The sequence below is a fragment of the Gavia stellata genome, chromosome 1, assembly GCF_030936135.1.
Source record: "Gavia stellata isolate bGavSte3 chromosome 1, bGavSte3.hap2, whole genome shotgun sequence".
NCBI lineage: Eukaryota > Metazoa > Chordata > Aves > Gaviiformes > Gaviidae > Gavia > Gavia stellata.
In genome coordinates this window covers 29,675,450-29,747,538 of record NC_082594.1, presented here as the reverse complement: position 1 = coordinate 29,747,538, position 72,089 = coordinate 29,675,450, and the positions used below count along the sequence as shown (strand labels likewise).

The 72,089-nt window shown below is 43.2% G+C and overlaps 2 protein-coding genes across 2 annotated transcripts; one reads left to right on the top strand and one right to left on the bottom strand.

Moving 5' to 3' along the window:
- The first annotated feature begins 6,590 nt into the window (after positions 1-6,590).
- CCDC70 (coiled-coil domain containing 70) lies at positions 6,591-13,658 on the top strand. The gene is given in 4 exon segments (XM_059826179.1): positions 6,591-6,689; positions 7,427-7,585; positions 13,129-13,312; positions 13,315-13,658. Coding segments are annotated over 4 exon segments (786 nt in total).
- A 28,609-nt stretch (positions 13,659-42,267) lies between these two features.
- On the bottom strand, positions 42,268-64,549 carry ATP7B (ATPase copper transporting beta). Its single transcript, XM_059826172.1, has 21 exons — positions 63,835-64,549; positions 63,367-63,516; positions 61,553-61,789; positions 60,238-60,401; positions 59,182-59,343; positions 57,660-57,736; positions 57,119-57,293; positions 56,306-56,539; positions 56,025-56,116; positions 55,758-55,885; positions 54,497-54,651; positions 54,152-54,286; positions 53,210-53,404; positions 51,562-51,744; positions 49,837-50,002; positions 48,342-48,488; positions 46,924-47,066; positions 45,126-45,329; positions 44,898-45,015; positions 44,004-44,106; positions 42,268-42,532 (listed from the first exon to the last, which is right to left on the bottom strand). The coding sequence occupies exons 1-21, from the start codon at positions 64,544-64,546 to the stop codon at positions 42,268-42,270; spliced, it is 3,945 nt and encodes a 1,314-aa protein (XP_059682155.1). The 5' UTR covers positions 64,547-64,549.
- Positions 64,550-72,089: the final 7,540 nt, after the last annotated feature.

Below are 72,089 nucleotides of genomic sequence, written 5' to 3'. Positions count from 1 at the left end.
TTTCTGTGAGATAATAATGATGTTCTAATTGAAAAATGTACTCTGATATAATTATCCTACATCTTTATAAGCCTGCCTCAGGAGTGCAGTAAAAGAACAAATGGGAATATTTTTACCATACCATGTATGGTAAAAAGAGAAAAAGCTCTCAAAGTTTTATTTGTATCACTTGATACATGTTCAAGAGATGGAAGCCTCATAATAGCAAAATGTTTTCCTGATTTGGTCTGGTAACCTCTTGGGGCAGGATCCAAAGGAAGCTTTAGCCACATAAACCAGAGACAGACTTGAAGGTGGGACTCGTGCATACACATGGGTGCCCCATGCCCTGGTATGCATTGGGATATCTCCCCTGGCTTCCACCTGCAGCTCCCAAAGGACATAGGTCTCCTATGTGTTATCTTCTGCCAGTCCATCTGCAGATAGGTTATATATTCCTGAGTGTCTAAAATGGCACTGGATGCCTGTGTTTAGGCACCTGGGTTACTTCCTCCATGTTAGAGTGAATTGCTTTCCTAATGAGTTATCCAGCTAAACCCTGGAAGGGCAGAAGGGAAGAGGAATCATAGAATCATGGAATCATTTAGGTTGGAAAAGACCCTTAAGATCATTGAGTCCAACCATAAACCTAACGTTGCCATGTCCCACTAAACCATGTCCCTAAAATATCATATATGAGGAAACGACTCCTTGTTTCTCCCTGCGCTAGGTTGCTGCTCCTCCATCTGCCATGTTTTCAAGAGCAAGTCTGCTCTGCTTTTGCAAAGAAACCAGTCTGAAATTGCTGTGCAGGGCAGGCTGCCCCCAGGACAGGCTCAGGCCCTGGATCCACAGGGAAGGACAGGACGTGATCACCTGTGGTTTCCCTGTGGGTTAGCGCTGGGAGATCCTACTTCTACACACAGGTTTCTGGGATTATCCTTCTGTCAAACAGTTGTCTCTGTGCATGCTACAGCAGCAGTTTAGCTCTGGCTCTTTGACTCTGCTGCAGCACCAACGCTGACTTGTAAGCACCTATGCCCACCACATGGCCCTCTGGCTGGTTTGGGGAAGATATCCTACTGTATAATCCAAAAGCTGCCTCATCATCATGTTGCTAAGAGTAAAACTAGGCAGCGTGAAAGCCCATATGGCTTCCTACCACCTGCAGCAGTGCAAGTTCTGGGTCAAGCAAGGCCTATGTCAGAGCCCATGCAGTGCTGTGGGACACTGGATATGTGCGCAACCTATCCAGGCTACAGAGGACCTCACCTAAAATATGAGTAATATCTTCTAGGCTAGTGAGCATGGCAAAATTAGCTAAGCATAAGCAACACGACCTTCATTTTAAAGAAGAGACAGTGTATTTGCAGTTGTTAATGGGTTGGCAGCCACTGCTGGGGATTACAGGGATGGCTGGAACTGAACTGCTGTTAGCCTAATTGCTGCTAACGACAATCCCGTGGAGCAGAAACGCAACATGTCCTATTTACTGACATTTTTGCCGTGAGTGAAGAGGAACTGCCAACCCAGGACCCCCCAGAAAGTGCAAGGAGAGTGGAGCGATGTCAGGAACCCCTTTGGTGAAGGAGAATGGCTGCTGCTTCAGCAGTTCCTCTGAAACTCAAGTAATGACAGGGTCCTGGAAATTAGTTTTTGGCACATTTTCTCACCTAAGTTTTCTGGTCTTCTAGGCTCATGGTGGGGTATCACTAACCTCCCCCCCGAGATGAGACAGCCCAGCTGGGTGTGCACACCACTTGGTATCCTTCTCACACCGAGCAGGGACAAACCAGTGGGCCCAGGAACTCCATGAGACTGAAGCTGATCACATAATCACAGAATCACAGAATCACTATGGTTGGAAAAGACCTGTAAGATCATCAAGTCCAACCATCAACTAACACCACCATGCACATTAAACCATGTCCCACAATGCCTCATCCACACGTTCCTTGAACACCTCCAGTGATGGTGACTCCACCACCTCCCTAGGCAGTCTGTTCCAATGCCTAACAACCCTTTCAGTGAAAGAATTTTTCCTAATAACCAGCCTGAACCTCCCCTGGTGCAACTTGAGGCCATTTCCTCTTGTCCTGTCACTCATCACTTGGGAGAAGAGACCAACACCCACCTCTCTGCAACCTCCTTTCAGGTAATTGTAGAGAGCGATGAGGTCTCCCCTCAGCCTCCTCTTCTCCAGACTGAACAACCCCAGTTCCCTCAGCTGCTCCTCATAAGACTTGTGCTCCAGACCCCTCACCAGCTTCGTTGCCCTTCTCTGGACACGCTCCAGCACCTCAATGTCCTTCTTGTAGTGAGGGGCCCAAAACTGAACACAGGATTCGAGGTGTGGCCTCACCAGCGCCGAGTACAGGGGCACGATCACCTCCCTGCTCCTGCTGGCCACACTGTTTCTGATACAGGCCAGGATGCCGTTGGCCTTCTTGGCCACCTGGGCACACTGCTGGCTCATCTTCAGCCAGCTGTCAATCAACACCCCCAGGTCCTTTTCTGCAGGGCAGCTTTCCAGCCACTCGTCCCCAAGCCTGTACTGTTGCATGGGGTTGTTGTGACCCACGTGCAGGACCCAGCACTTGGCCTTGTTGAATCTCATACAATTGGCCTTGGCCCATCGATCCAGCCTGTCCAGATCCCTCTGCAGAGCCTTCCTACCCTCCAGCAGATCAACACTCACGCCCAACTTGGTGTCATCTGCAAACTTACTGAGGGAGCACTCGATCCCCTCATTGAGATCATCAATAAATATATTAAACAAGACCAGCCCCAACACTGAGCCCTGGTGTTGTAAATATTCTGATTTTTTAAATCAAAATATGATTATATAGAAAAGGTTAAATATAATTAATAGATAAATAAGATAGGATTGTTAAGTTAGCAACAATAACCATAGGAACCTCACCAGGGAGTCGCCGTTCCATACTGAGGAACTAACAGTAACGAGATGGAACGATGAAGAATTGAATAGAAAAGTTTTGTTTGAGTCTTGTAACAGTGTGACCTGATATGCACCAGTGATGCTGCTTGAAAAATCCCCCTTTACCCTCCCATCTTGATATGAATATCAAGAATGCCAATCGATAGATACTAATAGAAATAAACATTGATTATTCATAGGCGTGGAAATTGACAGAAACTTATAAGCTAGAAAAGTGATTATTAAAAGATTAAGATTTTATATATATATATATATTTTCTGTCTAAGGGTAACTAGGTATGAGCTATCCCTGATTTAATCATAAACTAGCTATGAACAATGTAGCATTGTGAAGAGGTAGAATTTGCTTGTCAAAGGGAATGACAAGTTGTAGGCCTGGTCAGTAAACCGGGGAAAACTTAAGAAGATTCCAAGAACGGGATTTTGCAACCAACCTGAGCATGCGCAAAGATTGAGTTCAACTGAAGGACACCATGAGGAAGACTATGGACGACCACCAGAGGACCTTAGATGACCACCTGTGTACCTGAAGGCGCATGCGTCACGAGCATTTACATATATTAATGAGTTCTCGGAAATTGTATGAATATGTTAATTGTTTCTTGGAAAATATGATGAATATGTATACTTTGATTGTATATAACTTCGATAGCGGAGAAGCTAGGTGGAGCGATCCCCTGTGCGTCCAGCGCTGCAATAAAGAAGTGCCTGCTCACCTACATACATTGTGTAGATGAGTTTTTATATTACAGATTTGTAACAGTTTTGGCACCCCAGATGGGACCTTGCGAGTGAGACTGGAAGGGATCGAGCGTGGATCAGACTCCAGCCGGCACCGAGGGATTCTCGGAGGAGGACCATCTTCCTCGACCCAAAAGCTCCTCGCAACGTTCCCTGGAGAAATAAAAAGGTAAGGCACTTCTTTTCTTTTTTTTGGAATTAATGTGTTGCATTTTGCAACATCTGGTTTTGGATTCCGGAATTTTGGAATTGGTGTGTTGCATTTTGCAACATTCGGTAGCCTGCCCGTAAGGCGCGGCGAAAGCTTCGCAGGGTTGGGGCTTGGAGGGTACCCCTATGTGGAATGGGAGCCTAGGCGTCTGCCCGTAAGTCATAAGCGAAAGCTATTGCTGGGTTGGACATTTGGAAATTGGACAATTGTCTCTGGTATTTAATTTATATTGGTTATGTATTTGATATTCTATGCTAATTTCGTATTGGTATTAGGATTCAAATATTGGTATTAGTAAAGGTATTATTTATATTGGTATTGGTTTTGGTATTTGATATTCTATGCCAATTTCATATTGGTACTAGAATTCAAATATTGGTATTGGTAAAGGTATTATTTATATTAATATATAATTATATATTTATTAAATAATATATTTCTTATTTTTATATATATATAAGTGTGTATATATATATATAGAATGGTGCTAACAAAATTGTTCAAGAGTAAGAATGTGGGGAATTTAACTATTGATGAGACGTCACTTTTGGAATGTTTGTTAGCACATTGGAATAAGCTGCATGGTGATTTAAGCAAGAGTCAAATGATTGAATATTGTAATCATTGGTGGCCTTAAGAAGACCAGGAGAAGTGGCCAAAGAATGGGACTTTGAATTATAATACTATCTTGCAATTGATGTTGTTTTGTAGAAGGGAAGGAAAATAGAAAGAAATACCGTATGTGGATTTGTTCTTTTACTTAAGGCAGTGAACCGATTGGCAGAAGGAATGTAAGTTGATAAGTCGAGATAATTTAGTGATGGCTTTAGCTGTTGAAAAGATATGTGAAAGTTCCGTTTTCTGTTGTTGATTTAATGGCATGAAAACAGGCAGCAGGAATATATAGAGAAGATCCGGAAAGGGTAGCTAGAGTTGTGGAAATGATTATTAGGACTCAGGATCCCGATTGGAATGATTTGCAAGTGATATTCGATAACTTATTAGACAGCACTGAAAAACAGATGGTGTTAAAGACGGCAAAGATACAGGCAGAGGCAGCAAGTGTAAGTGGTGTACTTACTGGAACCCTAGGACAAAATTTCCCTTTGGGCAATTGGATCCCCAATGGGATCCGAATGTTGTGGATCACAGACAGAAATTGGCTCGTTACCAAGAATGGGTACTGTATGGAGTTAAGCATGCACCGCCAAAAGCTATGAATTTGTCAAAACTATATGAAGTAAAACAAGATAAAAACGAATCCCCTTCATTATTCCTGGAAAGATTAAAAACTACTGCCAGGAAATATACTAATTTGGACCCTGAAAAACCAGAAGAGGCTGTTTAATTGACTTCTATCTTTATGGGGCAATCAGCCCCAGATATAAGAAAGAAAATCCAGAAATTGAAGGGGGAAGATTCAAGGGATCTGAATAAGCTGCTTGAAGTGGCATGGAGAGTCTATAATAATCGGGAGAAAGAAGAGGAACAGAAAAAGGAGAAAGAAAGGAAAGTTAGGGAAAATAGGTTGTTGGCTGTTTTAACGGGAAGTTTGATAAGAGGCAGAGGAAGGGGACAAGTGAAGGGAAGAGGAGGTTTTAGGAATGCCGGGGAAAGAAGATTTGATAAGTCATTAGGGATAAATCAGTGTGCATACTGTTGGGAAGAGGGGCATTGGAGGAGAAATTGCCCCAAATTGAAAGCAAGTCAGCAGGAAGCTGTGAGAATGATGACTTTGGATGAATGAAGGGGACCAGAGGGGAGCCCAGCTGAGCCTCTGGTCACAATCAAGCTGGGAAACTCTGCAGTAGAATTTTTAGTAGATACTGGGGCAACATATTCTGTTTTAAACACCTGTAAAGGGAAATTAGGAAATAAAACTGCAAATGTCATTGGAGCGACCAGGAAACAAGAAGAAAGGCCATTCCTAAAACCCCTTAATTTGAAATTTGGAAATAAAGTAATTACACATGAATTTCTATATACGCCAGAATGTCCGATGCCCTTGTTGGGACGAGATCTGCTTTCTAAATTAAATGCACAAATAATTTTTGAAAAAGGGGACATTTATTTAAAGATACCTGAATCAAAGACAGGGGATATATATTAATGATACAAGAAAAACCGAAAATGAAAGAAATACCACAAGAAGTAGATGAGGCTGTGATACCTACGGTCTGGAACACTGAAATACCTGGAAGATTGAAGGTAGCCCAGCCTGTAAAGGCTGAATTAAAAGAACATGCCAAACCGATAAGAATAAAATAATACCCAATAAAATCAGAAGCTAGGCAAGGAATTAAGAAATTAATTGATAAATTTTTGGAATGTGGAATTTTGGAAGAATGTGAATCCGAATATAATACTCTAATCTTACTGGTTAGGAAGCCTTCAGGTGAATACAGATTAGTTCAGGATTTAAGGGCAATAAATCAGATAGTAAAGGATATTCATCCTGTGGTTGCGAATCCATATACCCTTTTAACAACTTTAAGGGAAAGTCATCAGTAGTTTACAGTGCTTGATTTAAAAGATGCTTTCTTTTGTATACCTCTGGAAAAGGAAAGTAGAAAATTGTTTGCCTTTGAGTGGGAGAATCCACAAACAGGATGAAGAACATAATTAACATGGACCAGACTACCACAAGGATTTAAGAACAGCCCGACTATCTTCGGCAATCAACTAGCAAAAGAGCTCGAGATGTGGAAACAAAGCAATCCAGAGTTACCCGGTCATCTGCTTTTACAGTACGTGGATGATATACTGATCGCCACCGAGGACAGAGCAACCTGCATAAAGGTAACAATAGACCTTTTAAACTTTCTGAGACTTAATGGGTACAAAGTATCCAGAAACAAAGCACAAATAGCAAGTCAAGTTGTAATATATCTGGGCTTTGAAATTTCAAAAGGACAACGACAGTTGGGAACAAACCGAAAAGAAGCCATCTGTAATATACCAGAACCGAAAAGCGTTCATGAATTGAGGGCCTTTCTGGGAATGACTGGATGGTGCAGGCTATGGATCATGAACTATGGTCTAATAGCTAAGCCATTGTATGAGGCCCAGAAAGGGACACGTCCCTTTGAGTGGGGCCCAGAACAGCGAAGGGCCTTTAAAGATCTGAAACAGGCCCTGATGACTGCTCCTGCTTTGGGACTTCCGGATTTGACTAAATATTTCCAGTTGTTTGTTCATGAAAGGCAGCATCTGGCCCTGGGAGTACTGACCCAACGGATGGGAAGCTGGAAGAGACCAGTGGGGTACTTTTCCAAGCAATTGGACACAGTAAGTAAAGGATGGCCTACCTGTCTTCGGGCAGTCGCTGCTACGGTAATGCCCGAAAGTTAACTCTGGGACTGACAATAGTGGTATATATACCACACATGGTGGTGACTGTTTTGGAACAAAAGGGGGGTCACTGGCTTTCTCCCAACAGGATGATGAAGTATCAAGTAATATTGACGGAGCAAGATGATGTGGTACTAAAAACAACTAACCTAGTTAACCCTGCAGTTTTCCTGAATTCTGTGCAGGAAGAAGGACAATTGGAACATGACTGTTTAACTACTGTTGAACAGGTGTATTCCAGCCAACAGGACCTGAAGGACACACCATTGGAGAATCCTGACTGGGAACTCTACACAGATGGTAGCAGCTTTGTGGAGAATGGAATTCGCTACGCTGGATATGCGGTAACAACGGAGAAATCAGTCATAGAGGCTAGTGCTTTGCCCAGCAACACCTCAACGCAAAAGGCAGAGTTGATAGCCTTGACGAAGGCGTTAGAACTGAGCGAAGGAAAGAAAGTAAATATTTGGACTGATTCAAAGTATGCTTTTGGTGTAGTGCATGTCCATGGAATACTGTGGAAAGAAAGAGGACTATTATCCTCTCAAGGGGCAAACATCAAATACAAAGAGGAAATATTGAAATGGCTACAAGCAGTCCAGAGACCAACAAAGGTGGCAATCATGCACTGTAAAGCACATCAATCAGGCAATATGAAAGAAGCTATAGGGAACAGATTAGCTGATAAAGTAGCTAGAGGAATAGCAAAAAGGAATGCCTTACAAATGGCATTAATTCCCACAAAAAAACCCCATTACACTACCAAAAGAGAAACCAAAATATTCAGAGGAAGATGAGAAATTAGGAAAATTATTAGAAGCAAAAAGGAATTTAGCAGGATGGTGGGTCACAGCTCAGGGACAGGTAGTAATCCCCCCACTTCTGGTGAGAGAGATATTACAGACAAAACATAAAGAGTGTCATTGGGGCCCAGAAGCATTTATCACTTTTTTAAAGAAATATGTGGTATCTATAAGAATGTTAGAAATGGCTAAAATGATTTCTGCCAAATGTGAAATTTGTTTGCGAAACAATCCAGTGATAAAGAGAAAAGTTCCAATGGGTACCTTGAAAACGGGAGTGAAACCTGGAGACTACTGGCAAATCGATTTTTCAGAATTACCCAGACAAAAGGGGTATCGATACATTCTGGTGGGGGTTGATACTTTTACAGGATGGCCTGAAGCTTTTCCTTGTTGGACCAATCAAGCAAAGGAAGTCATCAAATGATTGTTACAAGAAATAATTCCAAGATTTGGGGTATCTATTGGAATACCTTCTGATAGAGGCCCACATTTTGTTGCCAAAGTAGTACAAAATGTTAGTAAAGTTCTGGGAATCACTTGGAATTTACATACCCCCTGGAGGTCTCAATCAAGTGGAAAAATAAAAAGAATGAATCAGACATTAAAAAGGCAAATTAACAAAATATGTCAGGAGACAAACTGGCTACTACAATTAGTAATTGGCTAAATTACAACAGCCTTTGCAATCTTCCCTATTGGCTTTAGGAACTAATCAATGGCTGTTGTCAAACATACTACCAAAATGGGAAAAGGTGAATGTGGAAGACCATGAATTGATTATAGATGCACTCGGTGTGGTCCAAGATAACATATCTTTGGCTCTCAGTTGCATCCAGGCACAGCTGTGGGCACAATCAGTGGCTGCTTCAATCATAAGAGAAGGTGAAGAAAGCACTCTCCCTACCGAGATTCGAAAAATAATTTGAGATATTGCCATTAATTTAGAGGAAAAACTCCAGTCCTGGTGGAATTTGGTAAACTTTACCTACGATCCCATCACAAATACAGCCACAACCGTTGTATTAACTATACATAATGCATCAATAAATCCAATTTACCCTGTTACTGCATTAGGATTAAAGCACAATGGAACCATACTCTATCCATTTAAACATAGAGTGTGGGCCCAAAAGGTGGGACAGAAGTGGCAAACTGTGGATTTGGAATCTTGTGTTGTACGAGAACAACAAGGGTTCATCTATGAAGATAATATAATCAGAGGTCAGGATATCTGTTTAGATACTGAGCAAAACGTTTGCCATTTTGAGACTCGCCCTGATGAAAACCCCGAAACAGTGATCATATATATTGGTAAGGGATGTGTATGCTTGAGAACAACCTGTGATTTTATATCCGTAGATGATGTAGTTACAGATACTAGGAATCACTCAAATTTTTGTGTTTGTAATTTTACTAGAATAACAGGATGTGACTTCTCTTATTTGGCTCCAGTCACATCTCACCAGCTTTTGCAATCTAATTATACCTTAATTCAGGAATTGTTGCCTACACCCATTGGAATGAATCTCACTTTAGTGAAATAATTGTTACAACACCAAGATTTAATCAAAATTTTGAAAAAGGTCAAGGAAAATGGACAAAGAACTTTAATAACTGTATACCACAATGTGAAAGAGATACATCGTGTTTTAGAGAGAGTGGAAAAGGATGCAGAACATAAATGGTGGGACACGCTTTTTGAATGGTCACCTACTGCTACAGTGTGCTGGTTTCGGCTGGGGTAGAATTAACTTTCTTCATAGCAGCTAGTATGGGGCTGTGTTTTGGATTTGTGCTGGCAACAGTGTTGATGATACAGGGATGTTTTAGTTACTGCTGAGCAGTGCTTGCACAGAGTCAAGGCCTTTTCTGCTTCTCATCACCAACGAGTAGGCTGGGGGTGCACAAGAAGTTGGGAGGGGACACAGCTGGGACAGCTGACCCCAACTGACCAAAGGGATATTCCATACCATATGACGTCATGCTCAGCATATAAAGCTGGGGGAAGAAGAAGGAAGGGGGGGATGTTCAGAGTGACAGTGTTTGTCTTCCCAAGTAACCGTTACGCGTGATGGAGCCCTGCTTTCCTGGAGATGGCTGAACACCTGCCTGCCCATGGGAAGTGGTGAATGAATTCCTTGTTTTGCTTTGCTTGCGTGTGCAGCTTTTGCTTTACCTATTAAACTGTCTTTATCTCAACCCACGAGCTTTCTCACTTTTACTCTTCCGATTCTCTCCCCCATCCCACCTGGGGGGAGTGAGTGAGCGGCTGTGTGGTGCTTGGTTGCCAGCTGGGCTTAAACCACAACATACAGGCATCCTAAATAAGTTATGCCGCCCTATTGTGGTTCTCCTGATATTAATTCTAATCAGTCTTATTCTACCAGTAATATTATATATTATAAATTGGAGGATGATGAACCATTTAACTCATTTGACATCTGTACTTGAAACATATAATATGCTTAACTGATTAAAATGAAAGTATTGAAATGATTTTCAAAACTTTCAAAGGGGGGAACTGTTGTAAATATTCTGATTTTTTAAATCAAAATATGATTATATAGAAAAGGTTAAATATAATTAATAGATAAATAAGATAGGATTGTTAAGTTAGAAACAATAACCATAGGAACCTCACCAGGGAGTCGCCATTCCATACTGAGGAACTAACAGTAACGAGATGGAACGATGAAGAATTGAATAGAAAAGTTTTGTTTGAGTCTTGTAACAGTGTGACCTGATATGCACCAGTGATGCTGCTTGAAAAATCCCCCTTTACCCTCCCATCTTGATATGAATATCAAGAATGCCAATCGATAGATACTAATAGAAATAAACATTGATTATTCATAGGCATGGAAATTGACAGAAACTTATAAGCTAGAAAAGTGATTATTAAAAGATTAAGATTTTTTATATATATATATATTTTCTGTCTAAGGGTAACTAGGTATGAGCTATCCCTGATTTAATCATAAACTAGCTATGAACAATGTAGCATTGTGAAGAGGTAGAATTTGCTTGTCAAAGGGAATGACAAGTTGTAGGCCTGGTCAGTAAACCGGGGAAAACTTAAGAAGATTCCAAGAACGGGATTTTGCAACCAACCTGAGCATGCGCAAAGATTGAGTTCAACTGAAGGACACCATGAGGAAGACTATGGACGACCACCAGAGGACCTTAGATGACCACCTGTGTACCTGAAGGCGCATGCGTCACGAGCATTTACATATATTAATGAGTTCTCGGAAATTGTATGAATATGTTAATTGTTTCTTGGAAAATATGATGAATATGTATACTTTGATTGTATATAACTTCGATAGCGGAGAAGCTAGGTACGCACACTAGGTGGAGCGATCCCCTGTGCGTCCAGCGCTGCAATAAAGAAGTGCCTGCTCACCTACATACATTGTGTAGATGAGTTTTTATATTACAGATTTGTAACACTGGGGGACTCCGCTTGTGACTGGCTGCCAACTGGATTTCACTCCATTCACCACGACTCTCTGGGCTCGGCCGTCCAGCCAGTTTTTTACCCAGCGAAGAGTGCACCTGTCTAAACCACGATTTGCGAGCTTCTCCAGGAGAATGCTGTGGGAGACAGTGTCGAAGGCTTTACTAAAGTCCAGGTAGACAACATCCACAGCCTTCCCCTCACCCACTAGGCGGGTCACCTGGTCATAGAAGGAGATCAGGTTGGTCAAGCAGGACCTGCCTTTCATGAACCCGTGCTCATGATGCCTGCCACCTTCTTTTATCCACTCCAACCAAAATTCTCATGTATTCACCCCAAATCCCCCAGCAGGTCCACCACAAACTTGCTACTCACAAGAGCTCATCCCAGCTACTGTGAAGGAGCTTTTCACCCTCTGGCCTGTTCAGTGATTGTGGAGGTGGGGAGAGGCAGGAGCTGGCCAGATGTCACTAGAAGACTCTTTGATCATACCTAAAATGCTGGGGAAGAGGATGGGGTGTGTCCCTGCCAGTGCCCAGCTCATCTTTTGGAGAGGGGAGAAGCATGCGATGAGGAGGGTCTACGTCTCCAGCACAGCATAAGTGTGATGGCAGTGTCACACGCTGGTGGGCACAGGGCCTCGAGGGGCAGCATGTTTACCAGGATGCATGGGAGCTCTTGCAGCTTCGGCTGTCTGTCCATGCTGTCACCGTGCCCTGGAGCTGTCACGCAGGCACAGGGCACTCCCCACCTTCTCAATCCTCATGCAGAAGAGGTGCATATTGCCATTAGCTGCATTGCATCTGCTGCCCCTGGGGCCTTTCCTGATGGTAAGCGAGGGATAGACAGGCTCATAACATATTAATAAGCAAGAGCTTTTTATTTATAAGGCAACCTGCTCCCTGCTATGGAGCCGGAGGCACTGTGCAATAAGTCATAATAAATCTAATGAAACAGTATAAATATGTAACCAGCTTTAATCCTTGCTGTAGAATTATTAGGCAGATTAGTGAATGGAAAATTATATTTTTGTTTTCTCTTCATTGTTCAAGTTTCTTGTGATTCTGGAAGCTGTAAATTTTTGGGAGGAGTCTGTGAAGGGACAGGAGACATAGCCAAAGGTCAGAGAGGTGAGAGTTCCTCAAGCACCAGAGGAAAAGGGCAGAGGTGTCTGTCCTTCAGACAGGGACCCACTGATCGGGGCCGGGGCAGGCAGCGCAGTGCCAAAGGCTGGTCCCAGCACAGCCCCTCACCCCTCTCCAAACCAGCAGCACCTGAAGTCATGGTGGGGAGTGACTTAGAGAAATCCTGGCCTTTGCCCTGCATGGCTCACGTTGACTTTGAGGTGCCACTGCAGTTTGTGCTGGCTGAGCCCTCGGCAGGGCTTTCTTTTCTGCTCGTGGTAAACGTCTTCACTTGAGGTATGAAGTCGTTTCAAGCCAGCTATGATATAGGTTTGGGTGATGTCATCACTGACACCCATCACTCTCCTCTGTTGGGACACAGGGCGAGAGGCGGGGGGCCAGGCTGGGTCTCTGCCCCCTCCATCAGCGACGAGTACGCAAACCAGAGCTGCCATTGCCAGCTGATGTCCTGCTCTCCCTACTGCACCTCCCGCCAGCAGAAGCTCATCAAGAAGCTGCAGGCTGAGAAAGCCTTTTGGGAGGAGATTCAGAGTTTTCAGGAGACAATGAAAAGCTTTTGGAAGAAGATCAAGGGCTTTCAGGAAAAAATCAGAGATTTCAAGATGGCCATCCAAGCCTTCTGGGAGGAGGAAGCTGCCTTTCGTCAGGAAGAAAAGCTCTTCAGGAGGAAGCAGAAGCTTTCTGGAGGGTATATCGTGACTTCTGGAAGGACTATAATGCTTTCTGGAAGAAGAATAAGGATTTCTGGAAAGAAGATCAGCTTTTCTGGGAGAAAGACAGAGTCCTTCTGGATGAGGACAGAGTCCTATGGGCAGAAGAAGCAGCTCTGTGGGCAGATGAAACATCTCTTCTGGAAGAGGAGAGAGCTCTCTGGAAAGATGAGGAGGTCCTCCAGGAAAACAAAAGAACCCTAAAGGAGTATGAAATGTTGATCTGGGAGGAGGCCTCTGGTCCTGAGAGAGAGGCTATCTCCAGGGATGCCACTATCCACAGGGGAAAAGCATAAATTGTTCTGCTAGGCTCAGAAACGTGGAAAGCCACATACACTGATGTGGATACCTTATTTAAGCAGTGCTGCGCTTCAACCAGTTCTCTGAAATAGCATCTCTAGTTGTAGGAGTAAATCAGAGTAGGGTTTTTTTAATGTGATTTGCTTTAAGGCCATTGTGCTTATGTTTTCAGGTCATTATTGATTCCTTTGAGGTCCTGTAGCCTGAGGAATGGGGTAAACCTCTGATCTCCTGGCCTGTCACCAGGTGAAGGAGTGTGGGTGGGTAAAGCCACAAGAAGCTGAGGGCTTAATGGCTGAGATCATCTTCTGGAGCTCACAATATCTCACCTGACTCAGCGCAGTTTATATCAACTGAGTCAGTGCCAAAATAAGGCACTGATAAATGATAACCTTCGGATCCCCCATATTTAAGAGTCACAGTTAACACTCCTGAGTCTTAATGAGGTAACTCATGCTTTTCCACCTGGTTTGGGCTTTGACTTGCCATTTAACTTGCCACTGCTCTCAGGAGTGTGGTGGGAACATTTGCCTGCCTGGGTGAGCCCCCCGCATCCCCTGGCTGGCTGAGAGCAGCTTTGGCATCAGCCTTGCTGACATGGGCAGAGGATGGGGAGAGAAGTGGGAGGGATTACGGAAGTCAGCAGCATGTGGGAAAAGAGACAAGCTGGAGGGAGAGTTGGCAGCGAGTCCTTCAGCAAGGGGGGAATAAATTTGGCAGTGTGAGTATATGTGTGTGTGTGCCAGAGAAGGAGAGGGTGCACAGAGGCATTGGGTTATTATTCACCTGCTGAGCTCCTGTTACCAGAGCAGGTACAGGAGCCTCTAACAGAAAATCCTCCATAACTGCAGTGCAATATGTGGTCAATATTTAGCAATATTTTATGTGACGTGAGTACAGAGCCAGTGCCTTCTCCTGAGCTGTGGCATGGGAATTGCAGTTTTTCTCGCCTCTTGAGGAACTGAAATCAGATGCTTCATGTTTCTGAAGACTGAGCTGTAAAGGCTGGTCTAAAGGCAAAACTACACTTAACCCACTGTACATCCAGGAGCATAGGGGACAAGAGCAACAGTGAAAACTACTTATCTGAGTCAAACCAGGCATTGAATTTTTCTCGGGTATGGTAGCATTGGTAACTCATTTCCCTTTGAGAAGGGATTTTACACTGAAACGGCTCAAGGACACAATGTATGAAGCCTTTACAATTGTTGTTGAAGAATCTGATGACTTCTGCAACTGTCAGGCATACTTAGGCTGCCACTCAAGCCTGTCTCTCAAGTTCAGTCCTTTGTGATCTGCTATAGGATAAGGCTGCCTGTCCTGTTTAATTGTGCTCAAGACAAATTATGCACTATGTCTTTCCTGAAAAATCCATGAATATTTATTGTGCAATGAATAACCAGGCCATAAAAAAAAGCCAGCTGATTCAGCCAGGGTAGGAATGCTTTGCAACCTTTGATATTATTATTCCATTATTACCGCGTAAGTCAGAGATGAAAATGACCTATTAGACCATTCAGTGCAACTTCCTGCAAATTCAGGACTCTTAACGCATTAGAGCTTTATCACTAGGTGCTACAAAGAGAAAGAACCTTTCAGAAAACAACAGTATGCAAAAAGCACTTGTCACTTCTTAATGTATTTTAATGTCAAAAAGCCAAGAATTTATCTATCTCAGTTATTCAAATCCACATGTCAAATTAACATCCATTTAAACTAAAATTAGGTATGCTTTCTCTTGCAAAGAACTTGAAGCACATGAAATGCTCTTAGGAGAGCTCCTAGGCATTTCTTCTTTCACAGGAGAGCAGAACAATGCTTCTCTGGTGAGAGTGCTCTCAGTATAATACAATGGTTGTGAAATTTAAGGCATTACACAATGCAGCACAGAAGAGCCAGAAGTTTAGCCAGAGAAAGGCATGTACCAATATAGTTTTAGACTCTGGTAGCTCCCCTGAAAAGACTCCATCCACCCGGCAGTTTCAGAGTGGCCCTTCCTTGGTTGGCATTGCTGGAGAGAGACCGCATGCAAAAGGCTTACCAGTGCTGCGTATTTGAAGTGGGAAGTTGGAGGGCACCTGCTCTGTGTCCAGCAGCTCTGAACTGAGGATGAATTTCAGTCACGAAACCAGTCTCTGGTAACTCTCTGGAGTGGTAAAGTAATGAGGGGAACAAACAAAATAACTAGTAGAAGGAAAAGCTCAGTTACGTTTATCACCCTAAAACATGCACACGGAGGCTTTCAAGCAGTGAAACTCCAAGTGAAAAAATACATAAATACACCTCTCTTGGAAGAGCAAGTCTGCTAATCTGGCATAGGTTGGCTGTTGGGACCAGGAGACAATTAGGCGCGTCTGAAGAACTGAAGATGTTTGAAGCATGGACTCACCTAAAGTAGAGTGGAAGGATCTAATGAAGCTGCCAAGTCCATCTGTGCCTCAAAAGCAGCTATACCTGTAGTGCTCTGTGCAAACACTTGTCTAAGCTGTTTTGCTTGTTTGATTTCCAGCACTAGTGTTGCACAACCATCACCTATCCTCTAGGACTTACTTTAATTTTTTTGTGGTGTCTGAGGTGAATCTCCCTAAGTGCAGTTTTGACTTCTTATCTGCAGTCCTATCCGCAGCAGACATGGGGAACAGCCCGTCCATTTGCCTTGTATTTATCTGTCTGAATCCCGGTATTGTCTTCTCTACTCACATCTCCCTAGACTAACCTACCCCATCTCCTCCTGGCCTCCTTCACTGACCAAGTGCTTTAGGTATCTGGAAGGTATTCTGTCCTCCCTTTTGGCCCTCCCTCCAACAGACTGAAAAATCAAGATAATTTGCAGCATCCAGATACAATCTCTGAAGATGCCAAATGTCAGGTCACAGTGCTTGTTTTGCAGAAGAGATTCAACCAGCAGTGATGCAGCTGAGCCCTTCGGACAGCAAACATCAGTGCCGGGCTGCACTGGTGCTGGTGGGTCCTTCTGCAGAGCGATGCCACCACAACGAGCCCTGTCCTGCGCCCCGGGGGTGTCTTAGCCCCCTGTGAATGGAGGGCAAACCTGGGACTTACTCAGTGGCACAGAGTCAGGCAGAACAGGCGCCGATGTAACTTTAGACCATAATCAAAGTTCCTGTGGTTGCTGTTCAAATAAAGAGGCATTAAAGATAAAAGCGGAACAATTAGTGTAATTTCAGAGTAAACACGAGGATAAAACCCAAATACAGGGAAACATGGTGAACCCGAATGAGCATTATATGTTGGCAGTGCAATTAATTTAAGGTCAATGAGCTGTGTGCACTCAGGAAAGTTTTGAAGCCTTACCAAGTCCTGCACAAAGTGATCTGACAATGGGACACAGAAATTTGATGGACTGGCTGGGCTGCACACCCAAAGCTTGCCTGCTTTCTGGTGCAGGCTGTGGACTTCTTGCTCTACTTCCCTGGACAAAAATGTGGAAATACTATGGAAAATACTACAGAAAATGTATGCTGGGGCAGAAGGGTCCCACTTTATCCACACTGAAAGGCAGTCCTGGCCTCAGTCAGAAGCCAGTGAAGATGCTGATAAATCTGATATTTGTATTTCTAGGTGATACTCAAGAGGATTTTCTTTCAAAGTTTCTGCTGAAGCGATCCACAGCAGGCTATTTTCTGCTCGAGGCCACAGCAAAGGTGGAAATTATGGACTGCAGCTTTGTACCTCTAAAAACACAGAACATCCCAAAGCCCAAAGTGTCTTCCAGACGACAACTCTCGCACAGAACAATAAAGAGATTGAGTCATTAGTGCCAAATCAGCATAAATATTTGAACCGGAGAAAGAAATAACTCATGAGCTCACCTGCACATTTTTAAAATGCAGCATTGCCATCAGAAAGCATTCCTGATGCAGCTGTGGAGCTAACTCGTGGGAGAGGCAGAGCACGGAAAACAGTAAAGTCATTTAAGCCAACTGACATGTCTACATGTGTCATAAACCAGAATGGTAAGAGTGATAGAAGAAAATTAAATTTGTTCAGTCTATGTATGTGTATATATGTGTGTGTGTATATACAGCTATAATTTCCAACTCTGTGTGTTAGTCATTACGTAGGAGGAATGTAAAAATGCTGGGAGGCAGGCCTGTGACTCATGGGAAATTGCAGGTATGGAGAGCATCCAGCCACAAATATAAATCCTGCTGCTGTTCTGCCAGGAAGTCTGGCTGAATTGTTGAAAAGGCAGTGCAGAGGGTGCCACAGAAATTGAAGGAAGAGCTAGAATACTGTGCCTGAAAATATCAGATGGGGAAAAAATAACCACACTTTCATCCTTCAGAAATTAACATCTAATGTGGGTTAAAGAAGAGAGGAACCACAAAGAAACTGCATTTTTAAAACAATTCTATAATGCTGAAAATTTCTCTGTTTCTCCCTTTCTGCCTCTGCCTCTACCCTCTTTTCTTCTTTTTTTAATCTTCTTTTATTTATTGATTGAACTAGGAGCATGATCTGCAGAGGCGGAGGGAATTCCAGATTCTTGGCATTTGGGGATTTTTGGGAAGGTTTTGGTCCTGATCCAGCAATTTACTCAGTCTATGTGGTTCCTCAGAGTACCTGAAATGTTCCAAAGTCCCATATAAATCCATATTTGGAATTAAAACTGGGATTCTGCTATCGCTAGCTCACAGGTGGTATGAGAAGCAGGCAAGGAGAGCACTCAGAGGTGGTGGTGAATTTGAGCACAAGCGTACACCCTTGATGATGTGGGCTTTTATCAAAATAAACGACAATTCAGATTTGTACCTGGGGTCTTGAGAAACCATGGTGACAGCCCTAGAGTTGTAAAGATAAACACAGCTTGTCTCTTGGATCTTCAGGTTTGCAACACATGACACAGAACCACCAAGCAAGCAACCAGCTTCCCTTGGCTGTGAATTGTCCTCTTCTTATTTGTGATTTTTGTGTCTGCGCCAGCGTGTGCGTGTATACGTAGACACACATTGAGAGAGAAAAAGCAGCCAGGAACCAGCCAGTGTGTGCAGCGCAGGCAAAACGCTATGCCCCTGCCCTAGTCATCCCCCAGCACTGCCTCTGCTATTAGAAGTGTTGTTTCAATTACTAACAGCAGGAGCTGTGCAGATACTGACTTACCAAATCTCAGCGTTAATGCTGGGGAAGCAGGTGACCTCAGCATGGGCCATGACAACATACCTTTCATGCCATCACCGTCATTAGCATCCCATGCCTCGCCACGCTGCTCAAGTACAGTATGTAAAAATTAATTAAGGATCATATTTCTTTGGTCCGAATGGAAACACAACTGTCCACCCTCCATATTTTTAACATGAGTTACAGTGTTATGATTTTGTTATCCCACAGTGCAGCTTTCTGAGCACTTTGGTGTGGGAGCTTTTCAAGCAGAATTACTGTTATTATTATTATTATTCATGTCAATGCCATGTTTCCAGAGCTCTGCTTAGCTAGCCTGAGAACACTGCAATAGAAATTGGGTTGAAAAGCTGTTATTTGGCTGCTCACCCTGCCCGGTGAGCATTGGAGAATTTCCAATTCATGTAAGGGCTCTCTTCCCTGTTCTTCAAGATCACCCCACGCATTTGTGGCGTGACTGCTGTATTGCAGGCGGGAGGAAAGAAGTGTGAACCAAAGCAAAGGCTTGCTGGAAGCACAGCGGGTGCTTCTTTTGTGAACACGCTCCCTCTCTGCCGACTCACAAAAAAAAGCAGTTTTCCCTGCAGACTCCATCACTATTTGTTTGCAGCCCAAACACACGAAGTCCCACTGAAGAAAAAGCTATACATCCCCCAGTTGCTTCATACCTGTCATACGTGCACTTAATTTTTAAAGTGAGCTACATTGGCTTTACATCGTACCAAGATACATGATATTTTCTTTTTCTCAGTGGCATTCAGATTTGCATCTATGCAATTAGCAAGTGATGTTTAATTTAAAAAGCCAGCCCAAGCAGCAGCCTGATGGAAAGTCATTAATACTGTGAAATAATTGAGAGATGAAGATACTATTCTGTGACCCGACCTTTTGCACTGATCAACTGAGGAGCAGCGCTTTCCCAAGAGCAGATGCAATCAAGGGCTGATAGAGGGGGGACTGATTAACAGGGCGGATATCGCTTGAAGCACCCATCCTTCCCAAGGGTGGGGAGAAGGAACTTGTGTAAACTGGTCTTCTTTCTAATGAAGGCATAAATTACAAAGCCTGCAAGGATCCTTCCACAGGGAACCATCAGCCCTGCACCAGCCTGCTGAAAAACAGCAGCAGCAGCAGGCAGGGTACTTTGCACTTACATGGTACTTATATGGTGTACTTGTATGGTATACTTATATGGTATATGGTACTTCCCATTCAGAGGTCTCAGAGCATGCTACGCTGTTATTGCATTTACCCCGCAGCTCTCTTGAGAGCTGTGCAGAGGATGTTATTGCCATTTTAAAGAAGAGGATACAAAAAGGGGCTGAGAGGTTAAGGCTGAAAAAGGATTTTGTGGCAAATCCAGGAAATACAACTCCCTCCTTCCAGATCTCCACCCCATCCATGACACCAGCCTGCCAGCAGCACTTAAAACACCCACAGATGGTATCTTTCAAAAAGCCTGGTGACAACTGGGCATCCTAATCCATGCCACTGTTTCTTATGGCTCCTGGCATACATATCTCTGTGACAGATAAAAATCTGGTGCTTTTTACTTTTGTCCCACCCTGTTAGCAGACATTTATCAATTGGGAGCTTACGGTATATCACAGGTGAATATGTTCCACCTCCTTAGTCTCATGTTTAGACCATCAATTATGGCGTATCCTTATTTTCCGTTTAAACAGGCCAGGTTCTAGCCACTGAATCAAGGTATAGCTTTTTCACAAGACTGAATCGATTTTTCAACACCTGGAGTCTTCTCTTGCCAGTCCAAGGGTGACAGCTGACTGCAGCCCGCACCAGAGTCATGGTCCATGGCTTTCCCTGAGGAGTTCTCTGGAGAGCCCTGCTTTCCAGAGCATGACTCTCTTGATCCTGAGTGAGTAAAGACACTTTCCTCCTGTAGCCCCGGCTCTGGAGAGGACCGTGGGGTTTCGTGTGCATCCTTGGCTGGGTGGGTTTGGGGCTGGCAGGGAGCAGATCCTGATGCTTTGTCTCAGGTCCCCACACCTCACTGGCCCCACAGAACATGCAAGGAATTTACTACCCACCTTTTGGGTTGTCTTCCATGTGATCTTAATTGTCATTTCAAGACCTCAGCCCTTGCACTGAATCTGCCCCCAACTACGTAATGGCTGGAAATGTCCTACGTTTGCCCATGATGAGTACAGTCAACCCAGGATCACAAGTCTCTACGCAACCACCAGCTTCCAATCCCATGATTAATTAAGCCGTATCACCCCTGTATGAAGTCCAGTTGGGTGCAATATGTGTCACCATGCATGGGAAGTCAGCACCTCTGACAGGCACAGGTCCACAGCCCTGTTGCACTCATCGGGGATGGTGGAGGACCCCATCCATGGGCAACACCATGCTGCCAGTGGTACGGGTCTCATGTGGGCAGACACAAGCTGAGCCAGCCTTATCCAGGACTCAGGGCATGGCCATGGCTCCATACAAACAGATGGGATAGACCGATCACAGATTTTAATGCCAGAAATGTGTCTTTGTGAGCACCTGCTATTTTTAGCATCTGACTCAAGAATCTCATCGAACAGCATTTATAGCCTACTCCAAACAGAAGCTACCTTGTAGAAGGCAAACAGATTTGGCTGTGGGACTGCAGGAGAGAGGGTACCTACACCTCTGCATGCATATTCCCATAGGCTGCTCTCTGCGTTGCCTCTCTAAAAAAATTTGTGATTCAGCTCCCATCACAAGAACTTTCTACTAGTGAACATCTGACATCTTCCAGCAGTTTTATCCTACCGCTCTTCTGCATGGTCAGGACACATACTATAGTATGTATACACATTACTATGTCAGTGTAACAGGCTGGAAACACAGGCTACCAGCGTGCATGGCCTGGGTGCATCCTAATGCCATACTGGAAGCCCAGGGCACACCTGTGTCCTTGCCCAGTGCCCTGGTTTACATGGGAAGGAAACAGAGGCAGACATGAGAGATACAGATAGGTCTGGATGTCAGGGGTAGGACTGCAATCACACTGCAAACCTTAGGTCTGGCCTAAGGTCCAGATATTCGGGCACCAAATGTGATTAATGTCACCGTTCATTAAAATCCTGCATACCTCCAAGGGTCTGGGTTGGGGTGGCCTCTCTGACAGCAGAAAGATGGCTCTCAGAGGGCTGACCCTGGGGTTTTTGGGGCATTTCACAGTGCACTGATCACAGCTCCTTGGCTACAGACACAGTGGAGGCCCCAGAAACAGCAGTAAGAACACGGCAGTGTTGTACAAAACTCCTAAACACGATACGGTGATTTCCAGGCTCATGTTTGACCAAGTGATAAGATAACCCCTGATTTCAGACATTTAACCATACGCTTAACACCTCTGCAGCTTGTTCACACATTAAGTGCTCACAGTCTTACTGCCAGCAACGGCGCCGACGTCTCTCGTGACAACGGTAACAAAAGGAATGCTACTTTTAACCCAATTACTCTTGACAGCACACCGCAGACGTTATGGGAAACCTGTGGGCTAGATTTCCTAAAGAACAGCTCAGTCATCAGACAGAGCGCCGTGCTCCCCGTGGCAAGCAATGCCACCCTCACCCCTCCGAGATCCACCTTGGCAGGGGGAGTCACCAACTTCACCCTCCCGCACGCCCTGCTACACTTTGTCTCCTGTCTCTGCCCCATCTCCTCCCCTCGCTGGCGCAGCCCAGCCCAGCTCAGCCCCAGCCCTTCCTCCTCCACACGGCATTCTTTGATGCATGGCAACCTGCCTGGAGGCAAGCGGCAGGTTTTCATATAACCTATAGCTAGATGCTTTGTGAAATAGAGAAAAATCCCAAAATAAAGCAGGCGGAAGTGCTGGCTGGAAAGAGAGGACACAGCCAGGAAAACCCAAATGGGTGGCAGCTACAGCCAGCACAACCCTCCTCGTGATGTGCCTATTTCCCACTGAACAGCAAACAACAGTGACAAATATATGTAATGTTTCATTGCTAAAATGTTTTGTATTTTAGGTAGAGATGCCGGACTCCTCAATTTAATGATGGCATGTGAAATTACCAGTTTGCAGCCTCAGGCACAGAGACAATAACTAGCGCAGCACACGTTGTCAATGCTGCGTATTTTTAGACTTTGGTAGGCGTTTGTAGTCGTTTCAAAGTGCCTTGATGATTTTTCACGCATATTTCCAGCAGGAATGAAGATGGCTTCTTGAGCTGGGAGATAATGACCGGTGTGCAAAAAAATGAGCAAGTCACTGTGTTTTCCCCTCAAGTCAGAGCAGATTTGGGGGGGGCACAAGAGCAATCCTGAGGCTGTGCAGCCATTCCTTCTGCTTTCTCTCTGAAGGGCTTTTCAATGTTGGCCAGAAACATTTTTCGTGACTCTGCCCATTTTACCATGCTCTCAAGCAGGGACATGCTCCTCAGGGGCTGCAGGAAGATTTTGCTCACAGATGTTTGGGCAAGGTCTGGTTTCCTCCCTTGCGCTCCCTGAAGGCAGGCTGTCACAGAATCACAGAATCACTAAGGTTGGAAAAGACCTGTAAGATCATCAAGTCCTTGGGACAATGCCAATTAGACCCACGTGCTTTAATTTAATTATAAAAGAAAACATGTGAAAATTTGATTTTAGTGGGTAGGCTCACAGTTCCTACGAGATCAGTGGTGAGGGGTTGAGGAGATAATGTTGTTTTTCCACAGGACTCTGGCAGGGCTGAGCCAAGCCCTGCAGGGAGCTGGGATGGAGGGGGCTGCAGCAGAGCTGGAGGGCAGCACCTGGCTCCTGCCTACCCATTGCAAGGATGCTCACATCCAACAGCTTTCTTGGGGCTGGGGTCAGGTTTATAAGGCGATCCTCAGACTATGGTTCATCTCTGGTCAAATCAGGGTTTGTCGGGAGAGCGAGGCAGTGAGAGCAAGGGATGACTCCATTATACATGAGGCATTTGACATTGTGGAGAAGCTTTTCAGCAACTTCCACCAAAAATCCTCATTTCCAAATTAGACAGTAAGTGCCTCAATGTAATGATTACATGTTGATGGTTTTTAATATCTATAAATATATCTGCATTCATGTGTGCAAATATGTACATGAAAACAGGTGTTTCTGGGCGTACAATCACACCCACAATGAGACTCAGACCTGCCTGAGGCTACATACGCTTTAAAAAGTGCTTTTTGCTCAAAGATTTACTCTAAGAGCTCTAAAAGCTGGATGAAATGTCTAGCACCTCCTCCTGCAGTGCTTGGATGTTTTTCTTGGCCTGAATTTGGGCTTCTTTGACAAGGGGATTAATGAGATACAGAGGGGAAAAAAACAAACAGTTTTTTAATAGAGTCAACCGATGCTTAAAACAATCGTGCATGCCTGGGTGTGCATGAAAATCGCAGGACCCAACCTTGCTCTCCAATTGTCCACATTTGGTTTTGACTAGGGCATAGTGAGCCCTGGACTTTAGAAAAGTGGTGTTGGAAGACAGTACAGGAAGATTTCAGGTCTTTAAAATGGTCTGTACAAAGCAGCTGGTACCACCAAGACGGAAACATGGATGTGCACAGGGTTACAAGCACTGCGTTTTCACTGCATTATAACTGGATGGGTCCAAAAGGCATGGTGGGATCATTAAACTTGAACCTACACCCACAGTCTGTCGGTCCCTCTCATCCTTGGCTGTCCTGGGAGAGAGGGCTGCCAGCAGTATGGTTCTGCTCACTTCTGTCAAGGAGGTTTTACTGATATGACAGAAACGTGCCCTGTGACGTTTGGAAAGGGCTTGGACTATTCTCTTGAAAATAATACGCTGTCTCTGTTGGATCAGTTCTAGGATACATTGCTGTTTTTCCATTTGAGAGTCATAATAATAATTCACATGCATTTATAATCAGTTTGCTGTGATTTAGCAATAGGGAATGTAAAAGGCAGAGTCATGTAATTACACTCCAGGAACAATGGGTCTGTGTGAGTTTAATGTCAAGGTGTTCTGCGCACGAGGTGCTGGAGGTATTTTTGGGTGTCTGTCCCTTTTTTTGGAACAGATTCTTGGAAGAGGAGGGTGAGGGCAGCGGGCAGCGAACAGCAGGGGCAGCCAGGACAGGGACAGGGGCTGGTGTGGAAGGTGGGGCCGGGAAGAGGTGGGAAAGTCCCAGCTGGGGCAAGTGGGGGGTCATGGGTGGGCAGAGCAGGAGTGCTCAGACCAGCCAGCTCCACACATGCAACTCCTTCCCCGCACTGCGCTGCTGAGGAAGGATATTGGTCCTTCCTTCCTCTCCTCTGCCCTGCCCTGGGGGTCTGGACAGGAGTGCGACCAGGGGGCTGTAGAACATCAACACGATGATCAAAGGGGACCAAAGAAGCAAAACAAATGTTGGGAATTAACTGTAAAGAAACAGAGTAGAGCAGAAAATGTAAGTATGCCACTGTAGAAGTCAATGGTGTGTCACCTTTTGGACAGTGTGTGCGGGTCTGGTATCTCCATCTCCAGAATTGGAAAACATGCAGTGATGAGAACCTGGGAAGCGGGAAATGTGGGATGGGTCCAGCACAGCTCAACCTGGAAAAGAGGTGAGCGGAAACAGAAATTAAAAATGTCTGTGAAGTCCTGAGGAGCAAAGATGAAGCTACTAGTCTCCACTACTACACAATTCAGGAGGCGTCGAAAGAAGCTACCTGTGTTGGCATGAACAGTATTCCCTGTTTTAAGTGCTCAGCATTTCCTGGTTTCCAGAAATTTAGTTTTAATCATTAGCCCTTTCCAAGTCTTTAGAGGGTTGAAGTATGTGACCCTAAACATAACATACCAGAGTCCCCCTTAATTCCTCTTTAACCAAGTTCTGCTACAGGGTTTTGCACCAAGTGCCAGCAAACATGCCATTTCCAAGGGACTAGAAGTCTTTTAGCACCTGGAAATCCATCAGAGAGGTCCTGCATGATTTATAGGTCACTGTACTCTGAAAATCCTCCCATGCCAAAGATAACATCTGTAGCCACGAGGGACGTCAAACACCACAACCAGCTCAATTGTATGTCCACAAAAAGAAAAGCTAGCGCAAAGCAGGCGAAGAAAGGAGCATCCATGTAATGTCATGCTGCTGCTGTGCAGTACCATGTCCCTGCTCCCAAGGGCTCTGTCTAATCTTGCCACATTGCTCCCAGGGCTGGCATGGGGCACGGCCATGCAAGAAACACAAGAAAATCTCAGCAGCAGCAGCCTGCGGGTGGCTGTCCCGGGGGCTTCCCAGGCAGCCTGGGTATGCAGCACTCCCAATTTCTCCCTGCTCCACTGTTAGACAAGCTTTATTAGAGCCTGGTAGGAGTTTAGGTAAACCCATTTATTATTTTTATTACTGCCTCAGCAAAAGCATTCCTCCTCTCAGCAATACCGGGGAAGTTTTATGGACTCATATGGAAGAGACAGACTCTGGCATCAGTAAATTCTCATTGTTTGGATTATTGCATGTCTTAAATAACCTCTTTGGTGTCAGTATTTCTTGTGCTAGATGCCATCAGTAATTCTGTCCCTTTCACTCATCAATTAATGTTCATAATGAAAATCTACCTGGCGAGTTTATCTCACAAGCAACTCCGCTGTGTTTGTCATCATGGCATCTGAATGTCCAGTACTGCAATTGCAGTCAAGGTGAGATATCATCCGTGGTATGATTTTTATCTCATTCCCCAGAGGCAGCCAGAACAAAACAGCAGTGAGAGACAAAATAACCCTCTTGTTGCTTTTAAACGTCAGCCACAACATCTGTGGAGCTGGAGAAATGGACCTCTCTTATTAAACTGTAAATTACTGGTGCCATATCTGAAGAATTATGTTGGACTATTTACATTTTACTACGTTAGATCAGTAATGTCCTTTTTTCACCCCCAGTTTGACAAAAGAGCTGGATCCTGACCATTTTTATCAGTTGAACTCTTCAGGATGTGAGAAGCACGCCCAACCAGTCGTGCCTACCTGTCTTTCTATGTTAAGGAAGAGCTGCAGAGGTGGGACCCCTTCCCCATCCCACAATGTTGTAAGGAGCCAGGCTGGAAGCTGGTTACATACCCTAAGTAATACTGGTAGCTGCTGTGGTTGTTAAAGAGCTCATAGATGTTTTGCCTGAAGTAGGAGGAGAAGGTGAGTGTTTACAAGTACTTATTGTGTGGGAAGGTTCAGATGGCAAAATACTACATCAGCAATAAAGCCACACCAGTAGTCCACCTGCAACACAGCAGTCCCATAACATAGTTAAAAATATAGTGGAACTGGGATCTTACTATGTTTTATGGATTTTCTCAAATACCTGAAAATAGTAACTATGGGCACAAATAAAGAAAGATTCTAGGAGGGTTTAGACATGGCCTTACAACACTATTTTTCTCATTATTATTTTCATTCTGAAAACGGATTTTTAAAGAACTTCAGGAATACTCAGTGTTTTCAACACATGCACCATCTGCCTGGGGAGGATACCCTGAAGGCCTCCAGCAGGCATCATCCAGGTCTGGCCATGCCATCTGGAGATGATGCCATCCCAGAGTTGTGCCAGTGGGAAAGACCAGAGGAGCAGATAATTCAAAAAGGGAATAGCCGTGTAAGCATCTTCTAAAGCAAAGTGTGTGGTCGCCTGTAAAAGCACTTCTTTGCTATGCTGGTGAGTGTTAAAGAAAACCTGCAGTGCTCATCATGGCAGTGTCACTTCATTCTCCTCTGTGTTGTGGTGAGCAGACCCCAAGCCCTTCTGCACTGCAGCTGGGCTCTGAAACATGGATGCAACTGGGTGACATGGCAGAGTGCAGGCTGAACTGTGCCATTTAAAGGCAAAACAGCAGATTCAGGCAACTCTCAAATTAAGTAATGCCTGGGAGTTCAAATGAAGACTAATGGGCTGCATGCTCCTCCTGGTGGGAGAAGCACAGCTAAGCTCTAGGATCACCAAGCTTTCAGGAAGCAGGTGACTCTGCTAGAAGAGGGAGGCCTCTGAGTGTGCTGGAAAGAGCAGAGATGACCAAGTCTGTATCATTGAATTGCTGCTGCAAAGCGTTAATCTGGATAACGGGGCAGAGTGCACTCTCAGCAAGTTTGCTGATGACACCAAACCGGCAGGAGTGGCTGATACACCAGAGGGCCGTGCTGCCATCCAGAGGGACCAAAAGAGGCTGAAGAAAGGGGCTGACAGGAACTTCATTAAGTTCAACAAGAAGAAGTGCAAAGTCTTGCACCTGGGGAGGAGCAACCCCATGCACCAGTACCTGCTGGGGGACACCCAGCTAGCTGGAAAGCAGCTTGGCAGAAAAGGACCTGGGGGGCCTGGTGGACACTAAGTTGACCATGAGCCAACATTGTGCCCTTACTGCAAAGACGGCGAATGGTATTCAGGGCTGCATTAGGAGGAGTGTTGCCAGCAGGTTGAAGGAGGTGATCCTTCCCCTCTGCTCAGCACTGATGAGGCCACTCCTGGAGTGCTGTGTCCAGTCCTGGGCTACCCAGTACAAGAGAGATATGGACATGCTGGAGAGAGTCCAACAAAGGGCCACAAAGATGATGAAGGTACTGGAGCAGCTCTCCTATGAGGAAAGGCTGAGAGAGCTGGGACTGTTCAGCCTTGAGAAGAGAAGACTCAGAAGGATCTCATCAATATATATAAATACCTGAAGGGAGGGTGCAAAGAGGATGGAGCCAGGCTCTTTCCAGTGGTGCTCAGTGACAAGGCCAGAGGCAATGGGCACAAACTGAAACACAGGAGGTTCCCTCTGAACATCAGGAAACACTTTGCCACTGTGGGGATGACTGAGCACTGGCACAAGTTGCCGAGAGAGGTTGCGGAGTGTTCATCCTTGGAGGTATTCAAAAGCTATCTGGACATGGTCATGGGCAACTGGCTCTAGGTGACCCAGCTTGAGCATGGGGGGTTGGACCAGATGACTTCCAGAGGTTCCTCCCAACCTCAACCATTCTGTGATTCTGTGAATCTAATTGCTCCCACCAGTGTGTGCGCTTAACACACTACTCTTCGCATTAAATCTTTCTTAGCAATGAAGTGACATGGAGAAAAACTGGTAAATAACAGTTGATATTTCATGACCTATTTCCAATTCTCAGCTTTCAGAGGCAAGGACAAGCAGTGGATTCCTGTACGGCAACAGGAGTGGCTCTGGGAAATGCTTGTTTCCAACACGGTGCCACATGATCCTCGGCACAGGACAAGCAACGGTTGGAACAGCATATCTGACGTGGACAGAGAGACAGGGTGTCCACATGGGCTTTTGTGGCTGCAACTCATTCCCAGGCTTTCTGAGGCCATGGGAAATGCTGGTTCCTGGCTCTTTCTGTAGTCAAACCAATCTTTTTGAGTAGGAAAGCCATCTCCCAGCTCCCTGGTAATTGCTTTTGTCGTAAATACAGTTGGAGCTGAATAACACTAATAAGGATAGCTTTTCTGCAATTAATTATTTTCAAAAGGAACTGGGATTCAGCCAAACACTAATGAAGTCAGAGGGAAACAGGAGCTGGGCCATGCATGAAGCAATGAAAAAGCTTTACCAGCAGCTTAAGATCTGTATCATTTTCTTCACAAAACCAGATGGATACATCTTTCTGCAGCCCTTTGGAGTCACTTTTCACACTTGAGCTCTCCATTCCTTCTGCAAACGGTATCACTTAAATCCTGCACTAGTATTTTAAAAGAGAAACTAATATAAGATGAAAGACTGCCGTACAGTGGGAAAGCCTGAGCCAGAATTTGAAAATATTAATAGAGTGAATGAGAAATAGCTTGTTTAGTCTGAAATAACTTGCTTAGTTTGGAAAATAGGATGGGGAGAAAGGCAAAATGGAAAGAAACCCATGCAAGAGGGACTGCCTAATATTTTTTAAGCACCAGATAGAAAAAGAGATGTAGGGACACAAGGGCGTGCAGGACTGTAAGTTGTGCTGTCATGACTGGTCTTGGGTTAAATAAATGAAAGAGCCTGGCTTTTCTGACCCTATGCCCACCTCCAAGAGCAGCAATGAGCCAAGGCTGTGAGAACTGCTCGCCTACATGGAGCTACCGGGGAACAGATGGCAGGGTGAGCAGTGCATGGCATCCCCATGCTGACATACTGCTAGTGATTGGCATCACTGGCAGTCGGTACATTTGAAATGAGACCGCGAGACTTGTCAGCTCTTTTTTCCCAAAGGTTTTCAGTCCTATTTTGGACTAACAGCCAAAGTGTATAGCTCATCCAGCACTTGGGTATTTACTATCTGGCAGGCCAGGTTCTTGAGCTTTTGCTGCATGGAAATATGCCCACCTTGTCTTTATGATCCAAATGATGTTATGTACCTTCTCTTAGGCATGAATAACATCTTCCCTTAAACCTTCCCATTCATATGCAAATAAACAACACAGAGATCTTGCCGATGTCTCCTCCATATTTCAAGAAAGCTCAACCATCCTCCTCTTTTCCAAATCATCCAACCTCTATTAGAAACATATTTCATTTTTAAATCAGTTGTGTGGAATTGCTGGGTTTCAGAGTCCAGGAGAGGGTAAGGCAGACAAGCTTGCTGGGGACAAACAGATGAGAGCTGTAAAGACCAGAAAAGGGAAATGTATAATCACCCCAATAAAAAGCATGCTTACAATACATAGTAAGTTATTGAGAAATAACTAGTTGCCTTCACATCCCTTGATGGTGGGCTGCTATTAGCCAGAATAATATAATTAAAATTACTCAAACCAGGCAGTTTGAAAGTCCTTCCCATTCCCCTGCTCCACGTCTCCAGCTATGTGTCTGGGATTTCCACGTCTGAAATATGTTAAAAGATGCCTTGCAAATGTGCACAAAGTTCAATACAGTAAGCATGTGTGGGATTCACTGCACATACTGTATCAAGTTGATCTGCAGATGGGCCATGGCCATTTGCCAAGGTCATGGTGATGTCTGGCAGATGGCTGAGAATTACTTTGGATATCCAGGGGTTCTGGGCAAATGCTCAAAGTCCTCCAATGCCATCCCAAGTTTCTAGGCATAAAAAGAAATCACCACATGTGGAAAAGACCCAGGCATATGTCAACCCCAATTACATGTCTGGGGATAATATACCTCAGTCCCGCTCTTCTGAACGAGGTATGCTAGTCCACTTCAACCTTAGCAGGGTGAATAAAGGGGAGATGGACCTGAAGTCAGTGCATGATGACCCAGGCCAACAGTGTCAGCATTGCTCCAGACTGCACGTCACATGGGACTGAAAAAATAAAGATGACGCTGGGATCTGCTAAAACTGCACATCACCCTCTGGTGAAGGTGTAAGCCACCTTCAGAGGCAGCAAGGCGGCTTTTTCTCTCAGTAAAACAGGAGAGGTGATGTGAGACCCTGGGGACTCAGGCTTGATTTCTGCAGACTCTGCCCTTGAGCTGCTGTGTGTGTGCGGCCTCTGTTGCATTTCCACACACAAATCCCGAAGCATGTTAAACACGGGACACCAGCTAAACTTGTAGGGGAAGATGAGAGAGAAGAGGGACACAGTATTCTCCTGGAGAAACTGACTGCTCATGGCTCAGTCAGGTGCACTCTTCGCTGGGTAAAAGACTGGCTGGATGGCCAGGCCCAAAGGGTTGTGGTGAATGGAGTGAAATCCAGTTGGCGGCCGGTCACAAGCAGAGTCCCCCAGGGCTCAGTTTTGGGGTCAGTTTTGTTTAATATCTTTATCAATCATCTGGACGAGGGGATCGAGTGCTCCCTCAGCAAGTTTGCAGACAACGCCAAGTTGGGTGGGAGTGTTGATCTGCTTGAGGGTAGGAAGGCTCTGCAGAGGGATCTGGACAGGCTGGATCGATGGGCTGAGGCCAATTGTATGAGGTTCAACAAGGCCATGTGCCGGGTCCTGCACTTGGGTCACAACAACCCCATGCAACGCTACAGGCTTGGGGACGAGTGGCTGGAAAGCTCCCCCACAGAAAAGGACCTGGGGGTGTTGATTGACAGCCGGCTGAATATGAGCCAGCAGTGTGCCCAGGTGGCCAAGAAGGCCAACAGCATCCTGGCCTGTATCAGAAATAGTGTGGCCAGCAGGAGTAGGGAGGTGATCATGCCCCTGTACTCGGCACTGGTAAGGCCACACCTCGAATCCTGTGTTCAGTTTTGGGCCCCTCACTACAAGAAGGACACTGAGGTGCTGGAGCATGTCCAGAGAAGGGCGACGAAGCTGGTGAGGGGTCTGGAGCACAAGTCTTATGAGGAGCGGCTGAGGGAACTGGGGTTGTTCAGTCTGGAGAAGAGGAGGCTGAGGGGAGACCTCATCGCTCTCTACAACTACCTGAAAGGAGGCTGTAGAGGGGTGGATGTTGGTCTCTTCTCCCAAGTGACAAGGGATAGGACAAGAGGAAATGGCCTCAAGTTGCACCAGGGGAGGTTTAGATGGGATATTAGGAAAATATTCTTCATTGAAAGGGTTGTCAGACATTGGAACAGGCTGCCCAGGGAGGTAGTTGAGTCACCATCCCTGGAGGTATTTAAAAGACGTGAGGATGAGGCGCTTAGGGACATGGTTTAGTGGTGGACTTAGCAGTGTTAGGTTTATGGTTGAACTCAGTGATCTTAAAGGTCTTTTCCAACCTAAATGATTCAATGATTCTAAGTAAAGTATTGTCACAAGTGGCAAATTTAACTGACCTATGTGCATCCTCCTGCCAGGCCAATGACTTTAGCTTGGAGTGGCCTTATTAACTAAAAGAAAAGATAATTTTCTTTCTGAGGCAATAGGAGACCCTCAGCAGAGAAGAAACCATGGTCATCAAAGCACCGAATTCTGTAAACAGGAACCTTGGGATCAATAGAAAACCGAGAAGAAAGGAAAAAAGAAAGGACTAATGTTCTCTTGAAAGAACAGAGGATAAAGTGGGATAGCAGGTGATACAGGTGAAGTAGCCCTTGGGGGAAATGTGCTAGCACTTTCTAGTTATTGCTTTGGTACTGCCCTGTATGCAAGCGATGGTGTCAAGAGCTGGAATTGCTTGGAGTATCATGGTTTGCTCTCTGCCCCAGCGCCTGTATGAACAACTAACCAGAATAAAGAGAATATATCATTTGCTATGGTTTGCCATTTCTGTCTCTGTTTTTTTGGTTCTTGGGTGTTAAAAGTGCTTTTTTTGCTGAAGCCAGTGTATGCATTGCAAAAACACTGTGGCCATTCACAGCACCAGATGTGCATGTATACAGGACAGTAAATTAAATGGGGAGAGTGTTAATACTGATATAGGTGCAGTCATTCTCATTACACCTACTGCCATTTCTAAACATGTGTTTTAATTACTAAAGAAGTAAGTGGAAGAAGAGAATTCAGAGGAAGCGCTGTCATCAGTGCATATGGGTAAACGTGATGCACAGATAATACACGCACCTTGGCAGAACTTGTATTCTGCTCATTTCGTTACTCTTCAGGTCTCTTATTACAGGATTTTCCAACATGTCTCTTTTCTGACTTACTCATACAAGATGTTGAAAATGATGGAAGAGCTGGCGAGGATGGAGAGAGGGAAGTTTTTGGGGAAACAATCATACGTGTCTGAATCAGCGACTAATAACTTGTCTGCTGGTGAGTAATGTTTTTGTTCATTTGCTTTTACAAAGCTAAAAGTGAGTTCTTTAAAATTCAATCTTTATTTTATTTGTTTTTTTACAAACAAGCCAAGCAATTGGGAGAACAAGGCAAGATGGTGGTGAAGAAGCAGGGCTGAAACACAAAACATCCCAGTCCCTGCTGGGGTCAGACACTGCTCAGGTCACTTCACCTGTTCCTCAGATCAGCCTTGTGTAAGATGCAGCCATAGAATTTAACACTTTTCAAAGGAGGAAAACAGCGAGCCTGCTTTGGGCTCAGCCTTGTTTCCACCTCCCTCCCCAGCCTTCCCTCTCAGCTGTGCCGTAGAGGCCCTGCCCTCTCTGGGCCAAGATCCCAGGATGAAACTCTCTGAGCAAAGCTGCTTTTCTTCTTTCTTTGAAGATTGCTCAAGAGCAAGCCTGTTTTTCTGCTGCCTTATCTTTGTCCAACCTGCTTATTGTTTAAGCAAGAGGATCTTTTCCTACAGCCTAATGTGTTCAGAAGGAAAGCTCTCTGTCAAATTCCCATTTCGTCCCTTCTCCTTAAGGACACGGAGTTGTTGCCGCTGCCGTTAATAACAGTTTAATGGCTTCTGCAAGGAAAGGGACTTGATCTGCCACCTCCTTCACTGCAAAGGTGCTGTGTGAAACCTGCCTGGGACTCAGAGGTTTTGGGGTGCTCCCAGCTCCAGCTGTAGGTTGCGGTGGGTGCTGGTCAGACCCCAGCACCCCTCTGAACAGCTGAGGCTTTCCATCCTCTGGGATTCCTCAGCAAAGTGCCCCAGTGGTCTGAAAATCCAGGTGCCCCCTCCCTACAAAAGCAACCCTCACATCCCAGTTTCTGTCTCTGCTCATCACAGGTCATGGCTAGCAGCTCCTACCTGCTGTAAGATACCTGTGTGCCTTGCAAATATTTCTACTCCTTAGAGTTTCCCACCTTACCCAATAGCGCCATATAAGCCCATATTTTATGATCCATAGACCATATAAGTCATACTTTCCTGTCTGCACAGCTGTTATCTGTCACGGTAGTCACGAGTGAAAATCAGGCACCCTGTTTCCAGAATAGACAGGAGTTGCCTGGTGTCCCCGACCCTGCCAGCGAGGCCAGGAGGCAAACCTTCACGGAGGAGGGAAATAAGTTATGCAGAGGCTCTGGCCACAGCATCCCTCAATGAGTGCTGCCAGTTGGCGGGGCAGGCATGGCAGGAGCTTATGTCCAGCACCCACCACTGCTTTCTCAGCCCACCCGTCCTGGTGGTGGGTACCTGCACCAGCAGAGGCAGGCGAGTGCAGGCATCTTCCACCGAAACTTCCCTTTCAGCAACTTCTTCCAAGCTACAGGTATAAACTTTCTCACTGCAACATGGCCTTGGCAAGGGTAGCGTTGACCAGGTCACCTTTGCAGCCAAAATCTGCCTGCCCCATGCTACCCAAAAGCCTTGCCTACATCCCCTTCATCTCCAAGATGATGATACGCTTAACAAGCTCCATGGTCTGTAAAGAGAACGATCAGACAACAGCTTCTGAGTAAGTTACTTGTGGCACGAATATATTGGCAGGTGTATGCGTTTTTTTAATCCTCCTGCCACAGCGAGAGGATAAAATTCCCAACACAAATGGCAACTCTGCAGCAAGTGTCTGACATAATTACAGTAATTATATTGTCTCCTCACTCTCTTATAAATCAGTGACAGTATATATTTAATGAGCTCTTTCCTGTTCAGCAGGTTGCTCCCAGCTGCCAGATTTGCAACTGCAATGCAGAGGTATCTTAAAATAACATTAACCCTTGGAAGCGATGCCCCTTTCTGTGGGGACACAGGTGGGTCTCTCGGAGCAGGGCTTGACTCTACGCGCCCTTCCCCGTGCCTCTGGAAAGCACGGGCAGGCTTCAGAGCAAGCCCCCACATGGGTCTGATTTGCCCTGGTGAGCAAAATTTTGCCAGTCCTGCCTGCATGAGCTGGATGCAGTGGATGTGAGCACTGTCAGAACATAACCTGCTTGTAATCTGCGTGCAGTTTACAAGCAGCTAAGCCCACAGTGGTTTATGTGGAATAGTCTGATGCCACATCCTGTAGGAAAGCCAAGGTTTTCCTTGTTTTTTCACAGCAACAAATATTTTTGCAGCTCCTGGGAAGGCGTCCAGAAAATAGTCCATGAGCTTTGCCCAACCAGAGGCACCTCTGGAGGCACAGCAGGACACATGTGGCAGTGCCGATGCTCTCTGTGCATGGAGCATGCAGCTGGCCCAGGCTGCTCGGCACATCCCATGCATCCTGGGCGTGCTGTATCTGAGCCATTTAAAATCCAGCACTCCTCTGCAGAGAAGCCTGTTACATTTCCACGCCAGGGATGAAGGCAAAACTCATCATGTCTATCATCAGGAGCATGTGATGAAGCAATCCCTCCACCTGACAGGAAAGCTGGCACACGCCCGTACACTAAAGCACCTACACCCAACCTTCACTGCCAACTCAGAAGTCCTCTGCTCTCCCCAGGTGAGACCATTAGCTGTGTTGCCTGCTTCAGGCCCATAAACCGTCCCACCAACATGCAGGGAATTTAAAAGCCAGCTCTAAAAACTGAAAATGAGTGCACACAAGAGTACCACAGCCAACTACCTGGTGCCTGGTGCCCCCAGCGCAGCGGGGAGGCCCCCCAGCCTTTCCTGGCAGCAGGCTTGGCACTGGCTCCTGCTCACACCCCCCACAGCAGGACTGCACTGGGTACCCCAAGGGCCCTGATGAAATCCATCTGTGTGTTGTGCATGTGGCCCATGCCTCTGGCACCATGCGCTGCCCACGAGGCAAGGAAGAAGCTGCAGAGCTGCAGGACAACTGGGGAGTACCAGGTTTGCTGTGCAGCCCCTCCATGCCTGGCCAGAGGGGACCGTGCCCTCCTCCTGCCACCCATGGCTGGGGGACAGGGTGCCACCTCCAGCCCTTGCCCTAACGCATCACCCTTGTGCATGGGTAGGAGAAAGGTGAGAAAGGTGGAGAGCTCAGGGGACACTGACAATCAGCCAGGTGTTCCCAAACAGAAATGTCTAAAAAAATAATAGAAGTGGAGAGATAAATGCCAATTTTAAAGTGATTTGCTTTAAGCAAAACTGCCACAAACCATCCCCTACGAAAGTAGGGTGGTCCCATTAAACTTGTGCACCCCCAACAGCACCTTTGGCATTGCCTAGGAACTGCTCCTCTTCCTCTTCAGCAGTCAGTGTCACCTGGGAGCTCCTCACGCTGCTGGGGGCTGAAGGCAAGCAGGGTTGCAGAGGTTTAAATAATAATACAGAGCTACAGCATTTTGTGACAGTGGCATTGCTGCTTTTCACAGCAGTAACGTGCCATCTGCCAACCACACAGATGCATCCTGCACCGTGTCCATCTTAGAATAAGGTGACAGTGGAGGAAAACTAGTTTGGTGAACTTCTGTCTAACCCAGTCTATTTATTTATTTTAAAGAAAGTAATTTGAATTTTGGGTGGCTCCCTAAGTGTGTGGAGGTCTCAAATATTCAGATTTATGCCTAAATTTTTTTTTATATCTGTCATGAGTCACGTGCAGCTGTAGTTCAGAGGAGTCTTGAACACATGCCTTATCTTCATTGACTTTCAAAAGGCTTTATACTTGTGCTTTGGTGCTCTCCTGAACAGAAACACATTCCTGGAACTTTATGGTGGGTCTACACGGTGACTTCCCCCGTGGTAAGAGTCTGCTTAAAACAAAAACCAACGAAACAAGCAGTCTTGCACCCTCAGCTGCCTGTGGAGTTTAAACTCACATTGCAAAGTGCAGGTTTGTTCTGAAGGTGCAGGCACCATGCTTTGCCTTCCTGAAGTGCTGCTTTTCTTCTTGAATCTCAACTTGTCAAAGGAAAAAAAAAAGCTTAACAATAATTTCAGCAGACAGCATATGCGGAGCTCAGGAATTACTTAAGTGTCAAGTAATACAAAAAAGGTAGCAATTCAAGTTCAATGCAAATAAACACTTGCGTGAAATCTGTTCCCAGGCTATATAATGTCAAGTCAGCCCAAAATTTTAGTCATACTATATTATTTGACTTAAACTGCCCCCTTTGCATTTTTTCCCCTTGCTGCTAACCAGCATTGAATGTATTGGATTTTCAGATGCTTTACTGATTAAGGGGATTCTCTGGCTTGGGCTGGACCTGCAATGACATCTCGTGGTCTCCCGCCAGGTGAGGTGCTGGCTGCCAGGTGGCACAGCCACCCAACCCAAACCTCGCACTGGTGCCCCTGGACCACAGCACTGCCCAGCACTGCCCAGCACAAATCTCCCAGGGGACTTACCTCCACCTGGGGCCGCTGAATGCCCAAGTGGGGAAATAAACACACACCTCCTCCTGCAACATCCCTTCCCTTCACCTGCGGCACCAGGGGAAACTTCAGAAATCATCCTTTTATGCATGAAGATAAACAAATTGTGAAAAATCAGATCATTGCACGGAAAGCCTGTGGGTGGGCCATGCTTGCCTGCAAAGCCTGGGTGCTTTTCACTCGAGACAAGGAGAGGAATTAATCTGCCTCCTCCCACGTTTGCGCCTGTCTGAGACTCACATGTGAGCAGGATGCTTTGCCCTTCGCCACTTCTTTTGTTGTGACTCTCAAACAATTTCCCACTGAAAACCAACACGCTTGCTGTTGGTGTCTTAGTAGAGGAAATTAAATCCAACATTTCAGTGTTATCTGATTTCCCATCCCTGTACACCATTGTATAATTTCACCACCTACTCGTTTGTTTTCTTCACGCATAAGTGCATTTAGAAAAACTACAATCCTTGGAAGAATATTTAGTCAGAGAAAGGTTGTAATCAGATTGGATAGAAATCAGACAGTTAATTTGCTTGAAAAAGGGGAAATGGAGGAGGAAATGAAATGGAATAATTTATTTCCTGTCAACTTAGGGCACCAAAAAATTTTATGGCAAAACTATAGCATGAGAAGGAAAATAGTTGAAAAACTTCAGGGGAAACAACTGCTCCTGAGCTGTTGCACTAAAAATAACATGAAAGCCAAAGTAAAAGATCTGATTCATTAGACATCTTCTGTGTTCATAAAAAAAAAAAGACAAGTTACAGGAAAAGGCTCACGAACTTTTCCCAGGGCAAAATAACGAGACGTCCCATGTAAATCATCAGATATACCAACATTTAGGGTCAGATTGGCAGTAACTGAGTCATGCTGGGAGAATGTGCAGAATGTAGAGACCTAGGAACAAAACTGGGATTTGAAAATCTCCTCCACACTGTCTAGCCCACCAAAATACTCCGTTCCGGGAAAGAGGAGAAGCGTGGTGTACTGGCGAGCAGCCGGGGCACCGAGTTTAGGGATTACCCCTCGAGCTTGTCCTCTCCAGTACCTTCCTCCAGCCCTTTTACTGGACCTGGCTCACAGCACAGAAGAGCACCAGTCAGAGGCCAGCACCTCACTCTGCCGGGAGCTTTGCAGGCAGATCACAGAATCACAGAATCACTAAGGTTGGAAAAGACCTGTAAGATCATCAAGTCCAACCATCAACTAACACCACCATGCCCATTAAACCATGTCCCACAATGCCTCATCCACACACTCCTTGCCTGGTGAAGGCAAGGAAAGCTCAGTGAAGGCAAGGAAAGCTCATAATTATGTTATGCAGCAACGCAGATGGTGTCCTCCATCTTGTACACCTCTCCAGTGAGTCAGCTCAGGTTTAACAAGAGCACATGATCACAAGTGTCAGGACTAGCACTTATATTTCTTTTTCTTGACTATGTGTAGCTATTCTAACTTCCTTATAGGCATTTATGCAAATTTTACAGCAGTTTACAGTCTAAGACATTATGCAAATATAGTTAGGAAACCTTAACATATTTTCCAGTTCATCTGAAATTATTAAATAAAGTCAAAGCCTATCTTTCTTCCAGTCCTTTGGCACCACTTGAGAGTAGGATAGTGTGATCAGTCCTCTACTCCAATAATTTCCCAGTTTGTATTACGTTCACAGAAGTAAGAGAAATGCTAGCTGGAGAGAAGGTCAGGAGATTGCCCAGGGCAGTTGCCTGCCCCAAGGCAGGATTCACCTCTGGCTAATGCATTTTCATCAGATATGTACCTGATTGCCATGCATATCTGAAGAGTCCCCCTTGGCGATCTCTTCCACTGCTCCATAATCTTTCCTGTTACACGGTTCCTCCCTAGCGACTAATCTAAATCTTCTTTGGTTCAATAAACCTATTATTTCTTGTTCTATCCAGCACGAACATAAAAGACACTGAAAAGATGAAAGGAACAAATCATTCTCTTTGTGTTTGGAGACTTGTATTTCCTTTGAGTATTCTGTAGGCAAACCTACTCAAGCCCCTTCGATCTTCTTCTTATATTTCTCATTCTCATTTGCTTATGTTCTCATGTTTTCTAGATTTCTGTTAAATCTCATTGCTCTTCTCTGAACTGTCTCTGGTTTTTACTAACAAGTATGACATACAAAACTAGACCTGATACTTCAGCTGATGCCTCTCCAGAGCTGAACAGAAAGAGGTATTTTATGTCATATGGATGATATAGTCTTTATAGATCTCAATTTTTCTGTTCATTTTGCAGCATCGCTGTGTTGTTAGAATGGGTCACAAAACGAATGCCAGCCAACTACCTGACCTTTTTCTGCCAAGCTGACCTTTAATTCCTCTCTTTCCTGTTTGCAAAGTTTGTCAGTTCTGTCCAATTTCTCCAGATGATTTTGAATCCTAATTCCACCCTTCAACATGCTTGCAACCTCACCTGCCTCAACATACAATACAAAACTGTCTCTTTTTTCCCTGCTATATATCCTGCCTGAAATAGATCACAAAGCAGTCACAAAGTCTCTCTTCTGCATATGTATCCTGCAATCCAACAATCACTGCTTATGCTCTTGTTTTTTTGCTGTACCCCTCCAAAAAAAGAAAAACAATGACACAAAGTTATTTGTTTGTTTGTTTGTTTAAAAAAACCACAATATTTTTACTGTAAGCCCTGGTAAGAAAACATAAAACAGTGAAACAGTAGACCATCCTCCCCACAGGGACATGTATAGGAACCCAAGGCATGTTTGAAAAGTGTGTGTGATGTGAAAGTAATCTCTATAAATGTAAAGAGATTTTACAGTTTTAAAACTGATTTGTAATTCTATTTAAGACAGTGCTGTCGATATTTGCTAAGGAAAGGTCAAATTTAATATTAAAGAGGAAGAGAGAATAGGAAGACCTGCTCAATGCTTTAAGCACAGTTCTTTTCCTCTCTGACTTGTTTTTCATTTTACATTAGGAGGAGCAGGATTTGAACCTGTGTTGGAAACAGTTCTGTATTTAAGTCAGTGAAATTAAGTGGCAATTTCACATTGCTTAGCACAGTAATTCCTGTTCTTTCACTTTTTAGATTAGACTATAAAACTCCAGTCAGCTTGTTTCAGAGTCCCACAGTTGAGCAACGCAGCACCCTGGGACCAGATTCAGTGCATCAAAGCCGTTGATTCCTACTGTCCTGACTAAAAAGTGTTAAGGGATGAATTTGACATTCACAGTGATAAAGTTACTGCAAGCTTTGGTGAAGACGTTAAAGTGAAAAAAGGGTTGTTCAGCACCTTGATTTCTCATGAAACCAGAGCAAAGAGGGAAATTAAAACCAATTCAAAACATTAATACAAATTTACATTAAAATTCAAGCTATTACAAATCTTCTTAGTTCAAGTCCTTCTGTCATCAGAAAAGGTTATTTATATCATAGCAAATAGAAGCCCCACATTTTAAGGTCATTTTTCCACCTTTACCATTTAAACTTTTGGCTCCATTTTAAGCATCCAGCAAGCTGGCATCAACTTATGCAATAAACTCACTCCATTCAGCCATGCTGGAGTCACACCAGTGCTAGTTCTGCTTTTAGTCACACCATGGTAAATACCACCTTTGCTCACACTGGCATAAAATCTTCACTCTGTCAGAGGGAAGAGACAGACTACTGCCCAATTGTCAGGAGCTTCACAGGGTCCTGCAAGGTATCCACAAGAAAATTATATGCTAACTTTGGAGCAGGAATTGCTCTGCTTTTGTGGACTTCAATAGGAATGGAAAAGTTCCTGATGACTTAAAGGAGTTTGTCCCAAACAGGAGTATCTGTAAACATAATAATAACTCATAGAAGATATCTTGTGGAAAGAAAGGAGAAAAAAGAGCTCATATGGAGCAAAAAATAAAATCTAGGAGAGCAGTGAGAATGACAGAACAAGTTTAGCAATGGAAATGTGCATCAAAAGGATGCGATACTTGAAAGCAAGTGAAAATCTTTGAAAGAGACCTTTCAGAGAGTTACAGTCAGTGAAACACCAAAGCATTTTTTGTCCAAGGAGACACACATGAATCCTAAATACAAAATGCTCTCACAGTGATGTGACTAGTTAGGATTCTGTGTGAAAATACAACTTCCAACCACAGAGGTCCTCATGCCGTGGCTATTTTCACTTGGTCACAGAAATTAATATTTGGCAGCTCTGAAAATACTTTTGCTTCATGTGCTCTTGAAAGAAGAAAGTTAAAAAGAGTAAGAAGTATGAAATTTGGTGCCCAGCAAACAGTGTAGAAGAGTGAAACTCTTTTAGACTCTGAAAATTACAATTTTACCTTATTTCGCTAATTGCTGTGTGCAAAGGAGCCAGTTCATTATAGAGCCACAGGTTCTTTCTGTGTCTAGAAATAACTGGTGACCTGAAAAAAACCCACAATCCATACAACCCAACATCAAACTGAGTTGCAATTGTTTTGTGAGCTGAAGGAATGACTTCACTTACAGCCTTGAAGCTCTTGATAACATAAGTTGGTCCCTCCCATCACTGGTGAGGAGGAACATTTCCTCCTGTACTAAGAATACAGTGCTTCAGATGTACTGTTCTTCATCTCCTCCATTCATGAGCAATGACCACTTGTCCCCTTCCTCCTCAACAAAACCATTACATCTCGGCAGCTTGTCTGAAGTCAAGGAAGAGAGGGACACTTGGCTAATCTGATCCCAAGGAGTTGGTCTGGATGAATCCCTCCTCCTATCATCCATTCCAATATGAACACTGATTTGGGAAGGAGTAAGTGGCTTCATGCGGCCTTGAGCTTGTACTTCATAACTTTCTGTGTCTGGCTTCTTATAACTAAGAAAAGAAAGAGAAAAGACGTTTAGTACCAAGAGGTCAATGGGCAGTAGTGTCTTTGGCAGTAGAACAAATCAGAAACTTCTGACAACCTAAATGTTACCTGCACTTCAGACACAATGTTAATGACTAAGAGTACTGGTCACACGGCATTAAGATATTTCAATAGTAAAAGAGAGGGACTCTCAAAGTGAGGTTCTTTAAGAAAAAATATGAGTTTGCTGAATTATGAAAGAGTTCATGGTAGACAATTGCAGGGGAATGGACTTGATGACCCAAAAAACACTTTCTGATTCTATGTCAAAAAAGCCCAGCAATGGCAAGTATGCATGGTCTTCTTCACATATATGTATTATCGTATTTTTTGGAATCTGAAGTTCTGTTCAGCTGATGTGAAGCTTCAAGAAAGGTTTTTGTCCTACAGAGTATACTGTAATACAGCTTCCATAAGTCTGAAGCCAAGTATGTTTTGGGGGGTTCTCAATATCTAACCACAATGGTGTCCAATACTTAATGTAATCAGCACAAGATCAAAAGAATTGGAGAATAAAGGAATCCCTTTATAGAAATTTCTCATTCTTTGCATAACTACGCACAGAAATTTTTTAGGACGAAAATCCTGTAGTGCTAGGGCTGATTCTGCAAACAGACATGAGCACATATGTAATTTTTATTCCAGATTGTGGTCGCATTGAGCATTTGCAGGATTAGAATCATGATGCAGCAACAGATTTCCTATATTAGTTTATGCTATACTGTACTATACTATACACTACAGAAGACCCCAGCTACAGTAGAACTATTTGAAGGTTTGGACTAATTTCAGACACAGTAAAAAGTCTTATTTTTGAAAGATGTTTGCTCACAATGCTGTTAAAAACAGGTCCACTATAACTGCACACAAAAAAGGCACCCAAAAAAAGTAGCATAAAAAAATTAATAGAATTTGAAAAATCTTGTTATAGGTCAGAAATTTATTTGTTTCCAAAAACATAGAGCAAGATACTTTATCTGTAGCAAGGTGCAAAAGAATAAATACACTGCTTCTCTGTTTCTCTCTGGCTAAGTTAAACAGAAAAAAAAATAAAAACATGTACAAATCTTTTAAAAAACATCTACTGCTACATTATGGAGAACTGTCTTTTGAATGATTTGTTCACTTGATACTCATGGCAAAACCAGCGCTGATCATTACCTCACTTGGTATTGAACTAAATCTCCAACACAGGTGTCCAGGTGGCATCCAGTCACACTTTTAGCTGCTAGTTAAAGAATGCTCAGTACAGTCTTAGTCCAGGTGTGTTCATAATAGTGACATGTCTCTTTAGGAGCCAAGGATTAGACAGAACAACCCCAAGCTAAAGGACTGTCAGGTATTTTTAGGTATACAAAGCCCAAAGTAACATCTCACTCTAGTCCCAGCAGCAGTGCTGCCTACAGTTCCCCAATTGATTAGTATAAGACAACTTGCCATTTCAGCTGCAGGGAAGACAGCACAACAGACACAGAAGAAGCTGCCATTGCAGCTGATCCCATCCAAGGCTGAAGCACAAGGCCAACAGGCATGAATACACCTAGCAAAAAAACATACGGACATCAGCCAGAGCCACCTGTCCCAATACAGACATTTCTGTCCCTGCATATCATAGAACAGATCAGCAGTTCTACAACATGACTTGCTGAGACCTCCATAAACACAACTAGATAGACTGATATATATTTACTCACTTGTTTTCAGATATGTCCCTTCCGTTGCAAGGGGTGACCTTTGCACCAATTCAGCTACAAGACTGCAGCCACAAGGTAAGACTATTTGTCCCTTCCAGCTATTCTGCACATACAGAACAAAGCAAAAGCAACAGAAAGACAAGGCAATAGTCCAGGCAAAGGAGGGAGAAGTTACTCATAAAGAAAAAGAGGAGTGCTTGAAGTAAGTTTCAAGGAGGAATTTGGAGCCTGAGAAGATATCTGACAGAAGCAAAGAGAATGCAAGCAGTAGGAGAGAAAATGTGTGATCCACAGTGAATAAAAGAGGGAGCACCCAGAAGTGGGATGGTATCTCTGATTAGAGCTGGGTTTGAATATACAGAAACTAATCCCCAAGTACTACTATGTGAAATAAGAGCATGGTTTTAATTTCATCATATAAGAATTTATTTCTAAGAGTTTAAAATTCAGGGAACAAAGATTTTTTTTCTGTAACATGAAAAAAAGAAAGAACATATTTATTTTGTCCTCCTTCTGCCAAGTTTTAATTACTCTAGGAACCTCTTTTTGGTTCCTTGAGCAGGAAATCCTACAAGAGGCACGACAGAGCTCAACTGTGCTGCTGTCTTCGACAAGCTGAGCTCTGGCAGTCACATACCTGCTGCTATGGGTATTCCAAGCAGATTATAAATTAAGGCAAGAATCAGATTTATTCGTATTCTTCGGACTGTTCTCTTTGATAAGTGAATACTGGCAACTACATCCAGCAAATCGTTCTGCAAGACAGAAGAGCATTGAAAGTTTTCCACATGCAGTCTTCAGAATACCCAACCAAAAAGAGGAGTGTCAGTGATAAAAGAGGACAGGTCAAAACTGTAGTGCTCACTCGGATAAGAACAACATCTGCTGCTTCAATGGCAACATCAGTGCCCGTTCCAATTGCAATTCCAACATCGGCCCTGGCTAGTGCAGGGGAATCATTGACTCCATCACCAACCATCGCAACCTTCCTTCTCCCATTTTGGAGCTCCTGGACCTTTGCAACCTTGTGAGAAGGAAGAACCTCAGCAAAGACTTTTTTGATCCCAACCTACGTACAAAGAAAGAAACATACCCAGTTGGTGATGTGCTTCATGCTAAAAGGAAGAGCCATTTGCTGTTCTGGGTGAAGGGGAAACAAAGGAAGTTCAACCAAACTGATTCCTGTGGAGGCAACACTTGCAAGCCACACAGAAAGCTGAAGAGCAACATGCCTTTGGCATGAGAAAGGGACTGATTACAGCCTCCTCCATCTTTACTGCAGAGATGCTGGCAAACCGTGCTTTGCCCTTAGCGACATGTCCTGCAGGGCTTCTGAAGCTCTACTGCCCATGCAATAATGGTTTGATGGTTAAAAGAGCCAGTTTTCAGCTAATCATGCTGCTTGATGTACCAATAAACATTTCAGTGAAATGCAACACAGGAACCATGTATGATCAGGCAATACACTAGGGAAAACACAGAAATGCCAAGTATGTGCAAGTCTCAGGGAAACTATGAAAATAAAGCAGATGTCTGGCTAAATGCTTGTACCCATCCACATCTCAACTAGTATGGAGTTGCTACCGATGGCTTTAGCGCGGTAGTTGAAAAACAGGAGGGTGTACTAAAGACGGCTGGGATAATGCTCCTGGTTTGGCTGCCTCATCAAGCAGAGATCAGCTTTTCACTACACAAGGTAGAAGCTCTCTTTTTACCTTTCAAAAAGTAACATTTTAAAAAAGTTTTTAGGACTGGCTTACCATTTTTCCATTGGAAAGGAAGTAAGTGCCAAAAATTCAATGAAAATGTAGGTTGGCACAGACCAAGCTTGTTTGAAAACTTCACTTGAGTGCCTGGAACCATAAATCGAAGGTTGTTTCTGAAAGACTTCTTTTAACAAAGAAAGGTGGGGTGGGAAAGTGCTTTACCACAATTGAACACAAAAGCGAAAGCATGAATCAAAATAGGAGAAGGATTAAAGCATCACACTGAGAAACAAAACAGACCTCACAACATACAAGAACATGCATACCATAGTTAGCTGTCTGGTTGGATACCTTAGGAAAGCAAGGTGGCACACTGTAGATTAGAAGTAGACTGATGCAAAGGGAAAGAGGGAATTGAAGATGGAGAGGGTGGAAATGTAGCAAGGCAGAGTGAGAATTTGGCTTTGCCTTTGGAGCAACATTTGTAGTTTGAGATCAAGGAAATAAACCCAATCTCTTTTAGACTGCTATGCTTCTTAATAATTCTTATGGTTATTACTGTTACCCTTAAAGATAATGACAAATCCCCACTTCCTTTATTGGGAACAGGGCTGGACCTTAAAGGAACTTTCCTTTGTCACTAACCAAACACGACTGCCCTTCAGTGAAGGGAAGCAGGAGGCTTCAGTTCAGCAATGGACTAATAACTACAAGAAACTCTGTATCTCTGGAGAAGGTACTGATACTACTGACTGCTTGTCTTCAGTGGGATCTTAATGCAGCTGCCGGCCTTTGCTATGCCATTGTACCTGACCTGATGTTCATTCCAATTCAAGAAAAGTTAGTCTTCATTTAACGTATCCAGGAAAACTCTGAGTTCCTGCTCCAGATTCACTGGGCTAAGCATAATTTTAGAACCTCGTCATGTATTTCTTTGAAACACAAAGAAGCAGATACCTGAGTAGCAATGGCTTTTGCAGTTTTTCTGTTGTCCCCCGTTATCAGCACCACATCTATTCCCATGTTTTTCAGCGTGTGCACAGCAAGGGCTGCCTCCTGCTTGACAGTGTCTGCTATTGCAATCATTCCACACAACACTCCTGCACAAAGAAACGTCCTCTGTTAAAGAGAGCTGTGGGAAGCAAAGTAGCAGCAAGAGACTTCCCCTCCATCACACCATGGCAGCTTGTGAAGTAACACATTCTAGGCAATATTGACACTCATAAGCCTGAAAAACTGTCTAGAGTTTCTAAGTTATGGTGTCTTTCTTACACACACGCACTTTTCTCATTTATCTGTTTCAGACTGAACAACAAACACCTTCGATATTTAGGGACCGGGAGGAAGGGGAGAAGAGGAGGGTAGGTTTTAAATATGCCTGACTTCTAGGTTTTATGGTATGGGCAAATATGATAGTGGGCCAGAGAAAGCTTTGGTATTTGTGTCTAGGTCAGATGTTGAAGCCCCTCCTCCGGAAGAAAGCATATAGAGTATCTGGTTTTATGTCCCCTAATCTTTTCTGATTGGATCTCTATTATAATTAATTACTTTCATTCAGAAGTGTTGCACCTGCCTTCCAACACATTGACTCAAAGGTGCATCCATGTTTCCTTTGCGTGACTTAAAAAAATCTCACATTGGTTTATCATTGCATGCTACCTTTCAAAAGTAAGGACTTAAGTAGGTTTTGCACCCCTTTATCTCTATTTGCTATCACTAGCAGCAATAGGAACACCAGCTGTACATCAGAGCCCTTATTTCCATGTTAAGAACACTTGATATTGCTGGACTGCTGATGGAGCCCAAGTTGAGACATGCTCTGGAGGAGCACCAAGAATATTTATTCAGTAATTGAATCAGAGGCTCCGTTTCAAGACCACAGAAGCACTGGCAATCTATTACCTTTATAGCAGTTTCTCATATTAAGGTATTGTCTGGGACGGCTCTCTGCGTAGCACAGAACAGAACCCCTCTGGCAAAACTAATTTAGTCTAACCTATTATACTTGAATGATCTAATGAATCATCATGTTTATTCATGAAATGTTTTTAAATCAGTGATGCAATAGGTTGGCGTGTGATCCTTAAGCGATGTAAAGTCAGGATGGGACATGGCACTGCTTTTCTGAACAACAGTCCTAGACAACAGGAGGTTCAGAAATTAATGCTTAAATTAAAAACTACCCAACAAAATCTGAGGTGAGAGCTTCTTTTAAGAACACCTTGGTACTTTGCAGTTGATAAGCAGTTCTGCACTAAAAGATTAGTAGTTTCTTGACACTAAGCCACTGATCAATTGCTCCAGAGTTTGTTTTTATCCATTCCATAGTAAGATCAATTGATATTTATTAAGTCACTCCAAAGAACAGCAGTTACCATCTATAGCCACTAGTATGGCAGTCTGTCCTTTCGTTTCATGGTCTGTCATTGCATCATTTACATCATTTGCAATATGCAAGCCATTGCGTCGCATCCACTCACGATTTCCAATCAACACCGAGTATGTATGAGAAGCTGATGGACCTTTGTGCACAGACAAAAAGAAAAATAAGCAACTCAAAAATAGTGAACACAAGCCAGAGATGTTTGAGGATGACAATGTCAGGCTTCATTAGCTATAGAAAGATATTCTGAAGAGGTTTTCCTAATATTTTTTTTTGTGTTCCAGACTGACAATGGTCACACCCAAGACACAAACAGAACTAGTCTTGTTAAAGTGTCATGACAAAACACAAATGCATAGGCACTACCTGAAGACAGCCTCATAAAATTTTTCACCTTCAAGACTCAGTCTGTGCCTCTTTATACACAGAACTGCGTCATGAACTTAATGGAAGTATTTGTCTTTGCCAGTTGGCATTGTTTTTCTGGATAAGTGCAGTATGCACATTTCATAAATGCCATGCTGCTTTGTTCTCACAACTAATGACTTCTTTCAAACATAAAGGCTACTTCTGGTAAGAAAAAAGTAGTTCTGTTCTAACAATGAAACAGTATGCAGAGTATCTCATTATGAATTCAATCCAACTTCACAAGAGCCATATGAAGCAGGTGAGAAAATATCACATTAACACCATTCACAAATTGCACAGTTCTGATGACTAAAGTTCTTATTTTATTTAATTCTTCTAATAGATTTCTCAAAAAGGTCAGGAGAGCCACAGTGTTCTGAAGAGAACTGATGAGCTTCTTAAGCAAGGCTTTAAATACTTTTTCTCCTACTACAAAAGAGCAAAGTGGCTTCCACAGAGCCTGAAACAAAACTGAATGTATTGGCCTAATCAAAAACATCAGGCACTGAATCTCGGTTTGCAGATATAACATGCTTTATTGCACATCTGCTGAATAGATTTTTTTTAAAGTAAGTGCCTTGAGAAATACATGAACAGAAAACAAAAGGTCCAAGTTAATATGGAACTAAAGGGTAAGACATAAAAAGTAGCAGTAAGATAACATGTGTTAAAGGTAACTGCTCTAAATGGGAAGATAATGCTAATTGGCAATCTTTGTTCTCTGCTGGACCATTCTTCTATCCAAAAGGGACATCGCTGGGTATGCTTTATTGCCTATGTATTGTATGGACTTTTCAAGTACCCATCACTGTAGCATCTAAATTCTTACTTAGGCTTCTGAATTGCAGAGAGATCGAGAGTAGGTAATAAAGAGAGCTTCAATTTTTGTTAAGGCCCATTTTTGTCCCTCATGTTCTTTGCCTCTTCCTGCCATAAATCCACCTTTCTGTTGTTCCTCATCTGATAAGATTGTTTTACAGTGGTCGGCCCTGTTGATTCATTAGCTCTCGCATTGCGACTGGCAGTCACGCCGGGGGCAGACATACCAGGTGATTTGGAGAGCGTGATCAGCGCATTACCTGCCAGAGGAGCACTGCTGTCCCCGCTCCTGTTAGCGTCCAGCTTATCGAGACCCTCCTCAGCCATGCCCAGGACAGCCTCAACACCTCCGACTTTGCAGCTGATGCCACAGCCCGGGACTGCCTGGAAGTTGGTGCAGTATCCCAGGCTCTGAGTGCCAAGCTCCTGTGGACATAACCAGAGTTCATCATCAGTCTGTGCTGCCCACGTGGGGTACAAATATTAGATAACCCCTGCCAAAAAGAGGCCTTATTCCTCCTCTTGACAATGACTGACCAACTGAAAAGCAGTATGGAGTATCAGTAGTGCAGAACTAAAAATAAGGATGTTCTGGGCTTCTAGAAAGGGGCAGCCACACAGATCACATTCAGGTCTCAGCCCTAGCACCAGAAAACCATAAGGGACAGCTTTTCCTGGTAGTTCAAGGATGAAGCAGTTACATTGGTGGTTCATGACCTCAACCAAGACTAGGAACTAAAGAGAAATACTGCAACAATAAGCCATACAGCTTCTGAAAAGATGCAACTTCTAACTAACCTCACAGACAACTGGCTATGGGGGATCAGGACTTTTATATATATGTAAAAGCACAGTGAAAAACTGTATCTAATTCCTGGAGTGATCTGGCTAGATGATAAGGAAACTGGGTCTTTCTGTGAGTTAGAGAAAGAAGCCAGTGAGTACCTTCAAGATGAGAAAAGGGATTACCACAACCTTATGAGTTACAAAAAGAACAGAGAAAATATGCATTTATAAACAAGTTACTCTGGGTTGTCTCTAGAAGTTGAAATTACATGTACCTGTCAGTGACCTTACAACACAGGGATGATAAGGCAGGTGATAAGAATATTAGCAAACAATATAGCATTGCAATTCATATAAGCCATGATCCAGTAATAACTGGTGCATGGGATGACTACAGAAGTGTCAGGGAACTAAGACAAATTTGAAAACAGAAAATGTAAAATACGAGAGAGGCAACTGAATCATTACCCATACTCTCTTTTTCCTTCTAAATTCATATGTTAACTTCCAAATTTTACCACTGAAAGATCTATCACTAATAAGGTTGATATATTCTTGCCAATGAATTTTTCCATAAATCCATTAATTACTTGTCTTAGCAGAAATAAATTATTTACTTAAACCAGGCTTCCTATTTTGGTTACTATTTGTGCTTTCATTCTTCCTGAAACATTTGAGGAACACATGCAGTATATAAACGACCTTTGAGGATTTGCAAAATTTGCAAAGACTTGAGTAATCTATTCACTCATTTGTGAAATTCACAAATACCACAGTTTAATATTCAGGTTTTAAAGCTTTTTGCCTAATCTATTCAGATAAGCAAGTGACTAATAAAAGTGACTACAGTCAGATAACATAAGAAATGTCACCACACACATTTGCTTCACAACACTATTTTAAGCATAAGTATTCCTCCCGCACATATTCCACAGTTCTTATTTTCCCACTAGTTCAGCAAAAACTTTGTAAGATCTTGCTTGAGAACTCCACAGCATTATCAGAAAAGCAAACCTTAGAATATGCCTTCTGGTATTGTCCAGACTAATCATAATTATAATCTGCCATAAAATCTGCCAGCTTTCCAGCCTGTTACCTTTCAGGCAGGCCTGTCCCGCTGGAACGTGCTCATTTTATACAACCTTGCTGCATTTGCACAGATCCCTTCAGGCCTTAGATGAAATAAGAAGGCTAAATACCTCTTTGCAATATTTAGTCACTGCCACTCCTAAAGGATGCTCGCTGCTGGCTTCTGCAGTGCCAACCACCACCAGTACCTTCTTCAGAGGGAGCACAGCTGTGTCTCCCAGCAAAAGCACCCTCATGACTTTAGGAACTCCGCAGGTGATGGTCCCAGTTTTATCAAACATCACAGTCTTGATCTGCAAGAAATATAAATCAAACTTACTGCCTAAGCCCTGTGAGCATAGGGATGCTCATATGCTTTAGGCACATAAATACAGGCAAGACCTTAATAATCAGTTGACTATATCCACAACAAGACAGAATAAACCTAGAAAAGTAGGGATTCCTGTATGTACCTTGAATTATCTGTACAGTAGGTCTCCTTATGCTTTCTTATTCATTCCCCACACAGTGATTTCACTGAAGCTACAACATCATCCTGTACCTATATGATCTCCGACAACAGTCATTGCAGGACTTGTATTGTCCTTTGTGTGTGCAAATTCACATACAGGATTCACGTAATGGCACCTTAATTGCTTTTACCACAAGATATATGATGCAAGGAGGGCTTTTATGAATGCTGTTCTAAACAATTAACAATAGCAGTGAGGAAAGAGGACTCAAGAAATTATTTGGTGATAAGAGCAGGTGGGAAGAGTGCAAGAAGCCGCAACAAGTTCCAGAAACAACAACCTAACCAAACCCGACCTCGTGCTGTTCACCAAACTCAGCAATCACTTGTTAGCCAGCCCAGTGGGTCTTGAGGAATCAGGAATGAACCAAAAAACACAGCCCCACATACACTGAAACCCAAAGCTAAAGTCAGTTCTAATCCTGAAAATAAACACAGCACAGAGAAACACACGAACCAAAAAACTCAACATAGTAGGCGCTATTTCCATTCCCAGCTATTCAAACCCACCAACCTTGCAGAATCCAACAGGTCACCTAATTTTCCAAGCCCTGACCCTAGCCTCACTTAGATTCAAAAGGTAAAAAGTCCTGACACTAATTAGCAATCATTTTTTGGTTTTTTTGCAGAGCCTTGGAAAAACTTTTCTCTTAAAATGTTCTGCCTATGTCTAATCCATTCTACCATAGCATGGTTTAAACTCATATTCTTTTCACTGGCTGTGGACATGTCAAACCTCCTCCTCCTTCAATCTCCTCCTCCTCTTTTCATCAGTTTTCTGTCTTTGAAGGGCTTTTTCTGCCTCCCTTCCATCTTCTTTCTATACACTAAAACAACTTCAAATAATTCTATTTTTCTCTTACATCCTACATTTTAAACTACTGATCATGAACAATATGCATTTCACAACAGCCCTCTGAGGAAAGAAGGAAAACACTGGATTATTGGACTCTTTTGCAGAAGAGCTAAAGAGTGCAAAAGTCAGAAACGTCTGAGGTCATGCAGAAGATTAGCAGCCTCACTGGCATAAGATTGCAGGAACTGTTGGCTCTCAACACTTTGCTGTGACTACTTTGAAGAAAGAAGGTCAGATCTGTCTTCTTTACCTTAATGAGCAGCAACAAATATAGAAAAAAAAACAAACAACATTCTGCAGTCTTTCTCTGGACCAGCAGGATTTCCTGGGAAATTATATTTCATGTAGGAACAGCTGGGTAAGCTACAAAATTACAGAATGAACTATTAACCTTGTGTGCCATTTCCAGGGGTTTTCCGCCTTTGATGAGAATACCATTCTGTGCAGCAACTCCTGTGCCCACCATCACAGCTGTGGGAGTAGCCAAGCCTAAAGAACATGGGCATGCAATGCTCAGCACAGTGATTGAGGTTTGAAACGCAAACCTCAGTATTAGTTCAGCTTTTGAAACCTGTTTGTTCTGATTCTGCAAGAAGAGGGAAGAGGGGGTGGGGGGGAAAAAAAGAGAGAGATGTATGATTGCTGATAGAAGGTAACATAGATGTACAATCAATCATAGCCATTTCAAAAAATGCAATTACCTGGAAACCTCCAGTATAGGAAAGTAATCTATTACTGTTACTGTAATTGTAGAGAAAGGTCAATGTTATGAATTGTTTATGGCAGTATTTTCTGGCTTTTTTTCTGCTCAAGCACACATATGCTTGACTCTGCTCTCAGGCTCCCGGATAACAATATAACTTGCTGGCATTTCCTTTATAGCTTAGCAAAGGAGAACCCTATTTCCATGTACACAGATCCCCACAGTTGCTGAGCATAGCAAATGCACATCCTAAAGATAACAGAAGCTCATCTTCTTTCTAAAGCTAAATCCACTATCTGCCATCAGGAACAAGGATGTCCAAAAAAATTCAGGCAATATAGGAATGGCTCAGCTCCTTGCAATACAGCTATAGAACATGTTTAGTCCAGAAAGACTGCCAATAATTTCAGTTTGTAGGAACCCCATCCAGAACTAAGAGGTAAATGCAAAGTTACATTTATACCTGCCGATAGATTTTAATTAGTACAATTATCTGCTCTGTGTAGAAAACACCACATTGTACAAAAGTATTTGCCAGGTTGCAACATCAAACCCTACACACAGAAGGTATGTTAATTACACCGGAAGATATCCTAACACCAAAATTCAGCTCTTAATGAAATTACTTACAGGAAAATACTTTTGAATAACATCAAAATTTATAAAACCAATTGTGATCCATACTATCAACGTCACTGTTGAAATGATGATGATAAATGGAACAAAATATCCACTAAACTTATCTGCCAATTGCTGGATGGGTGCCTATGAAAAAGAAGAACATGTATTTGTATGTTTACAATCAAAACACATAAGTATGTAGAGTTCATGAAAGTATCTAATATTCTTCGTCTGATTCTTTTTGAAGTCTGGAAAATACACAGTTTGTTGAACAAGTAAATATATAAAAATACAGAATCTTTTTCTTATCTAATCAAAATCTGTGAATAAGTTTTTCTTTTCTATTATTTTTACCTTTGACATTTGAGCTTCTTCCACCAATTTCACGATTTGTGCCAGAGTGGTATCATTACCAACATGAGTTGCATTAACAAGAACTGAGCCATGTGCATTTATTGAACCAGCAATCACTGTGCTCCCAGGCTTTTTAGTGACTGGCATAGCTTCCCCTAGAAGGAAAAGGTAAGAATAAATGAGGCAATACCCCTAATAATAATGAACATAGTTCATTAGCACACACCTCATTGTATGCTGGCAAAATCAGCATGCTAAGCAATGATGACAAGAAATCACATATTGTATATCTCTGTCTAGTGAAGACATGTATAAACCTTTTTCTAGGTTTAGTTTCAAAGCAAATGCTGTTTCCTTGGTCCTAACCCTCCAGTATGCCATCCCTCAAAAGGGCCAGGAGTAAATTGATTGTAAAAGGAACTGCTAAGAATTTCTCCAATTAATACTTTGCATAGCCATGGGAGTTTGAGCAATCTGTCTTTATTTCCACCACCCTCAGTTTTCGAAGACTAGAAAAGTTGTCTCTGTGGCAAAGCTCCTGCTCTCACGCTGCCTCTCCAAGAATATTAGCTCTACAAAATCTTTATTTTCTCTGTTTTTAGGGTTAGCGATAATGACTGGTTCTTTTAAACTAAGGGTGTCCCTGTTCCCCAAGCAAAGTAAATACATAACTAAAACAAGTAAGCCAATGCCAATGTAAAGTTTTTATATCCTTTCCCTTATTTAAAAAAGAATTGCACAATGCAGTAAATCCTTATTACATTTACAAAATGAAATTAAAATTTCAGAAGCTGTGAAAAAGTCCCATGACCCTTAATAAGCATCAAGTCGTGAGGCTTTCTTTCCCTCTTCTTGCTTACTGGGAGATCCCTGTCAGAAGCCCTGTTCAGTCTCCATGCATGCACACCCCAACATCTCAGCAATATTTCCCCATCGCCCTTTAGAAGTTATTTCTGAGAAGGTACCATCTCTACAAATACATTTCAGGGGAAACTCCCACCAGATCTCTGGAATAAGGACAACAGTGTTTAGACTCTACCCAGGACATTAGTAAAAGTGACCAAACTGAGCAGAAATTCTTCAGCTTTTTAGTGTGTGTGCAGATGCGGGATTTGGATTCAAGCTCACAAAGACCGAGCACAGCATCCATTAAGGTGGGAGGTTAGTCAGACAGCAGCTCTTGGGTTGGGTCTGCTCTTTTTTCTTGTAAGAAAGTGTTGTAGAATATTTCATTTCTTTGCGTAAGTGTAAGGGAAGTTACCAGTAATGAGAGACTCGTCTGCCATAGAACTGCCTTCAATGACCTTTCCATCCACTGGGAACTTTCCACCAGGAACAACCTTTATTATATCACCCCTTTGAACCAGTTCAACCGCTACCTGCTCCTCCCTGCAAAAGACACAAGTAGAACAGAGAGATTATTTACGCCATCAGGTTGAAAAGGATAATAATGCTTTCACATTAACTGCATCAAGCCTAGTCTGTGCACCCAAGCAGGCTCAAGCGGTTTTGGTTCATAAATATATACCTGACAATAGAGTGGTCAGGTCCAAGAGTCACCACAGTGGCTTCTGTGGCTTGAAGAGATATAAGTTTAGCAAGAGCTTCTGAGGTCTTACTCTAAGAAACAGAGATAAATATTTAAGATATATTGAGATATATAAATGCTGATGTCTGCTTAACACAATAAAGTCTAAATGACCTTGTATAATATAGGCTACATCAGAAACATCTGACTCAAAATTGCTCTGAATAGTTTTATTCTACTCTCATCATAAATACACAATATTTAGCGTGAAGATGAGTTACCTTTGCTATGTGTTCCAGCCATCTCCCAAGGGCAATGAACACAAACAGCATCGGAGGAGTGTCAAAGAAAGTGACAGGGCTTTTTTCTGCCTTTTCAATTATCGCTACCATCAGGATCACACACGAATACACATAAGCAATGGTCGTGGCCAGTACGATGAGCACATCCATATTGGCTGTCTTGTGCTTCAGTGATTTGTAAGCTTGTACATAAAAATACCATCCACCAAGAAACTGTTGGTGTAATCATGGACAGACTCATATTAAGACCACAGCAGTGAAAGCAGAGACTACATAATACTGCCTGTAGCAGAACTATAAATACATAGTAGATAAGGGAAGGAATTGCTGTCCCATGCAAGTTTTATATTGATATAACTTCAGTGGAGTGGTCTGCTAGGAGACTGACTCCACTGTCATCCTCTCACTTGCCCTTCCTTGTTCTCAGAACAACTCTGGCCAGCTAAATATCCTCATTTTCCTCAGCAATGCAAAGTAAACAAGGCACAGATGTTGAAGGGATTTACCTACAGTTACCCAACTAGTCTGCACCTGATCAGGTATTTATTTGTTTTAACACCCCCTTTCCCACTTGGAAAACTAACTGACACAACTTTGGTAGGAGGAAGTGCTGTGAGCAATTACAGAATCGATAACTTGCAGAAAAATGCCACTTCATTCTGGGTAGGTGGTACAGACAAGAGGACAGGCATAATCCACTAAACCTTCCCAGTCTCCAGTCTTTATCACATCAGATTTTGTAAATGGGAGATGAATAGAAAGCAAACCCCCTAGGAAGTACTGTGGACATACCTGAACAAAAGTGCACAGGACAAAGAAGAGAAGATTTAAAATAGATAATCCAGGAATGAGGTTCTGTTCCAGCACCATAGACCCATGGTGCTCACCGTCGGGTATTAGCATATAAATCATTAGTATTAAGACAGGGATACCAAACAGTAGGCTGCACAAGAAAGATTTCCTCCACCTGAAAAGTAGAAGCTGTAAATCCCTGGTTGTCGTACACCCCACAGTACCCAGGCCAAACAGTGTGCTCATAGTGCAGAGCTTGGGCTATTAACACTGTACTAACACACAGCTTCAGGATATTTGGGAAAGATCCAACACTTTGGGATCGTTTCAGTGTCTCCTACATGTTTAACTGTATAGAATTATATCAGTTAAAAACTGAAACTAATGAAACTAATAATACTTGAACGAAATGGCAAATCGTAAAATGAAATATGCTTTACACAAGGATAAGCTAAATTAACTGGTGAGAGGAAGGGGGGAAGTGAGTTACAAGAGATGACCCATACACATTCATTAGTGAGAGAGAAAGATAAATACTTACTGCTGTATTTCCTTTTTATGATCCAGGTTATGTGCATTTGGAACTCTTCTAGCCACAGAAGCATGAAAGCCAATTTCCTTTTATTGAAAGGGGAGGAGAGATGATTTAGTTTTGATTAAACTAACCACATTACTTATATTTAAATGACACTATTTTAGAAGAAATGTCAGAAAAGGACACTGTTCCATATTTAATAAATGCCACCTTCTTATTTATTTTTAGATCCTGCATACACAAGAGGATATTTCAGACAGTACTCAACATTTGGACTGCAAATGACTTCTGCTACCTATACATGGACACAGCACATAGATGCAGTAAGTGTCCCAGGTTTCTTAGGCACAGGAAGGTCCCACTGACAGCTGGAGTTCTGCTGCCTTACTCCTCAAGGGAAATTTATGCCCTTTCATCTCCATGGGAGTAAGTGTGAGAGATGGGAAATACCACAAAAGAAGGTAAAAATGTACAAGCCACTGGGCTAGTCAACCTTGCGAGCATCTCCTTAACACTACAGTTGAGTAGATACATCTGAAGTTGAAAAATCAAAGTGGCTAGAATCAGTTTAAACCTGTGAAACAACAAACTGCAGGGCAAAACATCCCAGAAACAAATATAAGCAAAAAGCCAGTTTTGACTGACGCTTCAGCAAGTTACTGCAGTAGAACCACGCTCCCCATAAAATCCCACAAAAAACCCAAAGCACACTTGCAAGCACAGTACATTTAAACTTCATATCTGCATCATGAGATCTGTTCCTGTGGCAAGATACACTTTACAGAACTACTCTGACAGCCTGAACAGTCTACTAGTTAACATGTTAATCACTGCTGACACATCAATTCTGCAGTCTAGGAGCTTTTTTCTGAGTAAATACTCTAGAACACGAAAGGCAAACAGTCTCTGCTGTCCTCTTGACTACTCTGTGCGTGCACCTCATACAGTAAGTTCTCTTCCCTTCTGGTGTGGCAGAGAAGGAAAAAGTTTTGTCCACACCTGGGCCATGATAACGGCAGATTTTATGATCTGTGTGGTTACTGGTAAGTCAGGATTTTTTTCCTTTAGAGGCTGTATCAACAAGCTCTTTCGGTTTAAAAAGTCCTTCTCTGAATTGATGTGGTAATAAAGGGTATACAGAGATGTGTAATACTTGTGGTATAAGCTGTTGCGAAACTTCTTTTACAGCCTCTTTCACTGGCAAGAGAGAGTAGTGTTTTTTTCTGATGTGTCAACACTTCATTGAAATTACTGGAAATCAGAGACACATGATTCCACACACAGAACTGCAAAGAATGAATATATGACACTTTTACCAGATATAGATAAAAAAGGGAGTTTTTTATAAATTTTAGGGTGGGAGACAACTACTGTGGAGCACAGCAGCTTCACCCCAAGAGCATAAAAACACCTGGTGATAACCATGTAATCTGCAAAAGTCAGTGAAACCTCTCAAATATCAGCTGCTTTATTTCCTTTTTAAATTCACCTTATAATTGTTCATACATAAAACATTTCTAAAGCCTACCTCAATTATTTTTATAATATCTCGAGGTCCAGTAATTTCAGGATCAAACTGGATGTGAGCTTTGCAAGTAGCAAGTGCAACTGAGGCGTAGAATATGCCATTTGTTCTCATGAGTTTGGATTCAATATTGTGAACGCAAGAAGCACAAGTCATCCCTGTAATCTAAAGAAAAGACAAGTTTAGGTATAGTTAGTAGTCCCCCACATTCACCCAATATTTGTGGACGAATTTGAGACAAGGCCTCCTGATGTCACAAAGGTACTGATGACTATTCAAGCTCTGATGGTACTGACCCATTGCCTCAGCATGAAGATTTTATAGAGCTGTCTTAAACAAAACAAAGCTGAGAACATAACTACCCACTTTTCTGATAAAATTCTGCAACCAGTAGTTATAGTCACAGCTATAGATTTGTATAGAAGCACTCGTACGTTGTATTAACTGTAATAGTATAGCTAATATAGTTCTATCAGCAGCTATATTAACATTGCCACAGTCAAACTCTGCATGTGTAACTTCATCTCACTTACTTAAATTTTCCTGTGGCTTCAATAAGGCATATTCCCACTTTCTGATCTATTAGCACAACTGCAGACTGTTGTTATCTGTCTTGTAGTAGGTATATGTCAGAGAATAAAAACAGACTTCTGAAGAATCTGCGCTTCATATAAACAATTTACTAATTTTATCCAAAGTTCTCAGACCTCTATACAAAGCCCCAGGCATTATCAACACATATTTGGTGATACATTCTCAGTTGTTCAGAACCCGTACTGTTGACTGAGTTGCCTTCACAGAAAAGTTCTGTTTCATTTCTCCTTGCTAAGAAAAGTCTATTCTGTACGTACAACTATCACTTTTTATTTCAGTGCCTTTGGACAGGTTCTTCTAAGACAAATTGATTTTGTCTTTTCAGCAGTTAAGAAAAAATAGTGTCACCAGCCAGAACCGACCTGCTGAAGCCACAACTCCTTAAACAAAAACATTTGCAAGAAAATGATTCTTCCAGACGTGACTTTTCTAAAACCAACATATAATTTCAAATACATGACTTACAAGAAGTTCCACATTGCCTTCTGTTTCTGCATGATCTTCTATGACGGTAGCTTCAAAACCCAAATTCTGGATCAGCTGTGCTATTTCAAGAGGCTGTATGAATTCTGGCTTGTATTTTATCTCTGCTTTACCTGCCATCAGTGCTACCAACACTGAAACAATTCCTGCAGTGGCAATGATAAAAAATATTAGATAATGTAGCTCCTTTGAAGGGAAGAAAAATGAAATGTTACAAGTGATTGTCAATGAGGGCTGTAACAACTTAGACATGTTATAAGGCTAATGATTTCTCTCTGCCTCCTTCTAGGGTTGTTCCCTAGTCACAACAGCGAAGTTTTTACTGAGACCCAGCCACATTGCAGTTCCCTTTAGCAATGGGAGGAACCGCAAGAGTTACACATCGAAGAAGGTGAGTTTTGCTATGATCTAGTGAGACAAAAAGGCTATTCAGAAGCAATCTTTGCACTCATTTCTGCAAGCTCTACCCTGGACTCTCTAAGTTTGGAAAGCCCTAAACAAAACCCACAGCACAATGCTAGGCCTTTTTCTTTTCTTTTTTTTTTCCTTTGTTTTTTTTTCTTCTTTTTTTAAATAAATAAAACCACAGAAATCTACATTTAGAATTGAAAAGCAAAACATAAAAATCACAGGCAAAAAAAATTGTTCTGAAGTGCTAATGGTTTCTTGGATTTCTAAATCAAGGCAGTGAGAGCATCACTGGGAGATTGGGGGTGCAGTAATCAATAAGCAAAACCCTCCAAAGGCATGCCTACACAAATTAAATCAGACATTGCTGAGGCTCATCTGTTCATCTTCTATATGGCCAGAGGAAAGACAACTCCAGTCTGCAGATTTCTAACCTAATAAGCTTTGCTGTGCCTAAGCTAATATAATTACTCAGGCACCGGAGCCATGCATTTGTTTGTACCTGCTTGTGCAAATGTGCCCTGAAGGGTAAGTTTCACATCACAAACACATCAGAGCTCTCAACAGCTCTGGAAAAGATGGATTGCTCTGTAAAGCAATAAGGCCCTGAAAGCTAAGTGAGAACCATTTCACTGTTCTTGTCTTGAGCCTTACTTGAAATTTTTATCACATTACAACAGCTTACTGTTACAATACAAGTATGTCCATTGGGTTTGTCAACCAGTGCAGTAGGATAGTTAAACAGTGATATAGTTACATTAGCACTAAGAAAGAGCATTAAGTCTAACCTCCAGATGCTTTACCACAGCCTCTTCCATTAATCGCATAGAATACCTTTTCCATCCCACAGTCCCTTATAGACTCATTGTAGGAATCTTAAATTTATTACCGTCTTCTTTCTGCAAATTTCTTTCAATGGTGGACACACATGATGCACAGGTCATGCCCGTGATTTGTAAAAAACACTTTTCAGCTGTCACTCCGCTGGGCTGGTTTGGCCCATCAAGGTGAGGACTGTCCGGAAGAGCATCCGAGGCACAGCCTTGGTGAGGAGTCTCTGGAGCTCGAGGCTGCACGGCAGCATTGCTGGTGTCAGGCTGGTGCCTACATTCTCCAGTGGCGGTATCTTGAATAAATGCACAATACACTGAACAAACACTATCTACAGTGCAATTGGATGATGCAAAACTACAAACAGGTCACATTTATCAATCATGCAAAGTCTCTTAGTTGTTTGAAAGATGACATGGTAATCTTGGTCTCTTCATGGAAATAGTATAGAATGTTACTATGCGTACAACAATATACACTCACCAGTACCACTTGCATGACCATTTAACTCTACAGAACTAGTTTTCCACTTTTAGATGGCAAATGATTCCCTCCAATTTCAATGCTTAGGCCTGAGAGCTACCTCCACTCAATAAAGATATATTGGTATCTAGAAGGTCCTTATCCAGCACAGAGAACACAGTCCAGTCATATTCATTCTGTCCTTTTTGTCATCTATGCAGGACTCATAGCACTTCATCTCAAACAAGGAAAAGGACAAGTTTCTCAACAGGTTTCTCTTTATGGCACAGGATTTACACTGCAAGTACTGTAAAACAAGTAGTGGAAGGATTTGCAGCACCCAGAAGACCTCCACACATACAGGCCTGTTGCAATCATTTTTGTTCTTTACCAGATACTGAACAGACACCCAACAGCTCCAGCTGCAATCACAAACTGCCTCCCTTGGGCAGATGTTTGTGTAAAGGAGCAAGAGTTGCTTCTGAAGATGTTAAACACAGGGGGTCCCCTCCTTTTCCACAGATGGATCAGGAGATCTCCCACCAACAAATTACAAATTAAACAAATCATAATTAAACACCACAGACGGGCTCCTCCTCAAGTTTAGTAGTAGCACAGATTTAGAGGGATTGGACCCATGAAAAAAGCTAATAGAATGTGGTCTATTGCGATCAAACTAATTCATTCCAGGTAAACTACATCCGTATCTCAAAGCAAATCTGTTGAGTTGAAGCAGATAAATATTGCCGCATTTGAAATTCGCTAGAGAGGAGATTGTGCACCATAGTAACTTCTTAAACATTAAGCACATGTACAAAATGTACAAACTGTTCTGCAGCTGACATGTAAAAGCACCTGCTCCCACCAAAGAGTACCTGCATTTTGGTACTTACCTTGCTGAAAGTAAAGCTTAGTAAAGTAGAGCTAGTAAAAATACTCAAGAAATAAAGGTCAAAGGATTAGCATACTAAAAAGATGTTTTACTTAGGTAAAAAGTGTTTTTAAATGAAAGATATTTCATTAAGTGGTGGGGTTTTTTTAGTATTTTGGAATGTAAATGAAAACATCTGCTCTGATAAATCTACTCACAGCAGCCTGTAGACATAGTAGGAAACCTACTTCGGTGGGTAAGAGGATCGGCTGTTTGAAGGACTTTGTACCAACTTCCAAACCTTTTGGCTTCATAATGTAAATCAACTCTTCCACCCACTAGTGCAGTTATTAAGGGCTGAAATAAGGTGCTCACAGCTGAAATCTCTCTCCCTTGCTAAGTGAGATCACGTCAGGCCAGTCCCTTAGAAAAGATAATGCCAATGTGATGTTTTAAGAGTTTCTCTCCAGAAGAGTCTCAACACAGATGTCGCATGGCCCAGCTTGGCACGCTACCCACATAAGAAAAAACACTGTTACCTGTCAGCACCGAAGCATCAAACCCCATGTCTTCTATGGCAGCTCTTAACTCTCCTCCATTAGTGACAGCTGGATCATAATGTATGGTCCCAGTTCTGTCAGCTAGAGAAACTGCTATACATTGCACTCCTTGTCTCTGTGATATGGTCCCTTCTATGGACTGTACACAGGAATTGCAGGTCATGCCATCAATCCTAATAACAGCCGTGCGTGTTGTGTCTTGCAGCGGCTCTTTGAAGAGATCGCATAGCAAAGTAGGTGATGGAGATGCTCCCTTATTAACTTCTGAACCATTAAGGAGACATACTTTAAAGTTTCCAGGTGGAAGGGATTCAATAGCTTGCTGCAAAGCTGACAGGGTAATTAAATTTGGGCTATAGTGTACAACAGCACGTTTATGCTCCAAAGACACTTTAATGCTTTGTATGCCAGGAAGATCTGATATATTTCCTTCAATGTTTCTGACACAGGACTTGCAGTGCATGCCTTCTATCTGTATATCCACCGTAGCTGTGCCACTCATCTCGGCGACCAGTGGATCCACCTTGTCACTCTCAGGACTTGCTGGTGTCTCCTTGGGGTTTGCATTCTGCAGGCGCCCGAGATCAAGGACACCCAGCTTTAAAAGGGCTGGTTTACTTTTAATGGTGCAGTCATACCCCAGGTTACTGATATGGCTCTTGAGGTCATCAGGCTGAATGATGTAAGGATAGTAAGCAATAATTGCTTCCTGGTTACCAAGCGACACCTTGATTTTCACCACACCATGCAGTTTCCTAATCTTTCCTTCAATGTTGGTGACACAGGACTGGCATGTCATGCCTTCTACCCGAAGCTTAACTACTGCTTCTCTCAAGCACGACAAATTTATGGTCGCTGTTGTCAACTTCTCTTCTGTTATGTTGGCGTCAAATCCCATATCCTGAATTTCCTGGCAAATCTGTTCAGGACTTATTTCCGATTGCAGATACTTTATTACAGCATTGTTCTGTTCAAGGGAGACTTTAATACTCACAATGCCCTTCACCTTGGAAATTCGGCCTTCTATTGACTGCACACAAGATTGGCAAGTCATTCCCACAATGTTGACTGCCACAGTGTGCTCTTGGGAAGATGGAGAGGGCATGGTTTCAAAGCTCTCCTCATAGCCCATGTTGTCAAAAGCAAAACTGTGTTTCATTGTAGGCTCCAGCTCACAGCCAGGAGGAGAATCAGTTTTGGACAAAGCCTAAAGAGCAAAAGGAAAAATAAAAATAAAATGTGTGTGTCTTTAGCACTGTAAAAGCATCAATATTCTGCATGTGATCTCAAGCACGTACTAGAAGTGCTCTCAATTCAGTCTATACTGCTGAAAGGCTGCACAACGTTAACTTACACTTTAAATATATTACCAGTGAGCTATGCCCACTATCATGAATCAGGCCTCCAACACTTCTCTTGAGCAGCAATTTAAAAAATACTAACGAGGGATATAAAAGTAAAATTGTCTCAGTATTCCCACCCCAATCCAATAATTTAAAACTTGAGGTCTCTGCAACTACGGGACACTTTCACATGCAGCCCGAGCCCTGCTCTTCAGAGCACACTGTCACCTGCACAAAGGGTCACAGCTGAGTGTCCTGAATGTCTCTCCACAAATGTCAGAAGTCGGCTCAGTTTGGCCAACCTGCTATTGCTCAGCAGGAGTTCAAACCAAACCAAACCAAACCAAATCAAAACACCCACAGAAAACAGAATCAATAATTTCCCGAGAGCCTGAAATCAGCTGGCACAGGGAGAACCAGTTGCATGATGTCTGAAGATGTGTATGCGTGCACACAAGGGCCTGGGCTGTCTGCATATATACAGATCTTTAAGTTAAAACCTATTATCTCACAAAGATTTTAAAAGACACAGACCTATATGCAGATACTTCCACTATGGTTTAGTTTCATCTACCCCTTTATGAGCCACCTAAGAAAGACCATATATTGAGCTGCAAGAACTCACTGGTTTGATCCAACACCAGTTTTCAGGATGTAATGGCCAGTATTGAAGTAGACCGGCCAGAAGTGGACTATCTATCAATCAGCCAGATCACAGGCTCCACAGTACTGGGACTCCAGAGTTTAGTGCACTCAATTAAATTCAACATGACATATTTAAAAAAAAAAATAGTGATAAAGGCAATGCTTCTCACAGAACAGGTTATCAGAGCACAGACTCTGTCATCAAAGGAAACTGCTGGCACCAAGTGATAAGGAAGATTGAGAAGGTGATGGATGGACAAGTCCCAGATTGTCAGGTTTCATGGAAAGAATATCAAAATTCATGTCTGTGACGTAAGGCAGCTTTAACTACTAAATATCTAGATGCAAGCTACTACGACAAACTTATTCACTCACCTGCAAAGCCGTGGGCTCTCCACCATTCAATAAAGCACCTAATTCTGTGCATTACTGCAGGGAGGGGGTCACCAGATAAGGCTCAGTACCACAAATCTTGTTCCTACCACCGAGAAGAAAACTCCCTCCTCAGTACCATGGCACGGATGAGAAGCATTTAGGCTGCTTATTAACACTAGACTGCATCCAATTTATTTGATGCAGTATTAAAATTCATTAACTTCATTTTGTTTCACATTTAGACAGCTTGGGAATAATGAGGTCTGGGGTCATGACCAAACCGGCAAAAATTTAACATGAGAAATTTGCTTTCAGCCTTCTCCATACTGTATTTACAAGAACAGGAGAAGCAATGAGCAACTTCAACTCTTCAGCATTACAGGGCAGCCCCTTGCTATACGGACTGTGAGCTCTCCCTCCCATGCCCCCTCCCTCTCCATTCGGCCTCAAGGCTATGCTCCAGGGATGCTGGCAAAGAAGAGTCATCGAATATTTTTGTGCTGACATGCCTTTTACCTCCCCCTCCCACAGGCCTGGCAGCACCCCGGGGCATGTACCACTCTCCTCACACTTTCCTTCCCAGAAGTTACTGAAATCCCCGACGTACGTGGAAATGCACAGCCTGCCCCTTTTTTCAAAACGAAATATAAACAGTTAACGGAAGGTCCCTGCAGAGGTGGTTCCCTGTTCAAGTGCACACAAATATGACCACATGCTTATTTCCTCCTGTTTGTGCTCTCCCACACTTTAAAATAATAATTTGGCCTCGTATATGGAAAAGAAGCCAGTCTACAAAAGAAAACAGTCTCTCACCCACCACATTTCAGACACTGCTGAAACTCAAACTTGCATTTATTGTAATGCCTACCTTTAGAAATGTTATCTGAATATTTTCCCTTATCTCCTCTTCCATATCTCCTCTCCTGAGCCCCCCCAAGGACACTTTGCTGGCGGTGGCCAGCTCTTCTTATCACAAACAGCCGGTAAAGCGAAAATCTGTGTGCGAGTTACAGGAGCTCACCCTGTATATTTGCTTCGGCTCGTACGACAAAGGCATTTGCCTTCTGCATCCTTTGGCAAAACAGAGCACGAAAGATAGGCGAGATGAACATCGTTCACGCTCCTGCTCCCCTTCACCGCATTTCTGGCAGCCACTTGCAGATGAAAACCAGGAACAATCACAAGGCCTTATGTCCTCCACTGCGTACCCTCCACCCCCATGCTCACCAACCGTCTCAGTTTTCCTAGGTACCCAGTGATACAAAATCAATTCAAATTAAATGTATAAAAAGATTAAAGGGTATTTCTTGTCCTCCAGTCTTTTGAAAAACATAAAAGCAAGGACTGATTCTACTATTTCAATGCATTGTAAGCTACAGAAACATCAAAACTTGTCCGCCGCTTTATATTTTGGATAAAAAGCTATCCCAATGTTCAGAAGAACTGGCAAAAATTTATTTGACAAAACCATATGTTTATGGTCTGTAGGAGAAAAATCCTTGCACACAAATTTTTAAATGACAAGGAAAAGATTAGAGAGGGGACATGGATATAAAAATAAAATTTTTATTTCCCTTTAAAACAACAACAACAAAATGCCACAAATGCCAAATCATTGAAGAATCTCCCCCCAAAAACCAGAAATGTGCACACGTTCAAACACACTATTTACAAAGCCTTTAGTATTGTTTAACAGCATCAAAAAAAAAGAAGGAGCATAAATACATATATGTGTGTATTTGTGAGAAGGGGTGTTTCTACACTAGATCAGAGGAAAACAGCAGGTTCACGTAAGGACACAAACATGGGGCATGGAGAAATGTGCCTGTAGTTTTCCTCAGGCACATGCTAGGTCTCAGAAGAGGGTTTCCTGATACCAGCTAACACCCACACATAAAATGGCATCTATGAAGCTGTACAGTAATTCAGAGACACCATTTGCAAGAGGATCAGAGAAGCAGCCACCTCGAAAAATGCCAAAAAAGGTGCCTGGGATTCCCAGGTGTTGTCCCTCCTGCTTGCTTCTGCCTAGAGAGAAATCCCAACGAAATAATGAAAATGCATCTGACTCCACATCCATGCAGGAGTGTGAAAGAACTGGCCGCAGTTACCGACTGTTTTGTCTCTCACACCGAAGGAGACCTGATTACTTTTAAGGGCAGGTGTACACCAAGTCTGTTTGCTCTACCAGTCTCACGCATATTTTTACAGTGACTATGTAAAAAATATGTAAATAATGAAAACATGAAATTATGACAATTCTTTCCCTTCCTTGTTCTGCACATAAAAGTTGCAACTCAAAATGCACAGCAGAGTGAGGATCTAGTCTGAAAGCTAAGAATCCCTACAGAAAGCAGTGTTATGAAGCTTATTTAAACAATACAGAAAAAAAAATAGAAGAAAATTAAGAAGACACCCATTGACACAGAAGCAGCAGTAGCTGGGAAGCTTTAAAGGAAGCACCAGAGCTCGATGAAAAGCAGTCCCGTCTACAGGAGACAGCTCTGAACCGGACCCAAGACAAGTAACAACTGAAAATGTTGATGTGCATGAATGTGGCAACTGAAGCCCAGCTCCCAGTATGAGGACTTCACAGCAAACCCACCAGTATAAATAACAACCCTTGCTGCCCCAGACAGGAGCTAGAGCACTCATGCCTGCCCTGGAGCAAAGCAGGACTTTGGGACAGCAGGAAGGGGCAGAGGCTCCTGCTCACCATCCTGACTGCCTCCAGCCAGCAGGAAGGAGATCATCAGACAGGAATATGCCCTGGGGCTGGACTAACTTTTTGGGAAAGCATGGAGGTGGAGCAGGGCAGAGAGACACTGCTGGATTGGGAGCGCTAAGACTCGAGCCCTAGCTTGGCACACAGCTCTTGGCGTTACAGCATCCAGAGCTCTACAGCTGGTCCAGGGTGCAAGGTGGTCGTTGTCCATGGTCTGTATAACCGGTGGGGTAAAACCACTCCATCAAGGGCTGCCCTCAGAGGCCTAGCATCAGGCTGCCCCACTGTCCCCCAAAATGGGCTATTTCTTTTGGGTACTCCCATTCAGAAGTGCAAAGGCCAAGGGTTTAACACAGCAGTGAGGGGATACAGAATAAATGTAAGAAAATCAACTCAGCTGAGAAAAAACAACCCAAAGAACAAGAAACCACAGCACTGGGTGAGGCCCTCCCATATGCGCACATGGTGACTGGCGTCCTGACAATGGATGCAACCCCATGGCTGTAAATTGAAAAAGGTTTGTGCCCTCCTCAGCTTTGCGCCCTGGCCGCTAGCTGTTCCTGGCCGGGTCCCCATGCTCCCTCCACCTCTGTGCTCCATGGTCACCTCGTGGGATGGCTTGTCACCAGGAAAGCTATCCCTCACATCCCCACCTCCCCCTCCCAAGAGATACAGCCACTGCCAAAAGGCCAGTGTAAAGCTCTTGGCCTCTGCACCACGAGGCTGAGGCCGTGCCAGCTGTACCCTGCACTTCCCCAAGCATCACCCACACCAAGATCCCACACGGCCGCAGCTCCTCTCTGGTGCTGCAGCAAGGCTCTCCCCCAGGGCTGGCACTGCCCTCCCACCCTCCTTCACCTGGCCTGCAAGGATGCTAATTTTCACATCCTGAAATTCATACGCCAGACTCCTCACCAGGATGCCAGGCAGTCACCCGGCAAGGAAACGGGGCCTGTCCCATTCAGCACCTTCCCCTCTGCCTCTCCCTCTCTGTTCACCCATGAATAGCGTATCTCCCTGAACCTCTCACCCAGTATCTCCAGAGGTTTTGGGCTGCTCTTCTCCCTGTACCTCCACAAGCTGAAACCAGCTATCGCCCTCTCGCCTTCGAGCACTCAACTGCCGAGGAATTATCTTATCTGTGTCGCTGTTTTACCTTTCCTGCTTCGTTCTTTCACAACCCGCTGATTCATGGCTTTGGATTCAGGCAGGCAGTAACACACAACTGAAAAGCCACATACTATTAATTAAATGCTTCAGATGCTTTCCCAGTTTGTTACAGGCAGCCAGTGAAAAACAAAATGAGGGCAGAGCAGCCTCAGGAACATCAAAGGTTGCAAGTCTTCAATTTCATGCCTATAACAGCAGCACTTCCGAGTGGGCAGAAATTCAACCCTCACCCTCCTTAACAAATTTCAATGCAACTTGTCCATCCATCTTGTTAGCACATATTGTTTAAATGTATTAGATCTTAACTGGTTGTTCTTCCCTTCCTCTTCCCCCAGGCTTAGCGAAGATTAGCAAATGTCAGTAGCTACTATTTTCAGTAACTACTCGCAACACAATTTGTTATTTTTCAAACAGTTCCTGAGTCTTAAATGACGGAAAACCCATCCTCCCCACCTGTAAAACAAGACTCAATTAAAATATTGGTTTAAAACAGCCTTTATGGTGCTGTTGCTTTCAAAATACTAAGTTAGTTGCCCTAATGCTTCTGCCAAGGGACTGCTATTCCCCATCTGGCAACAGGTTTCTCCAACAGTACAGACGATGGGGAAAGATTTAAGCAGTTGCAGCTAGTCTTACTGAAATGATACCTACATACACGGTAGTTAACAAATCTTAGAAACCTTGACAAGTACTTTTAAATTAAGGGGAGCTATGTAAACCATGCTTGGTTTAGTGGGAAAGGGGAAAGCCTTCTTGTAAACAGATTATTTCTAATTTAGAATTCAAGCAAAACACTTTGTAATGTTCTTCACGGCTCCAGTACAAGTAACACGTATATCCCAGTGAACTGAATACACAAGAGAGATCCTTTTTTAGAACAAAGTCATTTATGTCATGATTGTTTTCTAGAAAACATTTATAATATAAGAAGTAACTCAAGGCAGAAAAAGCCTTCAGGTATATTTGATCTGTCCTGGCTGTTATTTCATTCCAGTCTGACACTAATTATTTAAGCCATTCTAAGCATACGCAGTTTCAAAGGACAGAAAATTTGTTCTAAGAGTTTCTTTTCCTTAAATATTCACAATATTCACTGATCCAAACTACATTACTGTAATTTACATACCTTTTAAATAGCAAAAACTCTTTCTAAAATAATAAACCTCATCATGTTTTTATCAATATTGATCTTTCTAAGCCTCTTCTCCACAACAGTTAATCTCCAAAAATACCATAGTTACATACAACACTGAATAAAAAAAATAATAAAATGTTGCCACAGATGTATTATCAAGAACTTTCACTAGCATCCACTTAGTAGTTATAAATAAACCACTTACCTACAATTAGGTCCTTTTAATGTTTCTGCAATTTCTATTATTCCAGAGAAGAACCTGGCATGCGCTGCTGTCAAACTACTCAAGCAATTGCAGTTTAAAAGGAGAAATACTAATATGTTTCCTTACTAAGAATCACCACTCTATATTATTAGAGGTGGAGCTGAAAAAATGCTCATTAGTTACTACAGCATAACTCATCATTAACATCTGCTTTCAAAGACTACTTTCAGAGGATCTCCAGAGGACTTTGCATTTGTGTACTGCTTGCTATCGAGCAAGCACACATGCTGGGGATTGAGACAATTTAGATAAAGTAGGTTTAACGTCCTTTAACATACAACCCGCATCCAACATGCTTTGTTTTAAATTCTGCCATTCGGAAACACCTCTTCCCTCCCAGCACACACACACCAGCTCACTGACCTGTCTTTCAACTGTATTGACTTCTGGCATTCCCATGGAATAACTCTGCAAAAGTTTCTCTTCTTTCTGCAAGTTACTGCTTGCTTTTACCGGAGATCCTGTCTTGGACTTTTCACCGATAATCAGTAGTTCAGGCACATCATGAGCTGCCTGCCGCTTACAAATAGACACGAGGGTTATGTTTTTGTTGTTTAAAGTAGCTAAGCAGGACAGTTCCCTTTTCATTTTATTGTCCAGTTTTCTCTCCATTATCTTTCTGGGCTTTAAATATTGCAACGCCAAAGGAAAGCTTTACGAGAGCTGTTACTCGGTGTCTTATCAGCCACACTTCTTTCAGCTACATTTACAATGGCTTGAAGAGTTCTGCCCGTATAATCAACGTTCTCATTAGGCATTCATCACAAAATCCCAGATGTAACCTGTGATCCTTGTGTACACTGCTCGCTGCACTCGGCTACCTGCTCTTCCTGCCAGTTTAAATGCTTCCCACCCATTGGCATCCCTTGTGCTTACCGGACTGTGTTCAACACTGCTAATCTTTGCACACGGCGTTGCAGCAAGCTCAGCCAAGGCTGCCTTTCACAAGCTAGTCAAACATGACCTGTGTGCAGCAAGCCAGAGCATAATTAACTCAACCAGCCAGGCATTAGCTCCTTGTGGCCATGTGCATAATCACAGCTC

What these genes read in the sequence shown, in the direction of transcription:
- ATP7B (XM_059826172.1), bottom strand. Translation starts at nt 64,546, where the DNA reads ATGAAACACAGTTTTGCTTTTGACAACATGGGCTATGAGGAGAGCTTT. An exon ending in TCCTGTGCACTTTTGTTCAG is followed by an intron (nt 56,540 to 57,118) that starts GTATGTCCACAG and finishes TTACACCAACAG; the next exon opens with TTTCTTGGTGGATGGTATTT. An exon ending in CAAAAGCCATTGCTACTCAG is followed by an intron (nt 45,330 to 46,923) that starts GTATCTGCTTCT and finishes CTTTGTACGTAG; the next exon opens with GTTGGGATCAAAAAAGTCTT.